General features: G+C 40.5%; 1 protein-coding gene and 1 non-coding gene across 2 annotated transcripts; one reads left to right on the top strand and one right to left on the bottom strand.

The window, feature by feature from the left end:
• Window positions 1-9632: 9632 nt before the first annotated feature.
• Window positions 9633-9706, top strand: TRNAN-GUU (transfer RNA asparagine (anticodon GUU)). Its single transcript has one exon. It is a non-coding gene; the product is annotated as a tRNA-Asn (tRNA).
• A 7696-nt stretch (window positions 9707-17402) lies between these two features.
• COL1A2 (collagen type I alpha 2 chain) lies at window positions 17403-56947 on the bottom strand. The gene is made up of 52 exons (XM_069859647.1): window positions 56729-56947; window positions 54850-54860; window positions 54255-54272; window positions 53543-53578; window positions 51979-52062; window positions 50566-50622; window positions 48284-48328; window positions 48130-48183; window positions 47748-47801; window positions 47303-47356; window positions 46734-46787; window positions 46422-46475; window positions 44740-44784; window positions 44440-44493; window positions 44286-44330; window positions 41837-41890; window positions 41190-41288; window positions 41064-41108; window positions 40855-40953; window positions 40260-40313; window positions 40052-40159; window positions 39155-39208; window positions 38951-39049; window positions 38028-38081; window positions 37551-37649; window positions 36751-36804; window positions 36063-36116; window positions 35882-35935; window positions 35729-35782; window positions 34863-34907; window positions 32624-32722; window positions 31782-31889; window positions 30424-30477; window positions 29824-29877; window positions 29201-29254; window positions 29043-29096; window positions 28847-28954; window positions 27823-27876; window positions 27676-27729; window positions 26607-26768; window positions 25084-25191; window positions 24549-24656; window positions 22833-22886; window positions 22620-22727; window positions 22372-22425; window positions 21896-22003; window positions 21221-21274; window positions 20982-21089; window positions 20316-20562; window positions 19709-19899; window positions 18395-18637; window positions 17403-17821 (listed from the first exon to the last, which is right to left on the bottom strand). The coding sequence occupies exons 1-52, from the start codon at window positions 56796-56798 to the stop codon at window positions 17675-17677; spliced, it is 4092 nt and encodes a 1363-aa protein (XP_069715748.1). The 5' UTR covers window positions 56799-56947; the 3' UTR covers window positions 17403-17674.
• Between the last annotated feature and the right edge of the window lie 12305 nt (window positions 56948-69252).

Raw genomic sequence — 69252 nt, 5'->3', positions numbered from 1 at the left:
CTGTGCAGTACATTAGTCATCTGTTTGATACTGGTCCATTAAACAATACTTAGCCGAGAGTTCCAAAAGTCCTACATCAAAGTCTCAGACAGCTCATGTTTATTGCGCAGTTATAACATACTCTGCCTCAATATAATATGTAACCTTTGTTACATATGTTAAGTAAATGTTCTCTGATAAAAAGGCCAGGTAAGTTTTAGTGTGTGTTAAAGCTGATTTTCATTTATTGACTACCCAGACATGAAGCTGAGAGGCAAGGAAGTTCCAGGAGGAACTTTACAGAGGATACTAATTAGGGAATATTAGGAAATTAAGTAAACCAATGTAATAAAAGGTTGCATCAAAGAAATACATAGGCAGAATGGTTCTTATACATTTAATGGAAGGGAAAACAACTTAGTATTGATTGTTTCTGCATTTTAAAATGTTAAAGAGTTAGCTAAAGTAATGTTAAAAAATACTAGTAAGTGGTCCAACTGTTAAGGATAAGTCTTGCGCAAGATCCAGATTATGAGCTACAGGAGATGAAAAATTCAGTGCGTCTTGAAGCCCAAACATCTGAATGAGCATGGGATTCATCCCAGAGGAACAATGCTCGAGTGCACATCCCTTCTGCAGGTTAATTTCTGATCATTAATCTAAAGTTGCATTACTACAAATATATACATATAACTGACTTTTCATTCTGTCTCTAACAATGTGGTCTTGTTTTGTGCTTGAATTCCCTCTTCTTTTTTTCTCTCTCCCATGATATCATCTTGAAATACTTTAAGCCTAAAGCTGTAGTTTCTTGAATATAATTTATAAGACCTTAAAAGTCCTATTAAAGGTTCTTGAGAGGTCTGTTGACATGGCTGCTTGTCCTCTAGCACTCCTTGGATAGGCTTCATTCTTTTTGCTCTAGGAGGAGTCATTTTGCTCTGTGACTGCACAGCACGTGCTCTTACAGCTTTGTTTATGGCTTGTGCCTACTGGTAATGGTAAAAAGGATTGCATGTTACAGGACCTTTGGATATGTAGATGGCATGCAACCTTCCAGAGGGTGAGGAAGTTGTACAGATTGAGGAAAAAATATTTGGTAAGAGTAAGAGAGATCAAGCTGCGCTTGATATGAATGCTGGTTGGAAGTAAAGCATCTTTGTAAAGCAATTCTTTTCATTCCCTTAATTCTGAAAGAATCAGTCCAGTTTTTCTAGTCTGGAGTATGTAATGGGGTCAGCCATCAATATAGGGTGAAACACAGCAAGGAAAACAGTATGATTGACAGGAAAGCTGTCAAAACCTAGAAAATGATCAAAAGAACATCATGAAGTGGCTTAGATAAAGAGGCAAGCTGGATTTCCTGGCAAAACAATGTTCACAAGTATAAAAGCAGGATAAGGAAGGAGTGACATTTTGAGAGTTGATGGTGGGTAAAAAGCTGGAGCAAGAAGGTGAAGCTTTTCTGTTAAAAAAGAGCCAGAAGTGAAGCACCTATTGTTTGCAATAATGCCTGGAACACTTGTGTAGGAAAATATCTCAGTGGATAAGAAAACACTGGGATAGGAAACTAAATCCTTTCATTCTTGAGCCTGGACAGAAGCAAACTTCAATGTCTCAGTGGACATTTGGCTAAAGAAAAATTAAGAACAATGCTTACAGAGGACGTATAAGGACACTGCTTTACATATTCATGATGAACGAAGTGGCATCTTCTGCTGCCTATGAGAAACTGGGAGAATGTTCTGCCAGGTTTGAGACCCCAAACCTAACTGACCATTTTTACTCACATATGATTGCCACTATTTTTGTGCATTTCTGTGTTTCAGAACCTCTCCAGAACAGAAAGCAAAATATTGAATGTACCTATGTCAGTTGGCAAATACTTGACTAGGCTAATTAATGCTAGTGGGGGGAAGCTCCACAACATCCTTTGCCTGGCCACTGAGAATACCCCAGCCCCACAGAGCAACTTTTAAGCTGTTCTCATTCACCAGCCTTCTCTTCATGTTCTCAGCTGGTGTTACTTTTCTAGCAATATTTCAGGCAGTAAAACTGGATGACTGTAGAAATGGTGTGTATTTCAGTGTGGAACAAGCTGTACAGACTCTGGAATGTGTAACTTAAGATCAAATATAAAACTGGGAAGGTGTGATTAATTTAAGGGACAAAAGCTGAAATGGAAAAGTCAAAGTATGAGAAGCTTTTATTTGCAAATGAAAAATTGTAATTTGTGGAAGGATGGCTTGACAACCGAGGACATGATTTGTTAGCAATGAACAATCCAGGGTTAACACTTGTGACTAGGCCTGGCGTTCCTCCTTAAAACTGACCTTGGTATGTTGATAGAAGAAGTGCATAACAAAAGTACGGAACTCAGTGCTGGAAAGTCCCTAAAACGTCAAGACCATTGTACCAGCCCCCTTCTCATGCTTAACATCTTTTAACCAATCTTGTAACTACTTAAGGTGCATGGACAGTACAGTAGGACCAATTGTAAGTTGTTTTATTAGCTTGTGCTCTGCTAGAATAAGTATATAAGGAGTGTTGTGTTTATGAATAAAGGAGAACGACTATACTCACATTGAGATTTCATCGTTACTCGGGGTCCGCCTCCCACTCCCACATCTGGTAGCAGAGGATGGTTTACGGCTTTTTTAATTTCTCCGAGACTGCGGTAAGCAGCGAGAGGAGGGGCGAGTGGGAAACAACGGCTAAGGGAAGCGCTGCCTGGGCCAAAGCAGGGTAGACGCTGGTGTGAGGTCGCTCCTCACCCCTTAGGCGCAGCTATGGAAACAGAAGCTGCGGCCACATTGCTTGTGAGAATCCTCTCTAAGAGAGGGCATGATATACCCGCAAAGCAGTTGATAAGGTTGATACAGTTAGGTCAAAGATGGGGTCATTTTGAAGACCTGCATATGGTATTTTCAGTCTCGGACTGGCAAAACTATGGAGAGACGTTATGGCAAAAAACTATTTCGGGATCAAAAAAGGAAGAAAAAGAGGTTAAAGCCATCCGTGGAGACTGGCGTCTCGTTTTAGAGACATTAAAAGACATGAAGGGCATGAAAGGAACTGTCTGTAAAAATGTCGGCTCTAAAAAGCAGAGCAATCATTCCGAGCCGAGTGCAGGATCGTCAACAACTGCACTAACACCCCACCCCCCTAAACTGGCTGCGCTTGTCTGTGCACCCCCTGACGGGAGGGCAGACAATCCCTTTGATCCGGGTCTGATAGACACCGACAAGGAGCCCGATCCACCCCCTCCCTCCCCACATCGTCCCTCAGACCAACGGGGGCAAGCCAGGAGGGAGGCACAGCAGCAGGGAGAAGTTGAAATATTGCGGCGGTCCGCGCTGGGAACTAATTAGTGACAAAGCAATAAAGGAGATTCCAAAAACTGTAAAAAGAGATCCAAGCCACCCGGCCGAGGGCAGTACCCCCACCCCCCCACCCCTCACAGAATCACAGAATAACCAGGTTGGAAGAGACCCACCGGATCATCGAGTCCAACCGTTCCTATCAAACACTAAACCATATCCCTCAGCACCTCGTCCACCCGTGCCTTAAACACCTCCAGGGAAGGTGAATCAACCACCTCCCTGGGCAGCCTGTTCCAGTGCCCAATGACCCTTTCTGTAAAGAATTTTTTCCTAACGTCTAGCCTAAACCTCCCCTGGCGGAGCTTGAGGCCATTCGCTCTTGTCCTGTCCCCTGTCACTTGGGAGAAGAGGCCAGCACCCTCCTCTCTACAACGTCCTTTCAGGTAGTTGTAGAAAGCAATGAGGTCACCCCTCAGCCTCCTCTTCTCCAGGCTAAACAACCCCAGCTCTCTCAGCCGCTCCTCATAAGGCCTGTTCTCCAGCCCTTTCACCAGCTTTGTTGCTCTTCTCTGGACTCTCTCCAGAGCCTCAACATCCTTCTTATGGTGAGGAGCCCAGAACTGAACACAGTATTCGAGGAGCGGTCTCACCAGTGCCGAGTACAGAGGGAGGATAACCTCCCTGGACCTGCTGGTCACGCCATTTCTGATACAAGCCAAGATGCCATTGGCCTTCTTGGCCACCTGGGCACACTGCTGGCTCATATTCAGTCGGCTGTCAACCAACACACCCAGGTCCCTCTCCTCCAGGCAGCTTTCTAGACAGACTTCTCCTAGTCTGTAGCACTGCATAGGGTTGTTGTGCCCCAAGTGCAGGACCCGGCATTTGGCCTTGTTAAACCTCATGCCATTGGACTCTGCCCAGCGGTCCAGCCTGTTCAGATCCCTTTGCAGAGCCTCCCGACCCTCCAGCAGATCGACACTTCCACCCAGCTTAGTGTCGTCCGCAAACTTGCTAAGGGTGCACTCAATGCCTCCATCCAGATCATTGATGAAGACATTGAACAGGGCTGGACCCAGCACTGAGCCCTGGGGAACCCCACTTGTCACTGGCCTCCAGCTCCTGCGGAGCGGCTCGCCGCGGGGGGGCCTCTGCCCTGGGCTGAGGGTGGGTGCCGCTCGCCATCACCACTGCCGCCACGAAAACCAAGCAGTTTCAGCGTTACAGAAGGGCCTGTTAACAGATACGATAAAAAGTGGCTCAATTACCTACAACAACAGCTGGGATCATTTACTTATCAAGCACAGCTTGTAGCTGCTGCCCTGACTGTAATCTGGGACAGAAATACGTTTTGTTAGAGATGCGGCAAGGAGAGACATTTTAAAAGAGACTGCCACACGCAACGCCAGGAGAGAGGGCCTAAAATCTGCCCTTGGTGTGGAAAGCGCAAACATTTTACTAGCTGGTGTAAATCAAAATGGGATAAGAATGGGACAGTATTGTCAGAAAACCAGGAGTAAAGCATGGTTCAGAGGCACGTACCAAGGCAGCTGTGTTCCAAGCTGACTCTGTAGAGCATGGCTCACAAGGATTTGAGTCCATAAGAATCCCTGAAATACATTTGGCTTAGTCCCTACAAACTCAGCCTCTTATGTTGAAGTGTAGTGTAACCCTTAGTTGTGCATGTTCCACTAATCTAGTGGGGGAGAGATGTGCTGAATGCAATGGGAATAAGCATTGGAATTATGAACGAGTGAAAAATTGGGTACATTGAAAAATTTAGTGGAAGACAAAATAGATCACGGGCGTACAGTCCCATTTAATAGTCCTTGGAACACACCTGTATTTGTGATAAAAAAGAAATCTGGAAAATGGCGTTATTCATGTGACTTTTCTAGACAATGCATCTACGTATTTTAAGTGTTGTATGTTCCCGGTACCGTGTGTAGTTTAAATATCTGTAGCATGGAAAAATTGTGGATCGAATAGTGATAACGAACATCTTATGAATGTATTCGGCTAGCTGAGAAATGAGTGGTCGTGTGTGTGTGTGTTTGAAGCGCTTCAAACATTTGTAAGACTTAAAAATTGGATTTGATTAATCTTGAAAATATATCTCTGGGACCTTTCAATCTCAAATGTCCACTAAGCCGGCAAACAGGTAGATTTACCTGGGGATCTTTGGAATGAAAGGCTTCAGAAGGAAAAGTTTTAAAATACCTAGTAAAAGGAAAAGTTTAAAATACCTAGCAAAACATGCAGCTGTATGTGTGTGAGTGCCCCCCCCCGCCCCGCCCTCCCACCCTTCTCTTTCCTTTCTAAGTTTTTTTTTTCTTTCAGCCTTGAAGAAGTCCAGAGGAGTTAACGGTGTTATCTCTCTAGGGGAATGCCAATTTGTGCATTCCAGTCTCACTGGAACTAGTCAGCGGCTGCTGGGTCCTAGTGCAGACAACCTTTAGGGATAATTGAGGCAATGATAGAGGAAAATTTAAGTGATTCATTACGAATTATTGAGTGGATATTTTGCCACACTAACCCCAAAAATTGAAATGATTACAATGATAATCACCGAGGGAAGGAAAAAGAAGTGTTCAGTTAGAAAAAAGAAGTGTTCAGTTATTAGGCCAAGGCTCGACAATCGTTTATATCCCAATGACAAAAAACATATGCTAAGTGCTGTATGGCAAGTATTTTGAATTTACAAGTAGATCTAACAGATTATCCAGGAAGTATTGATATCCATTTACCAAGTCATGTCATTATTGAACCTACCCATCAGGTAGTAAAAACATTATTAGCAAAACAAAGAGGAAAAAAAAAAAAAAAAAAGAGGGGAATCAAGAGGGACAAAACAGACAAAACAGATTGATAAAGGTGCAATATGTAATGAATTTTTTGCGATTAGTAAGAGATAATCAAATTGTGCCAAAGTTGAAGCATATACAAACCATGTCATCAAAATTAGAGCAAGTATAAAACAATTTGAAAGTGCTATTGAAAAAACAGTTATTATGGGCAATGGACAGGTCTGTATAAGCTACTAACATGGGGACGAGGTTCTGCTTGTGTTTTAACAGATAAAGGACCAGTTTGGGCACCTGAGAGGTGGATCAAACCCACGTTGCTGTGTAACAACTGTTAAGCCCCAACCATGAAAGCAGTCGACAAGAATGAGGAGGATGTTAACATTATGGATGCTCTTAATCCTATGGGTGGTCTTACTGCAGGGTATGAAAAATTCACCCACCTAGTGTCAACTATACGTTGCATGGGCCTTGCGACCAATTCGTCAACAATGGTCAAAACCAATCATTTATCATTATATGGATGATATGCTTTGTTGTCAGGAGGCCCCTTTTGATGATATAGCATTAAAAACGTTAATGAATATGTTAACAACAAAAGGACTTGTTATTGCACCTGACAAAGTGCAAAGATCAAGCCCTTGCAAGTATTTGGGTTGGCATATCACTGATGCTCAAATTCGGCCTCAAAAGATAGAGCTCAAAACTTGTTTAAAAACAGTAAAAGATGTACAGACATTGTTAAGTGACATTCAATGGATACGTAACTGTATGGGGATTTCAAACACCGAAATTGCCCCGCTGACCGCATTATTACGCAGTGCGGATCCAGCTCATGAGATCGAACTTACTACAAAACATCATAACCTGTTACAAAAGATTGTTTGCAAGTTGCAAACGTCTTGATCATCTCGGCGAATGGTGCATATACCTATTTCGCTTGTGGTCTGTAATGGTTTAGAGTCACCGTATGCCGTCATTTGTCAGTGGCAAAACAAAAAGGGGGAGATACTATCTACTTTATCTATAGAATCATTGCACTTACTAGACAGCAATGCCACTGACAAAGACGAGCTTGATGGATTTATCATCTTGGAATGGGTATTTCTAAGAGTACAACCAAAAACAAGTACTCAAACCCGACCTGACGCCGTAGCAGAATTGGTACGAAAAGGTAGATCTCGAATCATTGAGCTCAGTGGACAAGAGCCTGCAGATATTAGCATCCCAGTTAATGCTATAGACCTGGAATGGTGGTTACGAAATGCAACGACAATACAGGAAGCCCTGTTAGGATTTGAAGGGAAAATACATTCACGGCATCCACAAGAGGGTGGTCCTAAATGGATACCAGCTAGAAGTATTTGACCCTATCAAGAATCATCTTTGGCACGTGACCGATTGTCAACACAAGAAGACAATGCGAGTGAATAAATGAACAGATCAGAACTTTGTTTTCCTGATCACAGTAACTGCGACCCATGGGTTTTGTGTACTTGTAGTAGTTGTAGCGAGGAGTATCATTAGTGAAATACTAATCTGTTAATTATTTTATAAAAAAAAAGGTGGGTGTGTGAAGGTAATAGGGTATAACAGAAATAATATAACTGGACGCAACAACAAAAATGAAGCAATTTTGGCTGTATTTGGGATTTTTAAACTTGGTCATTGCGATTTATCATCCTAGTTTATTCGATCTACGACAAAATGTTTGGGTTACTCTTGTACGAGCCTTTGTGCTAGCTTGGCACCATTTGTGACCTGTCTCATAGGAGTCCCCATGAGAAATATTTTACACTTTAATCAATTGATGCAAATGTTAAAATCACAATTTAACATTGCTAGCACAATTCCTTTTAGGTGGAATAACATGAGTCACGTATTTAACTCATATGACCTGTGGGATGATAAACTTCCAATTGGACCTGAGCCACAAGAACTTGAGCTTGTGGACTCTTTAAACACTAAATATTGCCTCTTTATAGGTCTTGTAAGAAGCGTGTTAAAGATAGGACTAATGTTGTTGATAACGGTAGTTATAGGGATAGCACTTTTTAGTTGTGTAATGTCATGTGTAAGAAAAATGCTGTTGCGCATAACGAATGAAGCCTGGCTTGTTCAAAAACAAAAAGGGGGAATTGTGGAAGGATGGCTCGACAACCGAGGACATGATTTGATAGCAATGAACAATCCAGGGTTAACACTTGTGACTAGGCCTGGCGTTCCTCCTTAAAACTGACCTTGGTATGTTGATAGAAGAAGTGCATAACAAAAGTACGGAACTCAGTGCTGGAAAGTCCCTAAAACGTCAAGACCATTGTACCAGCCCCCTTCTCATGCTTAACATCTTTTAATCAATCTTGTAACTACTTAAGGTGCATGGACAGTACAGTAGGACCAATTGTAAGTTGTTTTATTAGCTTGTGCTCTGCTAGAATAAGTATATAAGGAGTGTTGTGTTTATGAATAAAGGAGAACGACTATACTCACATTGAGATTTCATCGTTACTCGGGGTCCGCCTCCCACTCCCACAGTAATTGACTGTTATGGGTACCAGTACAAAAATACACTTCTTTTGAAATCACTAAATGTCTTGTCAGCTCTGATTTTTCCAGGCAACTGTTCTTTATACACTTGCTCTGTAACATTCTTTTAGGAGTGAAAGCCAAGCTGTATTAGAAATGAAAGAAGTATGTTTTCATGAAGATATCTGCAGAAGATCATTTCTTGCTGACCTTGATATAACTCTGAATTTTGGGGATTATGTTAATTTCCCTGATTTCTTTAAATGAGTTTGAAATTTGGTAGAAATGGGCATGTTTGACCGAGGTTAGAGAGGAAAGTATCTGTTGATTTTGACAGTGAGAGATCAAGCCTTTTCGAGGAGGGCTCTTTCCTCACTATGAGTAGGGAGAACCTGCCAGCCAATATAATTTCTCCAATAAGAACAATCTTATTAATTTTCCACTGTAATTTTGTACTGGAATTTGTAGGGTAATGATGAGTAGTTTCTGCATTTATACACTTAATTACTTAGATCCTATATAAAATATTCTACTACAGTGAAAGTAGGGGAAGGACTTTTTATAAAGGCAAGCAGTGATAGGACTAGGGGCAATGGCTATAAATTGGAGAGGGGCTGATTTAGACTAGACATAAGGAGGAATTTCTACACAATGAGGGTAGTGAGGCACTGGCACAGATTGCCCAGGGAAGCTGTGGCTGCCCCATCCCTGGAGGTGTTCAGGGCCAGGTTGGATGGGGCCTCAGGCAGTCTGATCTATTGGGACGTGTTCCTGCCCATGGCAGTGAGGTTGGAATTAGATGATCTTTAAGGTCTCTTCCAACTCAAACCATTCTGTGATTCTATGATAGTAAGGATTTTTTTTTTTTTGAGCTTGGGAGGTCCTAGGACACAGTAGGATTTAATAAAAAGTATCTCTCCTACTTGGAATCAATATATTTAGGAAAGTAACTTTATCTTTAGGAAGGAAAGTTACTTGTTTTTATCAAGCAAAGTCAGGAGTCTCTGTAGCGCAACCGGTTAGCGCGTTCGGCTGTTAACCGAAAGGTTGGTGGTTCGAGCCCACCCAGGGACGGGTTCTCTCCTTTCTTCTGCCTGAGGCAGGGGGGTTAGAACTAGATGACCTTTAAGGTCCCTTCCAACTTAAACAATGCTATGAGTCTATGAAACTTTGGAAAACAAATTCTCTCTTAAGCTCATTAAAACACTGGCTTGCTGAAGTATCAGTGATGGTTTAACAGGCTAAAATAATTCCGGAGGTTATTATTGATGAAATTGCATAGAAATAGTTTAATTTAAGAAAATATTGCAGAGTGTTTCTTCGGGTCCACATAGTTCTGTCATATCTGTGGGTGCTTTGTGGGGTTGCTGTGGACTCTAGTGGGTCTGTATAATTTTACGATGTTCAAATGTGAACAGATGTATATATAATATCAACATCAGCTATTGCGTACATCAGGCTTAGCAAAGATTTGTTAATTAGGACTTAAGAGACAGCTGAGTAGTTGTACCATTTCCAGAAATTTTGTGTAAAAGCCTGGTGAGCTAGAATATGCAGGATGGCTGGTATTATTTGCTTCTAGCTTTAAATCTCCTGTGCATAGCACTCTTCAATAATTGTTATAATGACAGGCATATGGATCTAAGTCTTTGTTGTGGTTTTTTGCTTATGCTTTAAAAACACTTGTACTGAGAGGCTTAATGAACAGAATATGACTTTCTCTGAAGCCTAAAACCAGAAGAAGTTCATATGCAGTGAAACCACTGCAGTCTATCTCCTTCAGCAGCTCTCTTATTATCATTTTATGGATCTACCCTTCTCTCACAGGTAAAACTGGTAGGGCTCTCTCTCCACTGCTCATCTGCCTGTTTTCATGTTACATACAGGAATTTAATATTTTTGAGATGTCTTCCTTTCTGTAGTGCTGGAGCATAAGGATCTAAATACTAGGAAAGAGGGAATCAAAATGCTGCTTTTAAAGCTGAAGGCAGAAACTAGCAAGCTATCACCTTGGGAGCAAGAAGCAGACAATTAGCTGGTAAAAAGGTTAGCTAATAGCCAAGAAAAAATGCTAAAAAAGAAATCCCGCTTGTTTTTCAACATGCTAGATCCAGATCATACCAGATAACCAGTACAATTTCTTTGGAAGATCATTCTATCATAAATTTCATAACTTTACATAGTAAAAGGCTATGAGTTTAACTTAAATGTTTATTAAACTTTGTAACCATGCTAAGAAACAGATGAAGGAGTCAATAGGAATCAATGCAATTATTCTTCAGGTTGTGTTTGAATAGTGCACTGTCATGTTTGTGGTGAAGAGGTAAAGCAGTTGTTTAGACAAAGCCCACAGAAAACAGCTACTGAGTTGTTGCATAGGAAATTTCACTGTATTTGCATGGAATTAACATAGAGAACAGGTTTATAGACTAAGCTTCTGGAGCAGAGGATAAGGAGAAGATAAGAATATTGGTATGGACCAGGAAAAAAAGGTGAGACAGGAGCTCAGTTAATCCAAAGGTCAGTCCCTGGCCTGTAATTTCCAGGTGTGACCTGGAATGCATACCCAAGTCTTTTACAAAGAAGTGATCTAGGAGATCCTGATATACAGTAAGGACTATGGTATGATAATATCATTGCATACTGGGTCAGAGAAGCACAAGCTTAAACATGAGAAAGGTCTTAGAAATGGTCTTGTTTTCTATTGGACATGCTCGTGAAAATGCACATCTGATAGTTAACCTTTAGTGGGGTTGGAAAGTATGAATATAATTATTGAATCTCCAGGGGGAATAAAGAGCTCATACTTCCGAAGGAGCTGAGGGCACCCCAGCTCAGGAGGAGGGAGCTGAGGCATTAATTTCATTCAGGCGACAAATAGAGCAGGCATGAGGAATACAGCCAGACAAGGAGATTCTTGTGTGTAGCTACAAGCCACCAACTTGTCTTGCACAAAGAAGGTATGCTTAATGCTAAATCTTAAGACATTCAACAAAATGGGGACTACTAACTAAAACAATACTTTCAAAAGTTACAGGAACTACATGAAATAAATTATTTGAAGTCTATACCCCAGAACCAAGTAGGGAATTGAAAAAGTTCGAAGGACCTCTTGTATTTATTTACAAATGAAGGTAGCTGAGAGAGATGAAGACAATGCGCCCTTTAATTCTATGCTTTGTTTACTGTGAGGCAGGTACTCTGCATGGATGTGGTTTGCCCTCTTTGCTCCTCTGCAGAAGAATAAGCAGAGGTTCTTTGTATCTCTGCTGGGTAGAAAACTGGCTGGATGGCCAGACCCAAAGAGTTGCAGTAAATAGAATTAAATCCAATTGGAGGCCAATCACAAGTGATGTTCCCCAGGGCTCAGTGCTGGGTCCATTTCTGTTCAATATCTTTATCAATAACCTGGATGAAGGGATTGATTGCACTGTTAGTAAGTTTGCGGATGACACTAAGCTGAGGGGAAATGTCAATCTGCTTGAGCGTAGAGAATCTACAAAGGGATCTGAACAGACTGGATCAATGGACTAAGACCAACAGGATGAGGTTTAACAAGGCCAAGTGCCGAGTCCGGCACTTGGAACACAACAACCCCGTGCAGTGCTACAGGCCTGGGGAAGAGGGGCTGGAAAGCTGCCTGGCAGAGAAGGACCTGGGGGTGTTGGTTGGCAGCCGACTAAATATGAGCCAGCAATGTGCCCAGGTGGCCAAGAATGTCAATGGAATCTTGGCTTGTATCAGAAACAGTGTGGCCAGCAGGACCAGAGAAGTAATTCAGCTCCTGTACTCAGCTCTGGTGAGGCCGGACCTTGAATACTGTGTTCAGCTCTGCACCCCTCACTACAAGAAAGACATTGAGATCCTGGAGCGTGTCCAGAGAAGAGCGATGAAGCTGGTGAAGGGGCTGGAGAACAAGTCTTATGAGGAGCAGCTGAGGTAACTGGGGTTGTTTAGCCTTGAGAAGAGGAGGCTGAGGGGAGACCTTTTTGCTCTGAAAGGAGGTTGTAGAGAGGAGGGAGCTGGACTCTTCTCCCTTCTGACAGGTGATAGGACAAGAGGGAATGGCCTCAAGCTGCACCAGGGGAGGTTCAGACTAGACATTAGGGAAGGTTTATTGGGCACTGGCAGAAGCTGCCCAGGCAGGTGGTTGAGTCACCATCCCTGGAGGTGTTTAAAAGATGGGTAGATGAAGTGCTTAGGGGTATGTGGACAGGTACGGTTGGGCTTGATGACCTCAAAGTCTTTTCCAACCTAGTTATTCATTGCAGAGTCTGGAGAGCCGGTCATTTTGGGTATGTGCAGCTTCTGCAGGAATTTCAATTTTACATGACCGGGGTAAAATAAACATGCTGTAGAGACAGGTACAGCATTAATTGCCATGGGTGTTCTTTTGAACTGAGGAATTAGGTTAGTCTTATTCCCTGTTAAATGCTGAAAGATAAAAATCAAGGAGAAGGTAAAAAAGACTAACAACCAGAAACAATTGAATGCATGAAAAGCTTTCTTCCTAAATTAAAGAAGGCTCAGTGTGGGTGGCTCTTCTTGACACATATTCTAGGTACTGTGTAGAGAATTTACTGAGAATCAGGAGTGGCGCATTGAGTTGCTAAATACCTTAACCAAAAGATAGTGGTAATACCCTTTGGACAAAATTATCCAGAAAAGCCTATCATCATTGTGGAGGGAGGAGACTGCAGTTTGCTGCCACGAGCTTTACTGGTCTGGATGGATGTTCCTCTGACAAGCTAAGGTATTTTTAGGATGATTTCTGGCATTTTGCAAAAATGGGATATTTTTGGCCACAGGCAGCTCAAGAGATATGGATAGTAACCACGACAGTGAATTAAGTGAAAAAAACAAACACTCTTCAGGAACTGGTAATTGGTGTCAGAGTCAATAGGTGGTGCACTATGCTTGTGGAAATGGTGGAGAACTGCTCTTGCTGTTTCACTAAGGGTCTTAAGAATTGGCATTTAGGAAAACTTGTTTCATTTTCACCCAAAGAACCAATGTCGGTAGCTTGAAAGCAGTAAGAGAAAATAAAATATACGTGTTTTAAGATGGTGTTGACAATAATTGTTGGAATAAATTATATATATTTCAAATGCTAGTGTTCAAAATGTAATTCAAATGTTGCATTTGTTTGTTTTAATATTTGTATTTCATGAGGACTTAGGGGGTATACTTAAGCATGGAATCATGTTTAGGAAATTTTGCTCATGTGGCAGCTGTATTCAACCACCTAGGTTCCAGGAAAGGACAAATTTACTCCAGCCTAAGTATATGGAAATAGAGTCATTTCTGCAGGAGATCTTAGTTTATGCACCATAGATTGCATTCATTTGCATCTGAGATTTATGGTGGAGCAACAGAGGAAATTAATGGTATTTTAATGAGCTTGGAATGAAGCCTGTGTAAAGCTAGATGAATTAGCAATTACTTCTGATATTATGTCTAAAAATTTCTTTATTTGAACTTGCTATTATCTCATTGTTTGAAATTGGTATACATTATTCTAATAATGTAAAACACTGCATCAAGTCAGTGGTAGACAAAGAGCTTCTGGGAAATCCTGTCTGAAACCACTAAGCACAACAGCAGAACTAATCTGAAGTCACATCAAAACCTGCAATTTAAAGCTGTGTGGTGGAAATGTAGATCTGTTCGTTTTTTAATGTTATTTTGTCCCTTGCATTAAAGAAAATTTGTCTGTTCATAGTCTTTGGCACAGTATTCATAGTTTAAACTGATAAATGCAGATGTTTAAGATAACTGTCAGTGGCTCATGATTCCATTCCCAGTGAAGCAACCTGCACACTTAGAACTGTCCCTTCTACAACAGCTTTCCAGCTTTTGAAGTTTCTTTTTGCTCTCCTTGGTTGAATTTACCATGTCCGCATCACCTCTGGTTTTTACCTACCTCTGCCAGCTGAGCCTGCTGAAATGGGCAATAGTGAGTATCAGCCTGACACCGGGGCCCAGGAGAGCAAGTTATGCGCAGGAAGAACAAAGTGAATCTACCACCTCCTGACAACTGTTGTTTTGTTTGATTCCTGTTTATCTGAATGATTCCCCTGCATACTGGGATCACAGACTGACTGGAAGGGAGCTGTGCTTATGGAAATAGACACTTATAAAAGTGCAAACCAACTGCAAGAGCTGTTGCCCATCACAACTAGTAAAATTCAGCTGTCAAGGGGATTGTGTAGCAAGCCCCATTCATACACACAGAGGCACTTCAGACACTTCTGAAGACTTTTTAGTAAGATTTATGGATGTGGTAAAGAATATTTGCATGGGAGACTTCAGGCTTCAGCTTAGATGCAATTCGAAGCACGTATTAGCAGGAGCCTTGTAATCTCTGTTCTTCTCCTGAGGAGGTGGCGCAAGGAACTGACAGACATTTATTGGTCACACAGGTGGGTGGTCATTTCCACAGAATCCAGGGTGGGAAGTGGTCTGGATGCTGCAGTACTTTGATTTACACAATCATACCTCAACCAAGAGCACTGTGTATGTCGGTGGCCCCTCAGTCTCTCTACCTAGCCTCACGCAGCCCCTCCAGCAATTCTGTTCCTATGCAGTACAGGCAGGGCTTGCTGCAAGCTTTATCTTTCATTCAGTTACTCCAGCTATTTTTCTGTCTTCCAGGTTTTTTTCTCTTACTGAATACAGACTTCAACCTATTTTAACCCTGCTGTTCTAGCTAATTTATGCTGGTGGTGTAGTTGCGTTACTGCTGATGTCTACCTGCTTGTAATTACTGTCTCCAGAGATAATCAGTATAGGGAGGCAGACCACTCTCAGAGATGATTAAGCTCACTTACCCAGAAGTTTACTCAACATTTTAAATTCCAAAAATTAGACTATATGAAGGGTCCCTGCGCTGTCTGCAGTTCATTGCTTATTTTCAGCTACAGTTCTCTGAGAGAAAAGGCAGTATCTTCAATATTCCATGTAGCATAAGCAAGATGCTTGATTGGGCAGTAAGTTCTGAGGAGCTCAAAACCTACAGGGCAAACTGAGTATCTTTGAGTACCTTCTTGGTGCTAATGAGGCTGGAAGTCAGGATGTAGGTGTTACGTATTTTTTCTGGTTTAAGTTCCATATGAGCCCACGTTTGTAGCTGAGGTGTTTAAACACAGAAGAATTCAGATGTTACCAATGGGCTGGTAGAAAGGAAGCATTTTCTGCCTAGCAGGACAGGCTGTGGACTAGGTCACAGGCAGCAAAGGAGAAATCAGAGGATGACAAAAGACATTTGCTCCCTGTATTCCTTTCTAAACCTCAAATCTTACTTTACTGTCTTTTTTTTTTTTCTTCCCAGGCAGCAATAGTTCATGTCCTAACCCTAGCAATAACCTTTGCATACATCCCAGGGGATTACAGATAAAATTCTATCTTTTTAGTCCCTGTAGGAACTTCTTGGTGTGTAGATAATCTATGTGAGAAAAGAAACTCTTACTGTTTTAAAGCATTTAATTATTTTCTTTTTATAACGCCTGCTGATTAAGCCCATCTTACTTCTCCTCTTACCTGCCTTTGCTGTCGTCCTCATGGCCTGTTATGTGCTCTCCCAAGTGCCTTTCCAGTTCCAAAACCATAGCTGTTGGAACTGCAGTTCATTCAGAGTTTTCAGAAAAGTACCCTATAATAGCTGCTTCTTAAAAGGACTCAGGTAAGAACCATCTTTGCTTCTCATGGTGTTTTTTACGATAATAAATTATGAAGCTTAACAACACCAAATAGGTTCTGTGTCTCACACAGAACTGAGTAACTACAGGGGGTTAGCAAACCCTGATCTTCCTGACAATTGAATTTAAGGATTCCTTGCATGGACTTCTGCACATCATTTCAAAAGCACACAGCACAGTTCTGCTGATTACAGCACAGCATTAGCCTGCACAGCGCTCTTGAGCCCAAGGTTTGTGTTCTAGTGTTAAGACAGAAGCCTCATTTTTCCTTCTTTTGGCCATGAATCCCACGTAGCATTTGGAAAAAAAGGATGATTTCTGCTTTTGAATTTCTCATACGGTGAGCATCAAGTTACTGAGCTTCTTGTGGACTTTTCAAAAGGTGATATTGAAATGAAAGAGTTGCATAGAATCTTACGAACACCCATAAGACAATTGTAGGCAGGCTTCAAATGCTCTAGGCAAATATTTTAAGCAATGGGCCAAGAAAGTTGCAGTAGTGCAAACATATGGGAAATCTTAGATATGAATATCTGCCAATGCATCTAAGCAAGTAACTTAACTCATTAAATAGTTTCTTTTGGAACACTGGACATGCTTTATTTCATTTTTTTCACAATTTATTTAAACATCTCACATATACAAAATACATTTTATTTCTTCTTCTTGAGAAATGATGACTTTTTTTACCCATTGTAGAAGATGGAAATGTGATTTGAGAGCAGGAGCACTTGGTTTTGGAGGAAAAGGACAAAGATGAGGAAATGATCCACATGCTTAAGCTGCGGGTGAGACAGGACATTCTAAGTTTTGAGACAGACTTCAAAGACACAGAGAAGTGATACTTTAAATGCTACTAGCACCATCAAAGTTCAAGTATTGGAAAGATACCCCGTAGTAATGCAATTAGCACCACTGTATTTTGAGTGGAACTGAAAGTACCTCAGATCATACAGAGAAGTACCTACAAAAGACATGGATCACACTTGATTTAGTGTATGAGGTAGTTTAAACCTTGGAAGCCATGGTTTTAAACTTCCTCGGTGGAAGATATTCAAAGGCCACAAGTGGTGCAAACTTTCATGATTTTTTATTTTGTTTTTTTTTTCTTTACAAAGGTTGACATTTCCCAAAGTAAGGTGTTAATTCTTGAAAAACTTCCAAGTCCTTTTGGGGCTGTATTAAATTTCATTGCACACAATGTTCCAATCGATTCTTCTCCTTCTCTTTTGCCCAGAGTTTAAGCAAGTAGATGAACAGAAGAAATGGAAGGAGTCAGCTTTCATTACAAAAAGAAATGACAAAAGAATAATTTGGGAGAGGATTTAAGTTAATTTTAGTTCATTCATTTGAAACAGACTGGGCCAATTTCCACACCAAATTCTTGGTCAGCGCCGCCAATATCCAAAGGTGCAATGTCAAGGATGGGCAGGCGAGATGGCTTATTTGTTCTGTATTCGATGATTGTTTTGCCCCACTTATTGTTCTTTCTCTGCAAGAGAAAATTCATTACATTTGTTATTGCATTGTTCATAGTACTGAGAATTGTTTCACCTGACTGGATAATTCCTGAAAGAATTTCATACTAATTTTGCTGTCACTGTTTGCAAATCAGATACCCATATGCAGCTACTTACATCTCTGATACAGGGAAAATATTTACTTTAATCTTCTGAAATCATTTGTGTGATGGTCTACATAAACTACCCTATCATTCACACTGATGGTAAATCCTCAGAGACTCTGCCTGGGTTTTTGAGGACTTAAAGATCCTGCCCGATTTTCTCACTCATCTTCAGCTTACATGGAATTTGGGTCTGGTTGCTCTGAAAAGCTTTTTTTCCCCACTCCACACTGCACAGTACAAGGTAGGCTTTGCTTGTACTCCAGTCCTTCCAATTTGTTAAAGAACTGACATAGTTGGTTTTGTAGGCTACTAATCTTCACTATGTAAAATTTTGCTTCTCTGACTGATAATCTAATTCTTAATCAAAGCAGAACTCTGATCCTAACCACGTGTTTAAGCACAGGCAATCATGATGCCCATGGTTTCTGCACTACTTACAGAGCAGCCATCCTCAAGAACACTGAAAGTGAATCTGCTGTTGCCTTCGGCTCGTAGTTCGACATCGTTGGATCCCTGAAGTATAACAGCCTTTTTAAGGTTGCCAGTTTCCTCATCCATGTAAGCAATGCTGTTCTTGCAGTGGTAGGTGATATTCTGGGAGGCATGGTTGGCCAGCAGGCGCAAGAAGGCAAGTTGAGTGGCCATATCCTTTGAGGTCACTCCATCATCATTGTATTCAAACTGAAAAAACATAAAGGAACTCAGTCAATTGTATCACTGGGGAAAGGTGGATGTTTGTAATGGAAGCATATAGTATTTTTTCTAGGAACATTAAAAAAATAATCACATACGTTTGCAAAGACTTGTCTTTTGTAACTACAGAGCATCAATAAAACTAGTAGGAGGTAGGTTGAAAACCAGACATGAGTGGATGTAGTTCAATTGTAGAACTCTGTTCCAAGATAGGGTCTTAACAGTTTATGTGGATTCAAACAAGGTCAAGGAAGAGAAATCTGTTTTTCCCATAGATACACAGAAACAATACCTGTCCCAAGAAAACCCTGATTTTTTTTTTTGTTAAATAGAATAGAGTCAATGGATATCAAATGTTTAACTCATTCTTCTATTCTTTTACAGCATCTACTTCTAGCTACTGTAAGAAACAGGACCCTAGACCACCCTGGACCTTGTTCGGACCCATTTTGATGAATCTTAACTTCCTACATTAAAAATCTTAGGCACTGCAATGTCATCATTAGGTCAACTAAATTTAATTTAAGAATCATGTAATTAGATTGCCTTAGCTGTACCAAAGTGATGTCTTGCAATTGGCTGGTTCAGTGTCTAGCATGCAAGTAGACATATTTCTTGTGTTTACTTACACCAACAGTTAGGAAAGTAACAGTGTCATACACTCAGGATCTATGATGTGTAATATCTTTCCAGAAACAGGTCATATATAAAAAATCTCAATTAAAAGAATAAGAAAAGATATTTTTCTTACTTTTTCAGACAGTTTATGGACTGTCTTTATACTAATGTCCCATACTCCAGTACAGGCTCCCCTTAGTCAAGCTGAATTGATCACTTGCAGACACCAAGAAAAGTTAGAACAATACTGAGAAGTCCTTCTAGCAAATTGTGATCCAAACCAGAATTGAAGCTCTGTTCCCTTGAGATCAAAGATTATTTCCCTTTTCCAATTTTCTGCTCTAAGAGTTTAATTTATGTGTTTGCTTACTGAGAGTCAGTGAAGTGGGAATTCTTCAGACACTACTGTAGGAAACAATCATCCTCTCATACATCACTTACCTGGCTGCCACCATTGATAGTTTCACCATACCATATGTGCTTCTTGTCCTTGGGATTCTTGCTGACATACCAGTTCTTAGCGGGAATATTGTCAGGGTTGGCATGGATGCAACTCTCACCAGTGGCAAAGTCACAGTATGCTCTAATGGCATCTGCAGTGCAGCCTTGGTTAGGATCAATCCAGTAGAAGCCTGTCATTGAAGAAAGAAATGTGGACAATGGCTCACTCAGCCTTACATTTGCATTCAGTTTATATTCACTTGTTTGATTTAGGAACTCAGAGAGAGGTCACAAATATCACAACTAGGTATAATGTTAAGATGATAACTGGGATAAATACATATTTCAGATTGCTAAATTATAAAACACTCTACTTGAAAGCTAGGGTTAAAATGTTTGTATTTTGAAAATGTATTGCTATAATAGTTCAACAATAGCTGTAAAGAGCTTTTTGGAATGTCCTTGTATCTATTTTCAGTGGGGGCAGAGAATACTTCATTGCTTATTTAGTATTCTCACCGGGTGGCCAAGGTTCGTATTCAAAGAAAGCTAATAAGCTGGAAGTAGTCCCTGAGCCAGAAAGGGCAAATATCTGGCACTAACATACCGCTGGTCCATTCTGGGTGGCTAAGTCTTAGGTCACGGCAGGTGCGAGCTGGGTTCTTTCTGGAGCCTTCTGGGGTCAGCAGGGTCTCAATTTGGTTGTTCAATGTTTTTAGAGTGGCATCAACTTCATAATCCTTGGGTCTGAGAGAAGGTTGATCAGCCCGGTAGTATTCTGCATCAAAGCCAACTTCGTACCCACCACCATTGGGACCAGGGGGACCGGGGGGACCAGGAGGACCAGGAGGACCCTGAAGTTTTTCAAAAGCAAAAGATGAAAAGAGGTTTGTTAGACATATTATGCTCTAACTTACATGCTTCCACACATGCATAGTCCTACCTAATTCCTAGTACCCTCAGCTCTAATCTTGAGGCAGCACACATGTATCTGTCCTGTGGTGACTACTATGAGCTCAAGCAGTAGAAGATGCATAGTGTAGGACTACTGCATCTTCTTTATGTATTTGCTGTCTGGTCACAAGGAAGGAGCAAGGACTTCAGTTTTAGGCCTGTTTGGGAAATGTTTAACGTTAGATAACAAGAGACATTTGAAAGCCTTTTTTTAAAAAAAAAAAATCACATCTTTTCCTGAACTGCTAGGCTTTTGAAGTTATTTTCTTGTAACTCTGACATAGATGTGTTAGATGAACAAAAAATAAATTATACTTACAGCAGGGCCTTGGCTACCATGAGAGCCACGCACACCAGCAGGGCCAATAGGTCCAGGAAGACCATTGCGACCGTCTTTACCAGGAGGACCGGAAGGACCAGGTGGACCCTAAAAGGAAACTCAAAAAGTTTAACGACAGTAGAAAACACTACAGAGATATTCATATAAATAGAAGCGTACATATATATTGGACAAAAGGAATGGGAAGGTAACTTGAATATGGTCTTAAAGTCACGTACCCTTGGGCCAGCAGGGCCAGTGTTACCAGGAGGACCTTGATCACCATGTTGGCCCTATTGGGAAAGATAAATGCATAGTCATTAAAAAAAATGCAGTGGCACACATTTGTATTAGCAGGATTCAAGAGGGAGTTATAATCAACATGTGGATCTGGGCTCAGAGAATGGTAATCTAGGACTAGTGGCATTTATTAGTGGAGTGTGGGTGTAAAATTCCTGGTCTGAGGAAGGAGGAGAGAGAAGGTAAAGAGGTATTTAAGGGGATAACCTATAAAAGTCTCTATGTTGTTTCTTCAAATTGTCTGAGAAGGCTTTAAAATAAAAGACAATTCCTAAAGGGGATACTAGAAATTAAAGGGAAGAAAATCTACAAATTACTTCTGCTTCTCTGTGATGCAAAGGCTTTACAATTTCTGGCCAAAATAAGAAATAATATTAAGACAGAGCTTTTTGAATTCTGTGTTAGTCGAATGAAGCAGAGTATCAAAGGCAATATAAAAATTTGCCATTCTAAGTGAAGAATATTGAGAAGAATCTTATAGCCTTTGAAAGATGATACAGATTGGAGTAAGTGCTATCAACCTGCTACATTGTGCATATGTAATTCCACATTAGGGTGACCTTATTTCATTTCTTTGTTCTTTGTATTCAAAACACTGAAAATCATTTACTTACAGCAAGACCAGGAAGGCCCTGCAATCCATTGTGTCCCTTCAAGCCAGGCAGACCTCTAGGACCCTTATCACCGGGTAAACCTTTCTCACCACGTGGACCTTGTGGGCCCTAGGAAGGCATATAGGCATCAGAGGAAGAAATTAGAAGGCTTCAAGCATATACTACTGTGAAATCAAGAACTAAGCATCAGCATTCTACATTATGCCATAGGCTGCCCCTGATTTAAATATGTGTGTGTGCGTGTGCGTGTATTTCTGTATATTCTGTTAGCATACCCAGGAAGATGGTCAATCCCAAAAGCTTCAGGATTGGTCCCATAAGAGAGAATGCTGATTGAGAGTCCAGATCTATATTTAGAGTTCCTTAAGCATTAGTTTTTGGGCCCATATCTTGAATACAGTCATAAGTCCTTTACTAATAAAGCATGTTTTCTCTTCTTGCCTTCGTGTGGTAACGTATTTAGAAATCAGACTTACAGCAAGACCTCTTGGACCAAAAGCACCAGCAGGACCAACAGCACCAGCAGGACCCTGAAACAGGAACATAAAACACATGTCACTGCTGCCTATTATAGCTAATAAAAAGTTCTATGTTCAATGTATTTGGCAGAAAGCAAAGTAATAATCCATACATTGTAAGGGTTTGCTGTATAATGTACACACATGACAGACAAATGTTAGCCCTGTGTTAATAAAAATAAAAAAAAAAAAAAAAATCAGCTTACGGGATCACCACGGTTTCCAGGCTTTCCAGAAGGACCAACTTGGCCATGAGGACCAGGAGCACCCAGAGCACCACTGGGACCAGGGCTACCAGGAGCACCACGTTCACCCTGGGAACAAACGAATGCAAAGGGAGAGACAGTGTGTTACTGCTGACTTACGTATCTTGGAATAGTTCTTCCATGATTATGAAATAAAAGAAAAGAACAAGTTACCTTGAAACCTGGAGCACCATCACGTCCTGGAGGACCATCGTTTCCAGGATTGCCCTGTTAAAATACCATGAAAAAGCATTAAATTTCATCAGCCTTCATCTCACACCGAACTGTTTGTCAGTTCAATTGCTCCTATTGAGAGTAATAAGACATTGAAATGGTTAGAACGAATCTCAAAGAACTCTTCCTTATAGATGCCAATCTCAAATCTCTTAAATATATTAACGTTATCAGAAGAATAAGATGGCCTTCAAATATTTTAGGTTTTAAAAGTTCAGTATAAAAGAAAATGACTGGGTTTTACTGTATTTCTGTAAATGCAAGACAATAGTGGTTGTCATCTAGCTTGCACTCTTGTAAAACTGAGACCAGCTTTCTAGAAGAAAAATGCCGGTGGTGAGAAAAGGACTTCAACATTCGTCACAGCTAAATTACATAGCTGTGGTAATTCACAACCTTAAACGGCTTCCTTTTAGAATGTTAATTTCACTTCAACTGTTTCAACTTTTCCTTCAGATATGTTCCATGGAACCCAAAGTTTATTTAATTCTTATAAAATAAAACTAGCATTCTCTGATTTTTTTGAAATCCTGTGAGCCTCAGGACTCACAGGAGTCCTGTATTAACAATGCTTCAGGTTATCAAATAAGTTTCCTTGATAAGGTCCACAGAAAGTTTTAAGCAGTCATCCTTACAGGAGACCAGACGATGTGTTAGTACTTTAACTGTTCTTATACTGTAAGTCATGCATAGCCACCATATGGATACTCTTCAAGGTGAACTACAAACTTGGATGGTTAAATGGGACAAATAAGTTTATTTGCTGCTCTATGAAGAACTGGGAGCAGGGCCCCACTCTCCAAGTAATCACCTATAAGGCCGGGCATTAGAGGGAGCAATTTGTTCCTCTCCAGTGTTCCCACATTCCCTCTTCTACAAAGGACTCAGGTCCTCCACTGTGTCTTAGCCTGCACTGATCTCTGCAATTCAGAAGTACCTGTCACACAGGCCAGAGTTTGGTCTATCATGCTTTTAGCCTACCAAGATACTTCACATTTTAAAGTGACAGAATTGGGAAACATTACTTATCTCAGCCTCAATGTTAAAGTGTACCCCTTTCCTTAGGGCTCCAAAACAGTGTTGAGTGCAGCACAAGTCCAATAACTGAATTCCAACATTTTGTGTAATGTGCTTCATACACCTTCTGAGCAGGCCTTGGGTTAAAAAAAATCTTTTCTTTAAACCACAAATCACTAGACCCCTCGAGTAAAAGCGACTGCAATTTTTATGCTTCCCTGAAAGATATGCATATTGCACCTAATCTGATGCTTGAGAAAATTTGCTAATAACAAGCTTTCCAGATCTATTCTTCTCTCTATAGCCAAAACTTTAGCCTCTAGGTTGTGCTGTTTTTCTCAGCTGAAGTAATCTTTTTCCCATTCCATCTTTCTTGGCAATTAAGTAAAAAGTCAAAAGATTCTGATAGTGACTCCAGGAAATACTTCAGACACAACTTGTTCCTTGAAGAATTTGCCTCCCAGTTGACGGTGGGAATCCATGCCTATTAGAATCCTGCTGTAATTTTCCCTGCAGGCACTGGAAGGTACAAGTCTGCTAGCAGAACAACCTCCAGTTGCATCCATCTTTTCCGTGTGTTTGTCTTTGGCTCAGAGTAAAAGAAAAGCAATCTTGAAGAGAAAAGAAGACATAGCTTACATCACGGCCAGCTTCACCAGGAGCACCATTTGGACCAGGAGAACCCACAGGACCAGAGGGACCACGGGCACCAGGAGGACCAGCAACACCCAGGGGACCAGGTTCACCCTAGTACAGAAAAATGGCAACAAAAAGCGCCATTATAATACAACACAAACCAGTCTTGCAGAACTTTTGGCCCGTATCTATGAGAGACATTTCTCTGCAATCAATTCTGGGAGTGAAATAGATTCAGTATATAAGAAACATACCTAACTATACCAAATATTATCTTAATTCTAAAATTTCTACCTCTACTAGCAGAAACCTCTGATGCTATTAAAAAATATACACCCCTGCAGACACAAGTCCTGTTTGTCTGCAGCAACAATAATTTATTCCACTGCTCTACGCCTGTTAGATTTGTATCCTCTGTTTGCAGCAGCAATGGGAAAAGCAGAATCTGCATCTCCTCTTCCCTCGTTTCTGTTAAGAGGAGACCTCAACTTTTTTCTTTACTCCTATCTGTTAAGCAGTTAATTAGTCATATACTCACTGTTGCTCCAGAGACGCCTGGAAGACCACGTTCTCCTCGAGAGCCAGGCAGACCAAGGATACCAGGGGCACCAAGAATACCCTGAGGACCTGGGGTACCAGGAGGACCCTGTGAAATGAAAACAATATTATTTATATTAACAGAGAACAATCAATTTTTAATGGCCTTCCACTTTTGTTTTGCTCTACAACAGTACCAACTGCTTTCCAAGGATCTCAATGTACGTCAGTGCTATTTCCTGAATGGAAGAAGTTATAACCATGTCACAAGACTTTAAACTCCAAAGCTCAAAGTCTGTAAGAACTTAATGCTGGTCATACTCTCCTCATATTTTCCAGTGAAAATGCTGTTTCTGAACAACAATATAGATGTTTTTCCCCTTCCCATTCAATAACAATGAGTGATGCATTAAAACTGGGGTATTCAGTACAGAAAAGATATCTTTGTGAGCGAATTCCATAGCGAAGACACTGATCATCTGAGACTGATCCTGAGGCAGTCTTGATGGTCTCTATGTGGCATCTCAAGTCTCCAAACAACCCTTAGAGCTTGATACTGACCATTTGAAGAGGTTAAGTGACTTCTACATTTCCTTGAAATTTGAGCATATGTGGTACTAGACTTGGTAATCATCCTGACAGATTACTCTGAGTTATTATCCTAATTTACTGTTAAACCTACTAGTTCAATTATTTTTTTCACAGTTGAAATTAAATTAGAACATAAAAATTAAAAACTCTGTGGGTTTATATTGGAAATTAAAGGCCAAATTTTCAATTGTCACTTAAAAAATTGTAACATGCATATCTGATAATGACACTGCAGATTTTATTCTTAGTTACAACTTCTTCACAGAAGAAATTTCTACAAATTTTTATTGGGAAACAGAGTGGTAACTCGAATGAGTGCATAATTCTGTAAGACAGGAAAGCGTCTGACTTTAAAAAAGCCAATAATTCTAATGTACAAGCTTAAAGATACTCAAAATTAATTTATTTGCACAACTCTGTCACCCTGTGATCAGACTACTTTAACTTTGTGATCCCCACAAATTAAAGTTTCTGATACAGAAATGAATTGAGATTGTTTAAATGGATGTTCACATGTTGGAATTAGATGATCTTTAAGGTCCCTTCCAACCCAAACCATTCTATGTTCCTCCCTCTTCCATCCAGGATGCTCAGTTTCAGAGAAGGAGACTCTGCTACCCTTTCTCAGACTAAGTAACAATTTCTTCTGCAGTTAGCCTTGTTGCTTTCATGTGGGCTACTTGCAGAAAAAGATCAACTCACCACAAGGAAAAAAAGTGAAAAATCTGACTCAGAGATCGCGTTCACTTTTCAAGGCAGTTTGTCAAACATGTCTATAAATTTCTTGAGTCTCAGTGGAGCTTCTACTTAAAGGTTTGCTAAGTTTGTGAATAAGATATAAAAGCCCTTCAAAAATACCAGAACTATCTTAGAAGCCATAACATTTACATGAAGAATAACACTTTTAACAAGATGTGATAGTCAATAACTTACAGCAGCACCAGCTTCTCCAGATGGACCCTTCTCACCAGCAAAACCAGGTGGACCAGCAATACCTTGTTCACCAGTACGGCCAACTGGACCAACGTCGCCACGGAGACCTCTAGGACCATCTTTGCCAGCTGGGCCAGGAGGACCAGGGGGACCAGTGATGCCCTAGTATTGAGTATGAATATGATGTCATTACAGTACAGAACCATTAACTGGGGAGAACAGAGAAATTTCATTTTACCACAAAAATTGTGCTCTACAATAAACAGGTTACCAGCTCTTCTGAAGCAGGAGCTTCTACTGCTTTTGCTAGCAGGAGACAGCTGGTATCAGTAGAATTATTGAACTGAGAGATTTATTTTTATTTTTACTCAGTGCAAGTGGAAGTGGCAAAATTTGGCAGGAAAATATTGATTTGGTTCTGGAGACATTATTTGCAACTACAAAATCTATGAGAAAATACCTCTTCTGATTCAACAGGATTATTTGCTTTGGATACTAGCATTTACAATGTATTTAAATGTATCCAAGGAAAGAGGCGCCTTTTGGTAAAGGTTGGAAACACCTTTGAAAAGAAAGCTACAAATGCCAATTTGAAGTGAGAATTTTTGGTTGAAAAATAAAGGAGGGATTCACATTCTTAAAGACAATGAGAGGTTGCTCTACTTGAGGCAGGGGCTGGAACTGCAAATACTTCAGACTGTGTGGACAGAAGATAATGTTAACCTTGAAATGGGACACGACTTTCTTATTCCACTTAAAATCAATGGCTATGCAGTTATGCATGGTGGACAAAACCAAAAAAACCACGTATTTTCACAAATTCTTAGGCACCTCAAAATGCAGAGGGATGCTTGATGGATCATAAAAACCCCAACAAACTGAATGTATAAATCCTACTTTGGGAATTTAAACAGTTAAGATACCTTTTCTTATCTCATTCATTCCTTAAGGATCTGAAGTGATTCCAGGGCAGCTAGAATTTGTGTCCATGTAACAAAAATTAGGATTATTCCTAATCAATGCAACTTCTGATTTATCTACCATTGGAAGTTCTTCACTAGTTACTTACAGCAGGGCCAGGAGGACCAACTCTTCCAGCAGCACCAGGGAAACCAGTCATGCCCTAAAAAAAAAATTGAAAAGGAAGATTTGGATTAATGGAAACAATTACTTCATGAAAGGCAACAATGTTAGTACTAAAAGCCTGAAGACTTACAGGAGGACCAGCATCACCACGAGGGCCAGCAGGACCAGCAGCACCAGCAGGACCCTATGTATGAAGGATTGAAAAAGACAGAAGAATCAAGCAAAGACTGTTAATGTTCCCTATTCAGAATAAGGGCTCACTCATGAAAGTTAAGAGCAATTTGCTTTTTATTTTAACAGGAGAAGGACTGGGCCCAAACCAGCAATTCCCATCCTGATACTAGAGTAGTAAATTCTCATAAGTGTTTCAAGTCAGTATTCTAAGGACTGAGAAGTTGCATAAGGCATTTATGTTTCAAATGAATTTGCCTTGCAAATGTCACGTTAATCTAAGCAACTCTGGAAGTTAAAATGTGAAAGACACAGTAAGGCAAAGACTAGCAAGTTGTCCGTTCGCACTGTATGACTAATAGAGCCACACAGTGCAAGCACCTGGTATTTCTCTATTAGAAGCATATTGTTAGAATTCCAAGCCATGTTGTCTTGCAACACTTTATTTTAAATACCAGGGCCCAACTTTGTGCAACATTTCAACCAGTTCTCCAAACATGGCTTCACGCAGGTGAAATAGCACATACATTTGGGCTAGAAAGGTGATAGCATATGAAAAGTCCACATGTGAGCAAATGAACAGGCAAATTTGCACATATACTTCTGGATGACTGGGTCTGAAAGTCAGACTGTGACAGCACATCATGTCTGAGAAGTAGGTACCAACACCCTCAGCTCAGAACTTATCCACAATCATCCCTGAATGTTCCAGGATAGATTGATTTTGCTGATCTTCAGGGCAAGTTGAAAATTAACTTTTTTTCTCTTCATTTTGGTTCTAGACTCGCAATCTGAGCCCACATAAATAGATTGACAAAGTTTATATAATGCCTGAAAATCAGTATGGTGACTGTCCTCACAGCCTAATTTGAGGTTTTGTTTCTTTAATTACCTTGTCAAAATTCAAGGCCTTTAGACTAGTGTATTGCTTGCATAGCGCAGTTAAGAATGGTGCATTTTATAAAGACACAGTTTTAACTTACTGGTGGTCCAGAAGCACCAATTGGGCCAATAGCGCCTGTTGGGCCACTTTCACCCTTAGGTCCTTTAGGCCCACGCTCGCCTTTAGCACCAGGCTGACCAGCTGCACCCTATGTGCAGAAAAACAAGGAGATTGAAAAGCATGCCAAAGAAATACAGGAAAATCATGGTATCAATAAAAGTGCAAACAATACTCACAGGAGGTCCAGCAAATCCACTAGGACCTACAGGACCAGGCTCACCACGTTCACCCTAAACAGAGGACAAAAGAGAACAATGGTTGGAATGGGCTTTAAAAGGGCGTTTTTCTGAATATCATGTCTCACACAGGAATAGTTGTAGGAATTGCTACTTACAGGAATACCACGGGCACCAGCAGGACCAGCGGGACCAGAAGGACCTGCTTCTCCCTAAAACAGATGGCAGAAAACATGATGACAATATAGAGGAAGGCCTTACTGCAGTCAGAATAGGGATGATCTTATGGTATAGATGCATGTATTGAGTCTTCCCCTGTCTCCAATGGAAAGGGTATTACTGGAATTGCTTCTGTTTTGATCCACCTGGTATTTAATTTCTAACAATACTTAGACAGCATAAAGAATCATTCTGAGCTAATGTGTTTGCCACCATATCTAAACCTCTTCTCACAGTGTGAAGAGGATTGTGGAGATTAGTCTCAACTGGGAAGAGTTCAGACAAAGCCTAAATCAGAACCTTCTTCCCATGCAACCCACTATGATGTAGATGGGCACTACTCCCAGAACGGAAAAGGTTTGAGAAGATGCTGTGGAAAACTTCACTGAATAGTTCTACAGTCCAAATAACACATGCACCCCAAATCTGAAAAACTGGCAAAACTCATGCATACTGGATTTAAAGATGGAATCGTTTTTTGTGGAACTCCATATTTCAAATGTTCACATGTGGGTAAACTATAAAAAAACAAGACACCTGCTCATTCAAGGAGTAAACTTACCCGATCACCAGCACCACCAGCAGGGCCAGGAGCACCAATGGCACCAGGGAGACCCTATAGGTCAAGGGACAGGACACGATTAACACAATGTAAGCAGAAGTGACTACCTTTAATATTTTTTCTTTTTTTTTCTCCTAGAGAAATTCCTATGTGAATTTCTTCGAGCTGTTTTCAATATAAAGGACACATGACTTTATAAAACAAAATCTATTCTTCTTCCGAAGTTTGGCTTCCATGACAGACATTCACAATCTCAAATTAATGATACTTCCATGTAGCTTTTAGAATTAGCTGTCCAGGCTGAGCTCATGAAGTTAAAGAGGATAATGTCACACTGAACAATTGTCTAGGAAATACAAGGTTCTCTACTGATGCCATTTCTCTGCTTGTGTGCATGAGAAACGATCACTTTTGTCTCTCTCCCACCAGATTCACACATTCTGGCACAAGGGGCAACAAGATCATATTGATTTGTATCAAAAGTCAACAGATATAAGAAAACACAATATAGTGGTAAATGTAAGCCCCGAACATCCTTTTTAGTCACTTAAGTTCTGAGATGTAGCAAATTAAATTCCAGCAGAACTAAAATATACTTACACGAGCACCATCTCTTCCAGTTGCACCAGTATCACCTCTCAGACCTGGAGCACCCTAGAACACACAGAGAGGGAAAAAAAAAACCCCATTATATAGGTAACAAACACAACAGTTTATATGAAAGAAGCCTTGAACTGTTTGCTGAGTATGCATGTATTACTTGCATATCATATGAGATGCTTAGCACACTTCTTATTTGGGGGAATGGACTTTGATTATTACTTAATTCTTATGGCTGAGTATGTATTGATTTACAAGGTGAGAATTTGCAGACAAAGAGGACTGACATGATTTTCGTAACTACGAGCTTGCTTCTTTCATGGGAAATCTATTTTGTTTCCCTCAGGTGGCAATAATTTTGAATGAAATCGAAAATTCAAACCGAAGTTTGAGTATATTTGAGTACAATCCAAATAATGAATGTAAATCCTCCTTCAAAATCCCTTTGCTTTTGGCCAAGAAATAACCATACATAAAAATTCTTCTGGGTATTAATGTAATATGTTCTATTTGAAGCAGGAAAACAACTGCTAAAAACCAGTGATGTCATATGAGTGGACACATGAAATGCCATATATTTCATATAACAAAAAGTCATATCCAGGCCACCACTAGCGTCAAGAAATCAGACCAACAGTCTGTTCTTTTTTTTTTTCAATATATACTGCTCTTCTGCATTAATCTACATATCAGTACATAGTTATGCTAAATGGCTATGGATTTTTTTAGTCAAAACAAGTAAAGTGGTTCCAGAAATCTCAGTTCAGAGGTTAAATAACAAGCAGAAGAGAATATGTACATAATAAGATCAAACTAAATTTAATAGATAATTAAATGGATAAAACAGAGTCAGTAATAGAACTTGCAACCAGACTTCACAGCTTTATATAAGGGCTTACATTGGCTAAAATGTTCTCTGATTTTATAGAAAATGGATATAAACACATTTTTTTATACCTGGTTTACTTATATCATAATCACTGCACCTAGAGTAGTAAAAAATCTGATCAGACTTAGTCCTTTGTAATCAGATGGCCCATTTCCGCAATAAAGCCTGTACTCGAAGATAGCTATAACGTTTCTTTCATAAAGATAAGTTCATTATTAACCAATTCTGTGAAGAACTAACTGACACTATATAAATTCCAAATGCTGAGCAAAGATAAAAATACAATCTCATTAAAAGACTGTCAGTCTGTTAGACCAACAGAAGTTGTACTAGTTATGAGTCACAACTATTGACTACTTATGAGTCATAACATATGGTAAACCAAAGTCACATTGGAGTAACCTGCAGGTTTTTTTCAAGCATCTTCCAAACCCGTGCATGCAGTAATAGAGCAAGATGTCCACCTTACCTTTTCGCCCTTGCCTCCTGGAATACCAGCAACACCTCTCTCTCCAGGGATTCCACCAGGGCCAGCAGGACCAGGACCACCAGGAGGACCAGCATTGCCAGGCTCACCCTAGAAGCAACAGTGTATTGTGTAAGACAGGGTCAAATAATCCACACAAATGGGAACAAAATGATGTCATTACTACTTTGGCCTTCATTCTGCTTGCTTAGAATGACTGTGAGTAGTAGTATTTAATCTTGAGCTATTGTACTTATTTCACATTTTTAGCTAGTGAAGATACCAGATATGAACATTCTCTCTGATTCTGTGGGCTCCTGAGGTTTTAGGGTGTCCCATATTCCAAACTAAAATTCTGTGGAAAGACTACCCATAAAAGCTTTGAAAACTAAGATGCATACTCAGTTAGTATCAAGCCAACACCATTTTGGTAGATTACCGCTTATTATTGTGCTGGTGTTTTGGGGAAAATATTGCTTATTAGATACGATAAGTTCCTGTGTACAAGTAGAGGTGAGTATAAATAGAAGTCAACATGAATTTTGGCCAAATTTCAGATTCTATCTCAAAACAGAATAAGAGTATACCCAGCTGACAAGCTGTATACCAACTCAGTCCTGGCTGGAGTTCCCTTCCCATCATCTATAGTGCTAAGCAAAAAACCCTTTTATATTAGCGTGAACTAGCTGGGATGGAGCTTTACCACTTCAACAAATGACGCAGGGGTTAAGATGTATAGGTAGCTACCTATTACCAGTAATCACGTATGCTTTTAGGAAGGAAGGTTTTGGATTGCTTTCATCAGGAATTCAAGAGTAAGGCAATGGCAACTGGAAAAGACATACCTTGTTACCATCAGGGCCTGGTGGGCCAGATGGACCACGGCTTCCAATGGCACCAGCAGGACCAACAGCACCACTTTCACCAGGAGGACCACGTTCACCCTGCAGGAGACAGTCTGATTTGAGATTTTTCTTGAATCAGGTAGCTTAGAGGTTTAAAAGTGCTGATCAGTAGCAACGACAATGCAATGTATTTTTATCTGAACAAACCATTAAGAACTGTATTAGAATTGTGCAGATATTAACTAAACTGGTCATAAGAATTGGCTCCAGCTTTTGACGCAAATATAAAAAGTGAGATTCCAGAAGGTCTTGCGTCATGACAAGAGCTGACAATTAAAGTACAAGCACTTTTTGAACATGGATTTTGGCTACTGTGCTCATTCTGTTAACAGTTTTGCATTCTATTGTGAAATAGAGCTTCCGATACCAATTTGAAAGCAGTTAATGGATTCTAGTGAAATCAGAACCATAGTAATTTGCAAACAATTAGTTATACACAGTGGCAAATGCCAGATTAATGTTGGAAAACAAAGGTGAGAGCTAAAGCCTATTCATGTGACTTGTACATTATAACAGGTATAAGGATAAATTTTGAAATAGAGGTCATCTGGAGTGTGGAAGTAGCCAAAAACTAGGCTTAAATGCATAATAAATCTATCAACAACAGATCAGTTTTACTAAAGACATCTCAAATTATCCAAATGTGACCAAACTGGACATCAGTGAATAATATGATAAGGCATAATGGAGGTTTTTAGTTATCCTGGAGAATCTGGAAGTTTGTGTAAGAATTACAATATAGTCAAAGAACTGACAAAAAAAAGAGACAGCACACTCCTAAAAACAATCAGCCATGCAGAAGGCTAGTTTATATTGTAGTGATGTTCCCTGATTAATATATTTTGCATTATTTTCACATATATTTTTGTTAATAACAGGGAAGCAGAAAAGATAGAAGTATTTTTATGAACTATGCAGATATCACAAAGGTGGAAGCTCTTCTCAATAGGAAGAAGGGTTGGCATATTACAAAGGAAGAAGTGAATAACCTGCTGGATGGCTGTCACTATGGAATTGGGACAAAATTAAAGAATTTGAAGTACTAGGGCATTTATTTATGAATCAAAATGAGGATTTGAGCTGTAAATGGGAGTTTCAGCTGGTGAAAATGACAGAAAGGGAAAGGTGATAGCTGATAGCCAACAATACAATGCAGACGTGAAAAGGGTAAATGAAATCTAGCACAAGCAATGAGGTACTTCTAGGAAGTGTTAATTTTGTAGCACAAAACATCAGTAAGACGTAGTTTGGAATGAAATACACTCTCACTGGGCACAAGTTGCTTAAGTCAAGCTAAAGCAGAGAAATAACTGCTACTGCAATGACGAAGGGAACTTGGCTTGGATAGATTAGCAAAATGAAAGTTTAAAGAGGACAAGGTTACTAATACAGCCTGAGGGCACTAAATACAGGGAGGGAAAGTGCTATTTAAACTGACTGACATGACTGATAAGAGTGAATAGGAATATTTGTCATGAATACATTTAGTCTGGAAGTCAGAAGAAAAGAAAAGCAACAGAAATAAAAGGTCAGACTCTTTACGGGGGCATTTGGAAACCAAAGAATTAATTAAGCATTTTATAAATTACTCATTGCTCTGTACAAATAGGACCCTCTTGCCATGCAGGAAGGCCTCCACACAAAGATCTTTACAAATGTTTATTCACAGTGCCAGAATAAAGTGGGGAGCACTGTCTTCTAATGACTGTTCCAGGCTCTGGACCCAGCTCACTGTTTGTTCACAAAGATATTACATGGGAGGTAGGAGCTGGCTAGCAGGGGACAGCGACTGAAATGGTCAGGCTAAGAAGGTCTACACACAGGCACTGGAGCTGAAAATTCTTATATGCACCAGGCCTCAGTGTAACACTGTAGGACCAGTCTTTTGTCATTCTCATTCTTGTTGTAAGGTTCATCAATACAAAAGAAAAATTAGATCAGCTCATCAGGATACAATTACTTGGGTAATATTCATACTGCTGATCTAGAAGTTTACTAACATACACACTTTAATCATACACCTTGACATATGGGAAAATTCTCCCTCATTCCTAGGAGTGTGCTGCAATACACTATATTCTGTAACTGAGAAGAACTGTTTGTCTTGAGAAACTTGAGAAACCATTATTACTGAACACATTTAAGACAGTCTGTATTAGATTTCAAATGAGTTACTCACTCTTGGACCAGCAGGACCAGGGACACCAAATTCACCATGAAGACCCTAGAAGAAAGTAGATGCATTGGTAAAGCTTATTTCTAGAGCAAACTCATTAGATTAAATCATGCTTTGTTTCTTAGCAGTAAACAGAAATGCTTCTCAAATTGCAGCAGCATACTGAAAATCTTCAGACTAAAACCAATCTTTTAAATACACAGAAATAAGCCCTTTTCAGATAGCTGCACAGTATCTCAAAGCGCACATGAGAATAGTTTCTCACTCGATGAAAGAGTTAGGTATTAAATTCCAAGCTCCCTTTTCAGGTACATGCAATGTAAACTCTTCTAGAGCACACAGAGAGATGCAACTATAAATATTAAAAGTGGTTATAACACATAAGACACACTATTTGCAGATTACATCACACACTTTAATTGAGCAGAACCTAGAGCCTGCATTACCACTGTACGCCACGGTAAATTCACTGAAATCAGCTGAGGTGCAAAAGCATACAACTGGAGGAATGCAGGTTAGATGAAACCTTGAGGTTTTCAAAAGAAATTTGAAGTAAAATATTTTTCATATCCTGTCTTGTTGTTAGGGGTAGAGAGTATGCTTTATTGCTGCTTAAGGCCCGAAAAGCAAAGGATTGGCTTTGCTTAGTTTCATATTAAAAAACTGAAAAAGAAGCACAATGCAAATTCCAGGGGACCTTCTCCATTTGTGGTGAGCTTTAACAAAAGGGACTGCTAAACTCTGCATATAGCATGGATCGCTTTGTTTTGACAAATGCATCTGACAGGCTGTTGCTTCACCACATGTGCAACCGTAAACATAATGCTTATGCAACACTTGCCCCTCCTTGTGGAGTATCTGACACTCACCCTTTCACCTGGTTTTCCAGCTTCACCAGCTGGACCCGAGGGACCTGGCAGACCCTAAGCGTAAAGAAACAAGAATACAAATAAAGTTAAGGCAGAAGCACTTCATGATTTATAAGCCATAAATAAGATTGAGCTGAGCACATAGTTACTTACCTGGAAGCCAGGAGGGCCAGCAGGACCTTGTTCGCCCTTTCCACCTTGGTTGCCCTAAATGGAATGAAAAATAAGTGATTAACTTCGAAGGAGAAATACAAGTAAACAAATATTTTAAATAGGAAGTCCCATTAATGAAAAGTAAATCACAAGTTGGATCTGCGTAGGGGTTGTTACTTACAGTGACTCCAGGAGGACCTTGAGCACCGTTGTTTCCCTCTGGACCAGGAGCACCCTAAATATGTTCAAATAGAAAGCAGCTAGAGTTTTGATTTGTTATGAATAATAATTCTCTAAAGTGATTCTGTGCCAAATACAAAGGTATCTGGCTTCATATTTTGATTTAACCATTTACTTGTATGAACTTCACTGTCAAAGGGTACTAAAAATGTTTACAATTTTAAATTCTGGTGATTTTTTTAGTTATTGCAGCACATTCATCCTGAAGCAAGCTTCTTCAAGAATAAGAGATTACAGTAATGTTGCTGATAGCATTTTTTGCCACAGCAGATTAATTATGTGGTCCCTTAAATGGAAGAATTTCTAATTAATTTCAGTAAGAAGTTGGAAATTTACAGAGCAAATTAGAAACTATACACTGTCCTCAAAAATTTGCATGGGGAATGCTTTTTCTTCATAGGAAGATAATAGCCCACAATTAATTACCCAATTAACACCCAAGAAGGGCATTTTTTCATTTATCCCTTAAGTAATAGTCCCCACTGACATGAGGCTAGATGAATGCATTCCCAAGGGCTTTATTATTTCATCATCTGCTCATGCCTGCACAAGGCAATGTTATCTTATTATAGAGGTTTTGGAAATCTCTTTTTTTTGTCTCTGGAGGTTGATAAAACATATCCACATACCCGTGGGCCAGCAAGACCAACATTGCCTTTTTCACCAGGTTTGCCAGGTTCACCCTGAAGTTAAAAGAAAAAGATATGAAAGTTAACCAAGACTCCATATTACATGCAGTGTAAACAGAGACTGATACTCTCCTTTCCAGAACATTTGTTGTAATATTTCTTTAACCCTAATTAAAACACCCACAAGCTCTGCTTGTCTTGTTGAACCAATTAGAAAGAATAGCTCAAAAATAAACATCTTTTCTTTTCAAGATTCTATTCCTTTATTTTATGAGATCATAATTTATGGCACTCTGCATAGTATCCTATGCAATACACTATTTACCTCTGCCTGTGTGCATCTATAGCAATGCAGGAGATGATTACAATTATCTGTGGCCTCTGTTTGACATGTCAAGAGACCTGCTGAAATCACTGGTAGCTTTTTTCTAAAGTGAGTAAGCTTTCGACTGTGCTTCATAATTTAAAATGCTCTGGAACTGGAACTTAGGGTTGACAGCAAACATTTACATAACTTTTACTGAAGTGTACACACAGAAATGATGAAATGCAAATTATAATATATACATATATTATTCTAATCACTTCAAAATCCAAATAATCTTAATTATTTTTTCATTTGTTTAATTTTAGATAGTTGCAAAATAATTTAAAACAGAACTCTTGAATGTAAGTGAGCACAATCCAATAAGCAATACAGAAGGATGCAGGGAGACATGTTTGATTGTTAAAAGTTGCGGACCCCCAGGTTAGTCTGGAAATACCTTCACAATAATAGAAAGTTTCTGTATTGTACTTACAGTGGGACCTTTTGGTCCAGGGAATCCAATGTTGCCAGGTTCACCTCTATTACCAGCTGGACCAATTGGCCCAACTCTACCATCTGCTCCAGGGAAACCCTAGAAGAGAAATCATACTAATAAATGGCTAGGGTAATTTAATTACAGTTCAGTTTCAGGAGAAGTGTGTACTGACAGGAAGCAGATTTCATTTAACTTTTAAACACTGTTTATACAATGCCTGCTCATGCATTCCTCCGTTTTTCTCCTTTTTGTAAAACTGCATTTCTTTTTCTCCTTCCAGGGAACAGATCTGATCTGAGACCCACAGAAATGAACAGAAAGCTTCTCACTGATCTTCTGAGCAATATATAAAATCTTGTAGGTTTTACAGAGTTGCATTAGAGCTCCATGCTGAGATCTCTGCTTTTAAAAACCTCTGTTCATGTCTACGTTACACATGCAATGGGGAAACAGAATGAAAAGCAAGGTACTTACAACAGGACCTTCCTTGCCAGCAGGGCCTGGGCTTCCAGGCTGGCCTGGGAGACCCTGAGAAAGGCAAGTTTTCATGTTTTTAAAAGGAAACCAACTCACCCAACAGTTAACCAAAATGTTTTTTTCTACATGCGAGCATACATACACACTCAGATGTCAAGTTATCAACATACACTGTGAAAACAGGATTGCATGGCCTGTCAAATTTACATCTAAAACACACTGAAGTTTAATTTGATGCTGTGTGCTTCCATGCCAGCTGAAATACAGTATAGGCAAGTACCTCTTTCACTCAGACAAATTCACTTAGGCTCTGCTTTAGCAGAGAATATTCTTAAATGTTTGCAGATGCCTAACAGTTCACATGGCCATTGAAAACTCTTTCACTTCATGGGTTGCAGTAGGAAGAGAAAGAGTAGATAAAGAGGATAAAAGACAACGACATGGGCATAATCTGTTGCAGCAAGCACCACTAAAGAGGATGGCTATTCTCGACAAAATCATTTACATAATTGGAATATTGAAATAATTCAGATCAGCCATCTTGCATCATTTTAGTAGGGTTTGCTTTCCTTTTAGGCAGTTAAAGAGGACACAAACTTCAGCTGTGATCTTAATGATCACATTCTGCAAATAATAATCACAAGTGAAACCCCCACTCAGAAGTCAATGCAGTATCCATTACAAGGGGACACTCCTCCCAAGGCAATCAAATGCTACTGCATATAAAAGAAACTAATGTCAATAAACATTCTGATGCTTCTTAAAAGTTCCTCATCGAAGTTTTTTTCAGTAGAGTGGAGGAAGTGCCCTAATCGTGGTTAGCCCAGGATGAACAATTGTTTTTGAACAATTTTGTCTCTAAATTGTAATGAATTTTGGTTTTGAACAGTTCAGACTTACACCACAGATTTCAAACTTACTCTTGGACCCATAAGACCAGGCTCACCAGGACGACCACCATCACCACTAGGACCCTTAGCACCAACAGGACCAGTAGCACCACGGTTACCAGCAGGTCCCTATCAAAATAAATAAATAAAATTAAGTGATGGTTGCGAAAAGCATCACAGTTCTGTATATAAAACAAGATGGTTTAGAAATGACCATCCAGACAAAAGTCTTACTATGACACCAGCTCTGCCATCAGCTCCAGGGAGACCACGAGATCCAGGCACACCCTGCAAGTGAACAGAAAACAAATCAAGAAAGGGAAAGAAAGAAATTATTCCTGTAAGATATATAGTGCTTGCTAAATTTCAGCCTTCCAAGCAGGTCTAAGCACACACACATCAGTGTAAATACGGTGAAAGAAATCTCTCTCACTTTCTCTAAATTCTAATCTGCTCATATCAGAGCATTTTCACTGTAATACAAGAGTGGCTCTAGTCAGCAGTTAGTATCACACAACCTGGCCCACGGTTTCACCTTCGCTCCTCTGCAGAGAGTTACTGAATTCTCTATGACTCTGAACAGGATACCCAAGGTCCAATACTGAGTCCTTATCTGTACCAAAAGAGCCTGGTGGAAATACTGCCTTTTTTGCTATTCTTTTCCAGTGAATTCCTGCTCCTGGATGAAGCCACATGCCTCCTGAAATTCACTGAGTTGTTTCCTCAACCAGTGAAAAAGGTACCCCCGAAGATACTGGGGTAGGCACCCTTGAAGACACTGAATCAGAACCTTTTGCCTCACACAACATGTAAGCCAATTATCTGATATAAGCAGTTAAATCTCATCACGAAGTTTTCAGAATAATCAAAGATAATTCACCAAATATTATACAATGCATAAAACAAAGCAACCTCGAATTACTTCAGGGATAAGGCAGTAAAGAGCACTGATGCAAAGTAAAAATAGATTTGGTCCCAACTAATCAAAAGGCCAAGACTGGCAAATGATCTTTGCTTAGCAGCATTAATGAAATTTAATTACTCATAATTACTTAATTTGATTTTGTGAGTCTAGCTTTATTTCCGCTTTCCTTTTTGCTTCTACTTCTGGAACATGAAAAGAAAACCTACTCTTAGACCAGCGGGGCCTGGGGGACCAGCAGAGCCAGGTTCACCAGTGCTGCCTCTCTTGCCTTCCTCACCACTAGGACCAGGAGGGCCAGGAGGTCCAGCAGCACCCTATTTCAGGCAAACAGAGAAAAGGAAGAAATAAGATGCTGTGATGCATATAACATCAGGCTTTATTCATTGAAACCACTGTCACATGTCCCATACTTACAGGCTCACCCTTGTTACCACTTTCTCCCTTGGCACCAGCAGGGCCTGGTTCACCCTAGAGTCCAAAACAAAAAGACATCATTGAATTAAGCATCCTTACAAAAATCTCTCTTCTACCTGAACAACTTTTTCATGAATCATAAAGCTCTTTAATCATCCAATGCCATGCCTGCCTCTACTTTGACAAATGGTCAGTGAACATAATTGTATTTTTGGTTTAATAGGCATGAAAAAAAATACGTTAAATATATTGAGAAATGGCAATAATTGAACTGTGAAATATCCAGGACTGGTTCCTCTATAGAGGATACACACTGAGGGCCTGATTGTGAGACTGTTGCCACATCTCTCTTGATAGTATCAACATGGACAGAGCTTAATAGTCCTCGCACTGAAAGCGAGTGAAAGTGAACCTCTTCAGCCTCAGCATCTGAAGCAAGTGGTGAGACACAGAAATTAAATACAATGTTTAACTCCAGTAGAGCAAGTAAAATGTCTGCATTAAGTACAAAAATATAGCCAGAGGAAATCTTTTACAAAGGTAGACACTGCACCAAATTTTCAAACGAAGGCATGCAATATACAAGGTCACTTACAACAAGTCCTCTAGCACCACTAGGACCAGCAGGACCAGGAGGACCAGGAATACCACGGGGACCGGGCAGACCAGGAGCACCTGCAACACCAGGAAGACCCTGTCCAAAAGAGGGGGAAAAACGTATCATAAGCCCATTATCTTTTCCATTGTATTAACCGATTATTTTTTTCTTTAAGAGCAAAAATGTGTGAGTATGGCTGTACTTACAGCTGCACCTTTAGCCCCTGGAAGACCGTTAGCACCAGGGTTGCCCTATTAAGAAAGATAACAATACTGATTAATTCAGAGTCTTAATCGCACTCATCTGATGATAAAGTCTGGCAAGTTACTCACTGGAGGGCCAACAGGACCACTAGAACCAGGAAGGCCAATCTCTCCTCTTGGGCCAGCAGGACCAGTAGGGCCAACATTACCAGCAGGTCCAATTTCACCCTGTTTGAGAGAAGGATAGAGCCCTCTATCAGTACACTCAGTGTTAGAGCAATGGAGCAATACTATATTAACATGACATTAACAAGACAATTACAATACATATATTCCCAATTCAGAGGATAGGAAATCAAGGAGCTGTGAGATCTTATTGGATTTTGAAGGCAGTGAAGTTGGGATGCCCAGCCAGGCCCTATTGAAGCTGGTAGCTAACCCTGAAACAACAAATGCTCAGCATTTCTAAGAAGCTATGTTATCACTGAGGATTACAGAGAAAGTTGACCTAAAAAATCAGAATTGGAATTGCAGTTTTATCTGTAGCCATGTACCTCCAGCATTGGTCCAAGATGCCTCACAGCATATGAGGCATAACTGACCATTATTTTGCATCTTAGGATATCATTTGCACTAGCGAAAAATACAAAATGATACTTGATAGGAGTGCTGTAAGATAGCACTCACAGTAGAGTAAATTACAGGAAGTAGGGTTCTTTGTTTTACTGTATTTCATCTTCACTCTCAAATGGACCAGGAGAAGCAGATGTCCATACCTTAGCTCCAGGAGCACCTGGGAAGCCTGGAGGCCCAGCAGCACCAATAGGGCCCTAGGAAATGAAAGGGAAGCAGTTGGGTAAAGGTATTCAATGATGACAGAAGCATCTTGCTTGCTGAAGTAAACAGATTAAAAAAAAAAAGCACATTTGTATTTAGACACCACTTGAGAATATCAGTTGCCTTTTGCAACTCCAAACTGACAGAAATGGTTCACCACAAACAGTTAAGGGTGAGGACAACACTGAAACACTTGAGTGTGACTAAAAAAAGTGTGAATTAAGCAGTGATGGATGAAACCTTGCCTTGAGGCCAGACACCTGAGACAGTAAACAGAGCATAGGCAGAGGCAAGCATCTGCCAAGCAAGATGTCTTTCTGTACAGTCCCACAATGAACAAAGAGGAGCACTGCATTCTGCAACTGCAAGTCTTAGGTGGCTTTTTTCCAACACATTTACTGTGCAGGGGTAACTGTGTATGCTTTCACACCATTAGTACTTCAGGAAGAGGGTTGGTAAGATCTCTGCACTACTACAAGCCAGTTTTTGACACAACTTATTTTGAAGTCAGTAAGAGTGTACTAGAAATTGGATCAGGCTTAATAGCAGCTCAGGGCAGGACTTCATTCTAACGTAAGAACAGGTTACAAATATTGATCCATACCCAGTGTGTACATTTTGAAGCAGTGAACACGTGTAGCCCTAGTGCTCTTTCATTATTTTTCTATAGCAAAGGCAATGGCATGTCAGCTTGAAGAGGTTTGATTGTGGTTTCTACCGTGTCTAGCTATTATTGTGATATTTATAATTGTGATGCGACAAGCTTCCTAGCATACAGCACCTGGACACTACAAGAGATACATTGACGGATTCACAGCCTTTGTTATTCTTTAATGAATATAATAAATACAAAGAGATAGTTTTTCTTCAATTATTAATGAAATATCCAACCCGTTAATAGCTACTAGAGATTGAGATCTACTTTTTTTGTGAGCTAACACCTTTCAGTTATCAATACTTACTATAAAACTGCCTCACAAATCCAGGGGAATAAAATGGGTCAGCTGATGTAGCAAAAAGGAATTAGCTTCTTATATTCTATAACCTACTGTGATTGTTACAAACTGGGCACCTGGTGTTCACACTGGTTTTGCATAACCAAATCAAAACAGACTGAATTTCCTGTAATACTTGCATGAAAATATAAAGTTTCTGAATTTCTGTTACAGTGACTCTTTTTATGTTTTAAATTCATAGTGGCAAGGAGAGGATAACAGCTTTCTCGTTTAGTTTAAATAAAAAATAGTGTTGATACATGCTACACAGAATGTTTATAGCATCATAACCTAAGTATTTGTAAAATAACTATAGCTTTTATGGATACTGGGACCCAATTAAATTCTCTGCTGCTGCCCATTCAGAGTAACAGCTGAATATTTTTGCTACGGTAAATCATTTGCCTCCAAGACAGCTAAAATGCTTTGGTTCTACTATGAAGTATAACATCAGATGTTGGCTATAAGGTCCCTATTTGCTTGCAATTCAAATGCCCAATCACCTGTATTTTTCAAATACCCCATATAGAAGAACTGAAGTGAAATCCTAACATTTCACTTTGCTAAAGCATGACAGATAATTGCAGTGACAACGAGTATTAAAATCAACCTTAGTAAAACTGACAGAACAAAGAATTTTATCATCATCAACTCAAATTTTGAAGGCAAGAAGGAATAACTATTCTGGCCTATTTTTTTTTTCAGCTTTGAAACCATACCCTTGTGCACATGTTTATTTCATTGAAATAAATGATGTTTACTGAAGTCAGTGGTACACTATGGCAATAATAACTACTTTTAAAAGGATAAACCTGCATTAGATTAGAATTTATTAGAAAAGTTATTGTTTACCAGTTACATCAGGACAGTTGGATCTTTCTGACCTTTCACACTCGCTCACATAACTTGGGTATCACTGGGGAATGGAAAAGCTTAACTCCTGTTAGTCAGATAGGACAACATTGTAGGTGCAAAGCTGTGTCCTGGAGTGTATGTAATAGTTTCAGGATGTATATAACTAGTCATCCGTAACATGCACATTGTATATGCTTGTTAAAAGCTATAAAGTCTTAGTTTTGGGATAAGAATTGTTCTATTAGACTGCTGGAAATGAAGATTCTGTTTATCAGGTGTTTCCCTATGAACTCCAGTGCAAATCAGAGATTTAGTTCCTTAGATACAGATGTTTTTAATATAAATCCTCATGCTCTCAGGACATTGTCTGCAAAGGGTTTGTAATTCTTTTTTGTAATAGTTTGATAAGCTACAAAGAACTGTGTTAAAAATTTCCACACAGACAATTTCTCAGACTCCCAAGAATCCCTCCATAATTAGAAAGAGGGACACAAGGCCTAACACAACCCAATTCTCAAAGATCAAGACTGGAACTTACAGCAGGTCCAGTGGGGCCAGCACTGCCATCACTTCCACGAGCACCCTGTCAGGAAAGAACATGGTAAATAAAGTTTGAAAAGATATCCAAAGATCAGAAAGCCACAGTAAGTGGCTGGTCATGATAGCAAAGAGACACATGGAAAGCCGCTTACAGCTGGTCCAGGGGCACCTACTCTTCCTCTCTCACCAGGGAGACCACGAGCACCCTGAAATAAAAATTAAATTAACACATTTATGCCTATTCACTGAAAAAAAGAGATATTGATATTTTTTATTCTGCTATGTATTTCTATAGAAAGAGTATTGCAGTCATGCAATTATATTCTAAATATTCACATGCTATTACATTAGAGTATCTAGCTCACTGGAGTGTCACTGATAACAAACTGAACAAAATGCTGGCTGAACCATATCTATCATTGCCATTTTCAACAGAAGCAGTAGATACTTACGGGTTGTCCTGGGGTACCATTTTCACCAGGGGCACCAGGTTCTCCCTATGAGAAAGAAAATTTGCAGGCTTGAATTACTTAAAAGATGCTTTGAACAGACAGCACAACACCATCCAGAGAGACATTCAACTGCTAGATCCTACTGTCCTTGTCTTCTGTAGCATTTACACCACAGTACGCAATAACAGCACATCAGGTCTTGAGGGTGCAGAGACTGTGACTATCCCTCAGGTATATGGCCAAAGCAAGTTGCTTCACTTCTCAGTTTTCTTTATCCCCTTTCTTTATTCTGATATTTACTCCGTCAGCACACACCTAAAAGATAGGGCCTGGATAATCAATTACCAATTCAGATCAATCAGTAGACATTTTTTAGCAAGAGCTGAAGCAGAATGATGCTTTCTTTTGCCTTAGGTAAAAGTGATAAAGCTATCAAATGCCTGGACACAGGGATCTACCTCAGGCATTTTCAACTTTAGATCAATAAATCTGTGATGTGAGTGACAGCCATTAAAAGATGACTTCTTTTCTTTTAGTATTAAGCGCTCTCAACTAGCCTGCTAGTCTAGGCTGATATATACAGACAAGTTATGTCCTAGAGCACTGGATCTGAATGCATCTGAACGCAGTCTTAAGTGCTACAACAGCACACGTTTCCTTCATCTCTGCCTTTAGCACAGTTACATCCTGAGTGACCTTGATTTATTGTGCTTGTATTTTCCAGATTAGCACTCTTACTAATAACTGTTCCTTTTTTTTTTTACTTAATTACTTTATTTGCTTTTAATCTCCAAAGACTGGACAGACTGTTTACTACCTCATTACCAAACTTTTTCTGAAGATTAACAACTTACAGTGATAATGGAGAATACTATGTTACGATTAATAACTATGAAGTCCAGATCTAAGCTCTTACAAAAAAGCACTAGGAAGAATTGGTATTTGAACTTTACATTATGATAAAAGCTCTTGAATACATACCTGTGAATAAGTCATCAGTGTTAAAGTTTCCTACAATTCAACACTGCACTAGTGTTTTTTAAGAACATTGCTATTAGGCACTGAAGTGGAATGGGAGAAGAAACAACTGAGGGAGAGTTTGCTAAGTATGTTTCTAGACTACATTCCGAAAAATAGTTTAAGGGTAGTGTTCAAATGTGCACTAATCTAAGAAAGGTAAAATGGGAGACTGAAGATCACACTTCTGACTGTGAAGATCAACTAGCTTTAACTCAGAAGAGCACTGCATCTATACAAAGTTTAAGCAGAAAAACTAGAGCATGTATCTCTCACAGCAGAATTTTGTAGAAAAATGAGATCTGTTCATTTCAGTGTGTTTAAAAAAAAAAAACAACACTAAAACCCCCACTACAATCCATAGCAAGGCAGAGATAGCAAAAATTAGTCTCGAGTGCTGCTGGGTAACCAAACATTAGAAGCCAAATTCTGCAGCTCTTACTCATTGAAAGTACTAACTTGCCTGAGGGCTCAAGAATAAGGCTCCAGGAATAATTTCGTACATTAAATGCACATATTTGTCCTACACAGATCCAGTGACTTCTAGATTATTGCAGCTAGGAAATGTTTAATGACAACATGGAAGATTAATTGGAGGGGACTTCGTATGTCTTTTGCTAGAAAGAGTCATAAGTTTATCCTACATTTTCAGATTTCATCTTTACCTTGGTGCCAGGAGTACCAGGTTGTCCCTTTTGACCATCCAGACCATTATGCCCCTATATTGAGTAGAAAAATAATATTAATGGCTATACACAAGCTCTTAGTCTTGTAGGGTAAGTCCTTATTTCCATACAAAATTATTTCCTAAGATAATCTTAGGGGTTTTTTTAAATAATTCTTTCATATCAAGAGATACTAAAAACTTTGAAGAGATTCGTGCACTTCAAATATGTATTCTTAACTTTGAGAAGGTTTCAGTATGCTGAAGCGTTGACAGTCTTAACTATTCAGGAGAAAAAAAGGCATAGACTCACCCTAATTCCCTTAAAGCCAGGCAGACCAGGAGTTCCAGGGAATCCACGAGCACCCTAAAAACACACAGCATGTGAATGGTTGCCTCTCATATTACACACTGCAGTTAAAGAGAATGAAAAAGCCTAAGTCTTTCAATAAAATTAATTAATATATTTGGGCCATGATCACTGAAGTGAGGAACACAGTCCATTCTCTAACTTTCCCTGACCAGACTTGTTGCAAGACTAACAGTAATCAACCTGATTTTCCAGTTTGGAATCTCAGAAATTTCATGCATTAACATGTGGAAACACAGCCGTTTCAGCTGTCTGTAACAACGTGCCTGCTCACCTGCTCCTGTGCAATTCCTCACTATGTCACTTTGTCACTAATTATACCAGCTTTACTGGGGGGGGAGGGCACAAAAAAATTCCATAACAATATGATATCCCTGAGGGTAAGAACTGAAATTGGATTAATGCACACAGGGAATATTACTAGACTGTCAATGTGGTGCACTTCTGAAAGGTCATTAGGTTTCATTGATAAGAGAACTGTTTTGTATAGTATACAGTAGATCACTACATACCTGAGGGCCAGCAACTCCTCTCTCGCCAGGTCTTCCAGGTTTGCCAGGGTGACCCTAAAAATGCAGTAAAAATGCACTAGGAAGACAACTGATTTCATAAAATAACAAAATAAGTCATTAAAAAAAATAAAGAACACACATTCTGAAGTTTCTCTTTTTCAGTAAATACAGAGGTTGTTAGCTTTCAAGCTTTCCTCTTCCACTATTCAGGAAGCTAAATAATGTTATTTGGAGAGGTTTTGAAATAATTTGATTTTCTGTGCATTTCCAACATACAGCATCTCTAGTCCTATAAAATATTAATTTCTGGTGTTTATTTATTCTATCCAATATTACAGAACAATGTAAGAATTATGGCCAACAGAATACTTAGTTTAATAATAACCTAATGTTAGAGTTGAATCACAGTCTCGGAAGAGATGAGAAACATATAATAACCACTTACGTCTTCACCAGCCTTTCCTGGAGGACCAGGGGGACCACGAGGACCCTGAGGACCCTGTTGAAAACAGATTAAGGATTACTGAAAGCACTTTTCTTCAGATAAGCCTTTTCAATTGTTTCTGACTTCCGCTGGGGCATAGCTGGAGCCTGAACTGAAGGAAGGTCCTTCCACCCTAATTGACTTTGCACTTTATGATTCCTGTCTGAAGAAGTCTGACTCTGAGTGTTTAGCTCTATTTCTGTAACAGGATCAAGTAGGAACATCCAATTCAAATATTCAAGAATGTGCACATGGATAGGTAAAATGGGCCTAAGCATTACAAATCTACTTTAGTGTCCTGTTTCTGATGCTAACAGTGTCTGTATGTGAAACTTGTACTTACTGTTTGACCAGGTTCACCAGGCTCACCAGGAACACCTTGAAAACCAGGAGGACCCTAGAAAAGAAGGGAGATTTCTTTGGTGTTTGAACAAGCTATTTTGAGATTTTACAGCTATGTTAACGTTAGCCAGTCTGAGAAATGAAACTGTACTTACAGGGGGTCCAGCTGCTCCAGGTGGGCCTCTGGGTCCCATTAAACCCTAGGGGAGAAAAATTACAAACTCTTGTAAAAAAATGATTGTTATCTAAACTCATCTGTAACAGCAACTCCTGGTATTCCTAAAATAGTAAGCACTACAGTTTTCGGTGTGCAATGTTCAAATCAAGACAGGAAGTTAAGAGATCTGCACGAAGTTGCACAGGCAGCCCAAGTGCAAATAGATCTTCTAATGGCAACGAACCAGTGCAGAAACCAGTGAGATGGTGAAGAACACAGCATTACGGCTGTGAACCTTGTGATCAAACTTCTTAATCTATTCTAGCATCTCAGCAAGTGCACTGGTTCATTCTTCTGTGTATCCTCTCCCTTCCTATGCATGAACTTCCAGAGTTTAAAGATGAAGTTGGATTTTTGGGCCTGTCAATGTTATCATGATATTCAAGAAGAGATGTTGGAGAAAAAAAGATCATTAGAGTTGTAGATAGGTAAAAAGGAAAATAAACGTATAGAAATGGCAGTATCAGCATGAACTGGGTGCTTCATACATAATTCTGGAAAAGAAATCAAATTGCTCTTATACATATTCTATACACATCTATTTCAAATAATGATCACCTTACACTTAAAAATTCCATTACTTTTTTTGATTAAATTCTCTTCATTTCATCTCCAAAATAAGTCACTAACACACTCTCCTTGACTGAATTTAAATTTTATACACATCTTGGAAAAAAGGTCAAAAATCTCTTTAAAAAAAGAAATATTCATAGATTAGTAATGCACTTTAACAGTCGTCTTAAGCTTTACTAAGCAAGCAACTTTGAACTGAAATTCAATTTAGACATCTGTTGTCCAAACAAAATTTTATGAGATGTTTCAACAGAAATTATAATTTTGAATTGGTTTTAAAACTTCTTGAGAACTGTTTTTAGATTTTCTCATTACAAGATTAAAATAATGACAACTTTCCAATTGCTTATGTAAATTTCCCATATTCCTTATTAAGGGAAACAAATACATAATAAATACAGTCATTTACTTATGGAAGCTAAAGCAAGCTTATGGCTATAAAAATACACAGTAATTCTAGGAAAATTAACTGTTTCTGGGCAGTCAGAATCATATGTGCTGCGGAAGCTCTGTGAATCTCTTCACAACTATATTCTATGACTGTTTTTTGCTCCTTGTCTATCTTCCCAGTCTCTCACATTCTCTATAGCAAACTTAAAAATTCCTCACAGTAGGTAGATCCTACTGCTGTTTCTGTCAGATGGACCCTAACTCACTCAAAAACTGGAACTTACAAATTGTGACATCCCAAATAAATCCTCATCTACATTTTCTGGTTTGCTGCCAGACACTGAGGGCAGAACTAGATTAAAGATACTCCTATTTCCCTATATTTAGTACTTAAATGGATGCCAAAACATTTTCAAAAACCCATTTAATATTATGCTGTTTTCAGGAATGGAAGCAAGCACTTGACCTGGAATAATCCTGGGCAGCCCTCATCCTGCTTCTCACCCATCACATGCACTGTCTGTGATGTCAGTGTCAGGTGAATTTAACCTATATTCTGCTATCTGTGTACACTTAAAAAAAATCTGTTAACATCAGGAAAGGTTAGAAATTCATGTGAAGAGGCAATCGTCTCCTTAAATGTCCATTTGTACACAGCAACTGTGAAAGATTCCTCTTTGGAGTAGCCTTGTAGTAGCAAGTACTAACATTCAAGTGCTGAGAATCAAATGTGGTGGCCAATTTCCTACCAAACCTGTGTGATCCAAGGCTATCAAAAAGGTTGTACAGCTATGGGAGAAAAATGGTCAACAAGAGCTGAGATAGTGAGTTATGTTCTAGACCTATGTCTGCTTTAGAGAGCACCTGTACAATAGATTTCATTCCTGAAACACAAGCTTCTGTCTCAATATGGGTAAAGTAATACTACGTCAAAGTACATGTGTTACCTGTCATCAGATTATAAGATTTACTGATTCATAAAGATATGGTCAACAGACTGAACTAAAGCACAAGACCTAGTAGTGCTATATTCAAGCTAAATATACAGTCTCAAGACCATATTTCAACTCCAAAGACTATATTTCAAACACTTCACGTTGTTCTACATCAAAGGATCGGTACAGAGTCTGACTCAATGTGTGATCAAAAAACTAATTTTAAAACTACGCTTTGCATTTATACAGCTGCATTAGACCAAAAGAAAAATACTAAACATGTTACCTATGCAAGTTATCAAGTGTTACATCATATACTTACCATAGGTCCTGGGCCAAAATCAGCTGCTTTAGATGGATCATATTGAGCAGCAAAGTTCTGTAGATGATAAAAAGTTGAAGTTAAAATACTGAAGATTTTGCTTTAAAAGAAATTCACAATTATCATTCTACATCTATCATCTGACTTGCTATACTTGCTCTGTGGTATGTTAAAGCAGCATACATAAAACCCAGTAAATGTGGACCTATTATAAATACATTTCTACTCACTTGTTTCCAGAAAGCCTTGATTTCACTAGGAAGGCCCTTTCAGACAACGGCCTCAATTATCTACACAGCAATGACAGGGAAGCATTGCAATAGTGTGAACTGACAACTAAGAACGTAAACTCAGAACTCACTTAAAACTGAAGACTTTCTTGAAACCCTCAAATCATTCATTCTCCCTCATTTCCAAGGAGGGAATTGATGCATATTTTTTAACTGCACTGCCTAAGTAAAATTCATGTACCAGCCCTGACCAACTATTGGATAAGGTAGGCCCTTCAGCTTCAGAGAGATCTGAAGAACATGCAGCCTCAGAAACACTGCACTGTTTCTTTGATCTTTTATTGACACGAGTTTTGTAGGCAAATACACATCTGTTTTTATAGAGTCCATTTTCCCTCTTCACTAAAATGGAAAAAAAGTTTTGTACAACACAATTGAGAATCTTCTTGCTTGTTTTGTTTTACTATAATTTTAAAATTACAGAAATTAAGGAAAGTAGTATAGGGATTGCGAATAGGAATATATATTATTGCTATTCATATTGCAGGCAAAAGAGTATTCTTCCATGCAGGAGAATTTACTGAATGGGGTCAACATGACACTTTCTATGTCTTCATGCTGCCTGTGAAAGCTAATGTCAAACACAAAGTTAAAGCCAGCATTTTGAAGAGAATACGTGATGGACACTCCTGCAGAAAATGTGTATGTGACACAGTTCATGCAGCATGAATACAGATAGAAATGAAAAATTCTAAAGGAAGATATTCTAAAACTCTTAAATATGGACTTCCAGCTTAAGGATAGTCTTCTTCAGCTTATTCCAATATGTTGCTGTCTCCTCAACCCAACTGCAAAGCTCCGTTTCTTTTTCCCATCTGCTTAACAGCATAGGTTTCATTTAATCGATTACTAATCCATACACATTATGGCTGTATAAATTTACTGCTAATTAACAGGATTGATACTGTGCATAAGTCCCTAAAGAATCCAAATTTGCTGTGGAAAAATATATGTCCCAAGGAGAGTTTCACTGGAACTGGGACCATCAATTTCTTGGTGATCACAAGAAAATGTTTCCTCTGCTCTCCAATGCAACATTATTGTTTTCCAGCAAATATGCATTTAGGCTTAGTCATAAAGCACAGATTGTCAGTTTCAGTAACAGAAAGTTTGGATGCCTTACTCCGCCAAGACCTGGAGGACCAGGGGGACCTGGAGGACCTGGTGGACCATCTTCACCATCCCTGCCTGGTGGACCTGGTGGACCCTAGAGTCAGAAAAAGGAGTTATAAAGTAACATTAGGAGTGGCTAAAGAAATCTCTGAAGTGATAAATTAATCAGCAACCAGGCACCTATAGCACATGCTACAGCAGTGCTATATATGCAGTTTTGATAAATGGCAACTTTAGAAAACAAGCATAGCCTGAATTTACATTGCCTTGCCACACCCTGTACCACATATCTACTGTAGCTTCATATTTTAGAAGACTTATGGGGCAATATTGGGTCTATGCTACCAAAGTATAACCTCTGAATTGGGAATTTTAATTTTAAGGAATCAAATTTTGGACCCATGGTACAATTGCAAATTCAATGACAATAAACCAGTGCTTTTCTACAGATTTCTGACACTGTCACTCTGCTACAACTGTCATAACTTTTTACAACAGTATGAAATTACATCAGTTCAGTCCAGCAACATTTGCCTTTACGTTCTTTCATCCTCAATGCACAAAGTTGGTCAGATTTTGCCATTGCGGCAACTGAGATGAAGTTATTTCAGTTGACCTGTATTTTGGACTCAGTTCAATTCTAGATAAAATCCATAATAAAATTCTTACAGATTTCTAAAGAAGGATTAGGCTTGCTGCCTTCAGGAGAAAGCACATCTCATTTAATTAAACAAATTCAGTTACTGGCAGTCTAAAGCAAATATCCCGTTGACCATAAAGATATACTCTTCCTAATAATTCCCATTATCCTTGTCAGCATATTATGATCTAAGAAAACTTCAAGAGCTACCTAGCGGTACAGTGGCATTTTCAGAAGATATAGAAGACATGATAATTACACAGTGCCAGGGTAACAATGTGAACTTCAGAACACCACTTTACAAAAACCAGCATGCATGCAGAACAAACCAGAAAAGCAGGTATCAGCAATATGAATGAACACAACTAAATTATTCAACTGTTCTTATTTATGGTTACTTTTACAGTAGCTTTTAATGGTACAATATCCACTTCGACTAATAGGAGGTAGATGAGAAATGCCTAGTTACCAAGAAGAGAGTTTTTCCAAGCCATCTTTGAAGGCACAGATAATGAACGATCCTCAAAGCTATCTTTGTCTATACAGGTTTCATATAAAGAGCTTATCCAGATACGTACTGTTCAGAGACTACAACTTTGTGACAACTTTCCCTTCCACATTTTGATGCACTATTTCCGCTGTAGTCTGATGGAAAAATGTTTCTCAAACCATCACTTGGAGGGCTAAGCTGCCGTCTGAACTCAAACACGTCTGCTCAGGCACAACGACCATAATTAAGTTGGTGAGATATTGCTGAGGCAGAATTTGGTACATAGATAATTTGGTTTCTTTTTTATGAAACTGTACATGCAAGACTCTACAGGTACATTCATTTAATCTCACGTCAATGCCTAAGCTTAGTTTTTTCCTAGTGGTCTTCCAACAACAACTGTTCAACGATTACAAACAAAAAAATGTCAATCTAATTCCTTACCCTTTCTCCCCGTGGCCCTTTGTCTCCTCTAGGGCCCTGCCAGAAGAAAATAAAACTTAATGAGTTACTGTAGAAATTTTCCAGGACAGTACAGGGAAACAGACACATTAAAAAGAATTTGTGTACACGAGAAAGGGAATGAAGACTGCAAATACAGCTCCAATAGTTATTTTCCACAGGCAGCTTACTTTTTTTCCACAGTAACTTACTGGAAATAATTAGACCCTGTCACTACTACGTCAGTTAGAAGTATCTGTGCACAGTCCACAGAATACTTGTGAAGTTAGTTTTAGTCTCTAATGAATAAATGGCTCCAATTTAACAACAGTGACTTTTAGAAAGAAAATAGAATATATTCAGCCCTTTAGAACTGTATGAATATTGCTGTACTGTTCAATTTATGCAAATCTTTGAAAAGGAACTCTGATTGAACAAGAAAGCCACTTTGATGCGGTTTAGCTCTTGGTAGACTTAATTGTGCTCTTGGGTAAATCATCTTTAATTCAGTAGTTGAATTTAACCTAGTGTTAAGATGTTGCACCCATATTTCCTCCCTTTTTACTTCCCACTCATCTCTGTGCTACTGCTGTTGTCAGGAAGCGCTGCAAATAATCAATGTAGTCAGTTTCCTTGTCATCCAATACTCAAAACCATATTAATCTGCTAAGAGCATCTGATATCCCCTCCATTTCCACACAAGAAAAATGCTTACCTTTCGCCCTGCAGGTGCCTGGAAAAGATTAAATAAAGAGTTAAAATAATAATGTACAAACTTAGACATCCCTTTACATAACTATAATTTTGCTCAGTACAGTATACTTAAGCATGCCCTATGGTTTAAAATTACTATGAAAGCTAAAAGATTACCTAGTAAAGTAACATATTACTACATTAGAACATTCTGTTGAAGACAATTTTATAACTATTGCAGCCTACAAAAATAGCATAAAAAAGGTCACACCTGAGTTCTTTCATAATCCTTCTGCGTAATGAAATTTAGATTGGAAGACTGGCTTTAGAGTACAGTCATCTCTAATCCAAACTGCCACTTATAATGTCCAAACACCACTGCTCCGTTACTTAATCCTTGTGGTCCTTACACCTATGAAGGCAGGCTCTTAAAAAGGCCGTCCCACCTCAGAAATTGGGGTGGGTACATTTCCAGGCAGTCCCTTCAGGATTTAATCGGTGTCTTTCCAAGACCACCTTGGGAATTAATATTAGTAAATAATACTGCCATAAAAAAGAAACCTAGCCTGTTAACTGAAGTTGTATCACATATTAGACAAAAAATTAATTATACTGACCTCACTTACATCTGGAAAGAGAAGGGAAAGAAAAAAAAGGAGATAATTAGAATGTGGATTCAGTTATTTTACAAGATTTACATTTCAATGCTTTAAAATCAAAACACAATTTTGTTTATTTTCTTAATGCAAGGAACATTTTCTCTATGTAACTTCTTACTTTTGAGGTTATTACCTTAAAATGTAAAGACGCAGGTGAGATTGCTAGGTATTTCAAAGGCAAAACAGACTTGCCAATTAAACTAAAACAAGTAATATGGATGATACAGCCTGCTCTAAATATGCTTAACTATATCTCCATGAAAAAAATGCATGTATGTATTTTCATGTGTTCATGCAACACATTAATAAATTCAGAAAGGCTGACACATGTGAAGATATTAAATTGTAGGAGCAATCTGAAATTTGAATATAAATGGCCCCATCTCACTTTTTATGGGGAATGATTGTACCCAAACAATTTCCTGCAAAACGTGTGAGAGAAGCTATTAAACGCCAAAGAGGAAAACATTATTAAACACCAAATAACAAATAACTTTCTGCATGATTTTTACTATTAGGGGTGCTCTTAGCTGGAGATACCCATTTTCAAAAATCTGTCTTTCTGGGTGTCAAGAAACTGAAGAGCCGCTTGGCTGAAACTTAACCATGGTAAAACCGCCCCACGCCACCGCTCAAGGCCAGCGAGGTGACCTCCTCACTGACACCCGCTGGCTCTCTGGCCACGAGATGCCACTTTGGCAACGTGCAGCCACGCCGTATCCAGGTGTTTCGCCCAGCCCAGCGACAAGGTGACTGTAAAGCCGACTGACTGTAAAGCACTGAAATACCACGGCTGGACACCGATGCCTTTCACTAACTTCGCATAAACTCAACCCCCGCTGCCGCCGGGGGACGGCGACCCTGGCACCGCGCTGCCTCCTTTCCGGGGGGGAGGGGGCGGCCGCCGGGGCTCCGTCTTTTTAGGCTTTAGCGAAGGCGCTGCTGCCCCTCACCCAGGGGAAGGCTGGAAATGGCCCTGGGGACTGGTCGGACCGAGGTTTTCCCGGAGAACCGCTAGTACAGCCCGCCCGAGCGCGCTCCCACGGGAGCTCCGAGCGCGCAGGACGCGCTGCTCCCTCCGACCCTCCCTCCCGCGCGTGGGAACGCGGCCGATCCCCGGGGCAGGGCCGGTCCCGCCGGGGGGCGGCGGCGGGGGGCCGGGGGGGGCTCTACAAGATGCTGCCCAGCAGGGAGGCAGGAGGAAGGCTCCGCTTCCCACCCAGCCAAGAGCGTGGGACGCGGCTCTCCCCCACCACGGCGAGCCCTGCTCCCCTCTCGCGCGAGAGCTCAGCGGCTGAGCTGAGCTGCCCGACCCCCCTCCTCTCCCCGTCACGGACCCCCAGCTTCCCCGCAAGGCTGGGTCGGGGGGCGCCGGGCCCCGATCCGCCTCCAGGGGGCGCCGGGAGCCCCGCAACGGGGCGGGCTGCGTGCAGCCCGCATCCCCGGCTCTCCGCGAACTCCAAGCATCTCCGCTTGGAGTCAGTGCCTTTCTTCCTACCCTTTAAGCATCTGCACTTTGAATTAGTGGCTTTGCGTTCTCCTCTGGATCCGAGACATCTTTTTTTTTGGGGGGGGGGCTGGTAGAGACGGGATTTGGACTGAGGAATCTCGTTGGCCTTTGCCATCCTTTTCTGTTCCTGAAGAGTAAAAAAAAACCCAAACAAGCTAGATTCTGATCTGGGACGGAGATGGCAGTTCTGGGATTATGTCTACAGCCTGGGAAGCTGCAGCACCCCGCGGGCTCCCATCCGTGGGGGAGATGCCTGCATAGAGCGTAGAGAGTAGGACAGCCGGCCCCTGACACCACCCATGCCACAATCAAGCTAAAAGCACTTACGTTGGCCTGTTGCTAGGTATGAAGTTACTGCAAGCAGCAACAAAATCCGCGTATCCACAAAGCTGAGCATGTCTAGTTGCAAGACATGCAGACTCCTTGTGGTGCAGAGTCCCCTGGTCGGTGGCGAGCTATTACCTATGGGACGCAGGCATACAGTCCCGAGGAGTAACTCCAAACTTAGCAGAAACCTGCTGCTGCCCGGGATGCTAAATTAACCCAGCCCCGCTCCGCCCCATTTATACGGCAGGAGGGTCCCGGCGCCGCGCGGCTCGGGGGGCGGCGCAGCCAATGAGGACGCGGCTCGGGGGGCGGCGCAGCCAATGGGATCGCGGCTCCCAGGCCGTCGCGTGCCCCGCGCGGCAGCCCTGGCAGCGTCGGGGCTGAGGTGGGGGGGGGAGGAGGCGACGCTCTTAAATTGGTTCCATGCTTTGAGGACGTGGACACTTTGAGGCTTTCGGAAGGAAAATCTGACTCGTCGTCTGATTCTTTTTATTTATTTATTTATTTATTTATTTCCCCCCCACCCCCACCAGCCGTCCCCCGCCCCTCGCCACGCTTCGCTGGGATGCGCGGCCGGGAAGCCTCGCCGGGTGGCAGCGGCCGGGAGGGCGCTCCGAGGGCTTTCAAAGCGGGAGCTGTCCAGGAGCGGCGTTGGGGACACGGCCCGGAGAGCCCGGAGATCGCTGCATGCTCTGCCCGACCCCTCCCGCCGCCCCCCCGAGGGCAAAAGGCGAAGCTCCCCCTCGCCGGGGGGCAGCCCGGCACCCGGCTCCGTCTGGGCTCCCCGCGGCGAGCATGGGCACCGCCAGCCCCACCATCCCGCTCAGAGCCGCAGCATCATCCCGCTCAGAGCCCCAGCATCCCACTCGGAGCCCCAGCATCCCGGCGGTTCGCTCCCCGGCCCCAGCCGCTGGAGCGGTGTGCGGGGGCAGCCGCGGCTGTCCCGACCCAAGAACCGGGCGCGGCGCCCCACGGCGCGGCAAGAAGGAAACGGCGCTCCCGGCACCTCCTCTGCCCTCGGCCACCCGCGCACCAGCCGAGGGGAGGGCCGGGGGGGTTGCTTGCCACGTCTCTTACAGACGGTTTCTCCCTTCCCCCGCCGCGGGGTAGGAGGGGTGCGGGGCCCCCGCCCGGGGATCCCGGGGGGGCTGACCGGAGGTGCCCGGGCGGGGCCTCCGCGGGGAGGCAGGGACAGCGGGGCGCCCCCCGCCCTCCGCAGGCTCCTCCGCCCCAGGGGCTGCGCTCGCGGGGCTGACAGCGCTCGGGGCTGCCCGTCCCGGCCCCGCCGGCCTCCGCTCCGGGGGGAACTGACGTGGTCCCGCCGGCCGGGGCCAAGCGGCGACGGTGACCGGCCCGCACCCCTGCCCGAGGGCTCCTCAGCCGCCCCCCTGGGCCCCTCCGCTTGCCGGAGGGAGTCCCAGGCAGAGGGAGCGGCGAAGGCAGGGGGGAGCCCCGCCTTAGAGCAGCCCCCCCTCCTCCAGAGCGGGAGGGGCGACCAGGGCGCAGGGGAGGGGGTGGCCGCTCCGCTCCCCATCGCTGCCCTCCGCCCCCATCCCGGGGTTCATCGCCGGGGGATGCGGTGCCCGGGGGGCTCCATTCCCGAGACATCAAGGGTACTGACAAAATGGATGAAGTGCGTGACAACACACGGAATTAAACCGCGTGTGGAATTAAACCTGTAGTTGGGCTGAAAAAAAAAATCAGCATAAGGAAAAGGTGAGCTAACGGAAGATGCCTGACCGCAAAATAGGAGCCCCACAGATAATGATGGGTTAAAACATTGTCGTAAATGTGTATGGTATAAACGGTACTTAGTACTCTTTAAGATTGTGCTTTCATGTGAATGGCATCAATTTAAATGATTTAAAATTAACCTGGGCAACAAAATTAACTATTTTAAAGTTTATACCAGCATAAACCTGCAATAGCTCAATGACTTCTAAACAAGTTGAAATTGATTGAAATCAGACCAACCACTGACACTCAACTCTGGTGACACCTCCATGTCCAGTGAAGAAGGGTGTTTTTTTAAATAAATCATCCCTTTAAATCAATAATTTGACTCTATAGCCAGAGTTTTTCATCATTTTGTCAAATGAATTTTGACTCTGCTGCATCAGAGTGTTTATCACCTGCTTGTAATAGCAAGTAGACTCTTTTGAGACAAAATCCGACATAATTGCACATGTATAATGTCAGGAAAATATTGTTTGCCTGATTTTATATATATTTTCTAGACAAGATAGCCCTTTTCTCTCCTGACCAAACCAAACTAAACCAAACTACCATTCCCCTCCATTCTACCCATGAAGTTTCATACAGGAAAGACAACCATGCACCCTGAAGAAGGCTGTCCCCCACTCAAATGCATGGATTTTCAGCTGCTGCTGCCCCGTAAAGCTAATGACTGAGGGAGAGATGTAGCCAGAAGCTCAGCAACACACAAGAGCTGATGAAACTACAGCTTCTAGGCACTGAAAGAGATACATTCTTGGTGTTCTCCAGCTGGTTCAGGATTGGTGCACATGGATAAAGATGTCCTTCCCTAGAAAAGAAAGAGAAGGAGATACTGAACAATAATTCATTGAAATGGCTTCCCCCCCGCCCCCCGCCATGTGTACAGTTCTCTTTCCAACAAACCACTATGTTGAAAAAGCCTTTAACTGAAGATCTCTAGGAGTGGCAGCTTTGACATAAGTCTCAGGTGCTGGTGCTGGTTGATGAGAAGCTCGACGTGAGCCAGTAACGTGCACTCACAGCCCAGAAAGCCAACCATGTCTTGGGTGGCATCAAAAGAAGCATGGCCAGCACGCTTCCGTGCTGTGAGGGAAGTGATTCTGCCCTTTTATTCCTCTCTTGTGAGACCTCATCTGGTGTATTGTGTCCAATTCTGGAATCCTCAACATAGAAGGATATGGAACTGTTGGAACAGGTCCAGAGGAGGCTACAAAGATAAGAAGGCTGGAGCACCTCTGCTATGAGGATAGACTGAGAGAGTTAGGGTTGTTCAGAAAAGGCTCTGAGGAGACCTTATAGCGACCTTCCGGTACCTGAAGGGGCTACAAGAAAGCTGGGGAGGGACTCTTTACAAAGGCTTGTAGTGATAGGACTAGAGGCAATGGGTATAAACTGGAGAGGGGCAGATTTAGACTAGACATAAGGAAGAATTTCTTCACCATGACAGTAGTGAGGCACTGGCACAGGTTGCCCAGGGAAGCTGTGGCTGCCCCATCCCTGGAGGTGTTCAAGGCCAGGTTGGATGGGGCCTTGGGCAGCCTGATGTTGGAGGTGGCCCTGCCCATGGCAGGGATCTTGGCACTAGATGATCTTTAAGGTCCCTTCCAACCCAAACTGTTCTATGACTTTATGATTCTATATACCTGACCTTGGGAACCTATGAAGCCCTTGGCCATTTTCTTCACTGACTTCTTTTTCTGTATTTTGAGGAAAAATGAGGAAGGAAAATGAGGGATCTTATTCTCTCTCTCTACCATCAGCACTAATTCAGGAACACCAAATGATTTTAGGGTAAGTGAGAAAAGGCCTGTTAAGTTGATCTTCCTGTAAAATATCTCTGTCATGCAGATACTAGAACAGCTTCTGATGTGAAGGTAGATCACATTGCTCATCTACTCCATCTAAGTATGCATAAGTGATCTTAGGAAGTTGGGGAAAAAATCAACTTGTTTTCAAAAAAGGGACTGCTCAGTGAATTTGGATCTGTAGTGTGAACTTGGAAAGTGTATCTTCCTTAAAATACAATTATTGAAAATGGTCACTTTTATGCAAATATCTTTAGTTGCACAGAAACTCCTAAATTAACAGAAGTAACATGACAGCTTTTGGAGCCATTAGCCTACCAGAAGTGTTTTGAGCAGTCAGCTTTAACAAGGAAACATCTAAGAACTCCTTTTCCCTTTGGATCATGTCTGTTTAAAGGCACTATTTCACATTGAAGCCAGTAATGCCTATGGTGCAGTTTAAACTAAGATGGATGACGATGAAAAATAGCCTCTAGAAAATCTACTGTTAGGGCAGGCTTTGAAAGAGATGGGTTTCCAGATGATGTCAAAGTATATTTTTTTCCTCATAATTTTGAACCATTCATTAGAATTCAGACCTAAAATTCTAAAAAATATAACTATTTTTAGTGCATACGTCCTGCCTTCTCCTTCAAAATTATCACAACTACTGAATGAGGGGCCAGGTAAGCTAAATGCCTGTGGTCAGAACACCGTTCCAGTGTAGGACTAAAGGTATGCAGAGATCTAAGAGCATGGCACAGGTACATAAGAAAGCCATGACTTGTCTGGTTCATGGATCATCATTCAGATGGAGTTTGTAGAGCACTAGTAAATGGTTTGGAAGCAGAAATATTGCTTTTAGTGCAAACAGCTCATAGCCATTGACTTCTGATACTTCATTGGTATTTTAAGACAATTCTTTCAAAATCATTTAAAGTGGCTTTTGAGAAGTGGTCCAGCAAATGGACTTCTAATGAGAAGCAAGCAGGTTCTATGTGAACAGCTATGGCCACTGGGGAACAGAAATTAAAGGAAGCAGCAGCCATAGCTGTTCACGTAGAACTGTTTTCCTTCTCATTACAAGTCCATTTGCTGGACCACTTCTCAAAGTGGCTATTAGCAGAAGCAATGGTCTTGGGTTCTCAAAAAGGAGCAACTGATAAGCAGAGAGCAGCTCAGCAGCCCATGAGGAAGTGCTGTTGAAAGGATAAGTTGACAAAGTTACTGAAAAATTTTCCTCAATTATACTTAAGTAAAGCCAAAAAAGGGAACAGCTCAAGGCTGGTTTACTAGACCTGAGATGTCTAGTTAACCTTCTCAAATGGGGTAAACTTCTGCCATGGCAGTCAATGAGGTTTATAAGTGATGTTTACTATTTAAAGTATAGGCTGTTTTTCATCTTTTTTTGTTTGGTTGTTTTGTTTTGGTTTGTTTTGTTCCTCAAAGGTTATGTATTTAGGAACTGGGGAGGTCAAAACAGAGAATTAATACACATATTGATAAAAGGCTTAGTTGGTCATTACTGGGGCCAAACCGATATATCAAGCTCAAGTAAGTTCAGAACACATGGGCTACTTTTAAGGTCATTATCAACACAATCTATTACTCTATGACACTGAAATTCTTCAAATAGAATAATGCAATTATTAATATGCCAGCTTAATTTACATCTGAAAGCTAATTTTAAAACTCAATTTTAAGACCATTTGGACTTCACCTCCAACAATTTAATAAAGCTGCTAATTCTGCATGGCTGTTACAGACAGACCTCCATGCTGGCTCTGTTTCTGCTCTCACTCAGATAATAGAATTGATACAGGCCAGTATTCACTACAGTTGTAAATCTCACAAGCTTGGAAGATCTTGTGAGTATTTAGGCCATGTATTTTGGATTTCCTCCCCTTCCCCTACTTTAACTATCCCCTTTCTTTCTGCTTTTTGGCCCGTTCTATTTGCCAGCCTTAGAATTTTGGCTTAAGGTACACAAGATTCTCATAAAAACCAGAAGTTAAGGTAAAATTAAGGTATATGGTCCTAAAATGATCATTGGTCTCAGTAGATTCTAGTAAAACCAAAGTAATGTTGCTCAAAGTACTTTCTCTATATGGACAAAAATAATCTCGTAAATCTCTGCTGTGCCAGCGTGTTCTGGTATGCCAAGCTTGTGCCACTTTTAATCAGCATATTGCCGAAATAGAGGTCAAATAACAATATTAAAAAGATTCTACTGCATCTTTATGGTGTAGCACTGTGAAGTGACTGCTACAGACTCTTGGCCTTTCAGAATTTTCTTTATATCATAGACATAGAAAAGAAAAATTAAAATGCAATTAACATTACTAGGATTGTATCTGTATAGAGCCATTCCTTCACATTCTCAACAGGCTTGGGAGCGTTAAGGTCAAAGACTCAGAAATACGTGAATGAAATTATCTCTGGAAGATGTAAGAAACAGATCAGTGGAGTAATTGTAAATAAGAAGACATGGTCATGGGTTGCATTTGGTTTGTATGAAAACATATTTGCACAGAAGGCTGTGGAAAGCTCTAATTATTAGTCAATACAATTATAATAGCAATGAAAATACCATGGGCAATATTACATGACAATGCCAAATCATTGGCACCTTGCCTTGAAATTAACTACCGAAAAAGTTTGCTACACAGTTAAAATAAAAAAACCCCAAACCCACTGAAAGAGCCCCAAACTGGAACTGTTTATAGCAGGTAGGAAAAGAATCAGTCTTTTTGTTATCTTCAGGTCTTAATTTTCAATGAATGTAGTAATAAATGATAGTTTTCCATTAAGTGATAATTTCCATCTACTGATGAATTAATAGAAAGAAAACTGTCTCAATGGAGGAAGGACCTTCAACCTGATCCTTCATTATCTGGATACCATTTGGTATGCATTCTGACAGTCAAAAATAAGCAGCAGTACAAGTAAAGACTTGCTTCAAACACTGCACATGACTGAAGCTGTTTTCTGAGACAGCTTAATTCCCATAGGCAGTGGGAATTTTCAAATGCTTCTAAATCCTACTTTGAAGAGTGAGGCAGCATGCAGATATGAGTAAGATTCAGGAAAAAAGCATTGCCCTCTCAGTCCAGGCTTTTCCATGACTTTAAAACTTTTCAAACCCTGTCATCCTGCAGAGAAAAAAACCTTCTGCACAGGCCTTTAAAGCTTTCTTCTCCCGCAGCAGCTACAGACAGATGTCTGTTCTGCTTCATGTGTAGTTAGAACCCCTCGTTCTAGAGGCTGGATGCAGAGGAAATCATCTGCATGCTGATTACTTTTGGATGTCCTTCCCACAACTTTCTACTCCTCATTCACTGGAAGGACAAACAAGGTCTGCTGCAGAGTAAGAAAAAATATTTAAGCATCTGAGTACAAGAACTCTTGGCGTAATCTCATACACAGCAAATGTGAAATTTCTGCAGATACAATCACTTCTGTAAGGCTTGTGTGAGTGCCATATCTCTCTGCCCAGGGAGGTGGTTGATTCACCTTCCCTGGAGGTGTTTAAGGCACGGGTGGACGGGGTGCTAAGGGGCGTGGTTTAGTGTTTGATAGGAATGGTTGGACTTGATGATCCGGTGGGTCTCTTCCAACCTGGTTATTCTATGATTCTATGATTCTATGATTCTCTGTATCCCAGAATTAATTGTGCATCACAGTGTTCCCATTTTTAAGTGTTTGAATCACTGAATGGCATGCAGTATGGTGCTGTTCCTCCCTACACACATTTTTAAAGCTTTAATAGATCAATCAATTCTTAAAAACATTTAATAATGATTATTAGGTCATTGTTCATTGTAATAGCACGTAGTTCTGTAAAAAATCCCAGGTAATTTCACGAGTGGTGTAACCAACAGACCTTACAGGCAGATGTGGCATAGATCCTAAAAATCTCAGCTCCTCCCTTCTTCCAGATTACCCTTTCACATCCTCTGTACCTGCTCCTTCTCAGCAGGCTCAGCTCCCTCCTGTGCAGCTATCAGCTAGGCAAAAAGCAGCTCAACATACTTGTGCTGAGTGGCCCACTGGTAAGCCAAACTGTTCAAACTCTGACTCCAATGCAGCCTTTCCTTCTTGGAGCTGCTGATTTTAGTCTTTTCACTCTACCTGCACACCAGCTTTATGAAACTTTCAGAGTCTTACTATCTTTGTGCTTCTGCCATCAGTTCCACTGAGGTGGGCTACCAGATGAGAGTTAGAGGGGGATGGAACAGGCAGGCAAATATATTAAGTGTTTCCTTACTGAAGTCTGTCATGTCTTCAGACCAAGAATTTTCTTGCTGAATGTTGTTGACACTCTTTGGCATAAAATAACTTGTTAGCATTAACTTTCCTTGTTAGTGAATACAGCTAATAGTTAAAGAGTGGTAGCTCTCCATTCCCTCTCCTACACTATTTTCCAGTCTTTGAAAATGGTTGCTAATCCTTGGCTTGATGTATTCCTGCATAGGCTCGTGAGATGATAAGCAGTCATGCTGTAATGGTGTACTCTCCTTTTTTTTTTTTGTACAGGATGATATTTTCATGTATGAAATTTTAATGAAATATTTGACACATTACGCAATAAATCGATGGTCTCACTGAAGCTCTGCAAAGGGCAAACTGACAGTGAGAGTTGAGGCTTGTAGTTGCTGCACTACAGAAGAAGCTAAAGGCAATGAGAATATTTTAATAAAATACTACTGCTTCTAGTTTTTCTTCCTAAATGTCTATTGGTCACTGACAGAAAAAAATCACTGCATTAGATGTACCTCTGCTCTGACCTGATAGAGCAACTCTTGGGTTCCAAAGCACTTGTGAAAGAAATAAACTCCCCAGTGCTGGCAGGAAGCTGGTTTCTTTAAGCAGGTAGGTTGATTGGATCCATTTGTTTCTATAACTGGTGTCAATATTGAGGCTGTGTATTTGAAGTAATTTAATCACATGCAAACTCCAACCTCACTGTACAGTTACTTGATCTGAGTGGTAAGAAAGGGAAAAGCAAGCTACGGCAGAGAAGGTATATCTTAAATTGTACAGTTCTCCTTCTTAATTTGCTTTGGGTTAATTTAATTTTCCTTAGCTGCTTCCAAATTCATAACTTGCCCTGCAACTCAGTATTGCCACATTCCAGACGATTTCTGACTGGAGTTGCCCAGCTGAACTTTTATTGCACTGTTTTCAGACTCATGTTTCTCAGTTCTTTCCAAATGGCTGGAACTGCTACCCCTATTGCAGAAAAGAGCTCTGCTGAAGGGGAACACACGCTTGCTGTCACTTTTTAATGCACAAACATGAGTATGAGGTAAGAGGAATGACATTCTTAATGTTTATGTATTAACAAATTCATTGCATATCAGGTAATATATTAATCTGTAAGCATACAGAGTAAAAATGTAAACCATTCGTATTTAGTGTTATGGGACAGTGATGACACAGACATACTCATAGGGGACTATTCCTCCAGTCCACTGATTTTTATAAGTGCACAGAGCTACACTGATCTCGTTCTGATTTGACGGTGTATTCATGAGAATTAGGGCTACAAAAGATAAGTTTGAGTCCTCTTTCCCTTGTGAGCCTCTATCCCTTCAGCCTTTGTGCATATGATTGACTTCTTTGAAAAACTAGGGATGTGAGGAGAAAAAAGAATCAAGAGTTTTTCAAGGTAGTGCTTCAGGCATTCAAGGAAACCTTGATCTGTAAGTATCATAAAAGAGCTAACATCATAATCTGATGAACAGCTAGGTTTTATCATTCTAACCCAAAATACAGATGCAGTGTCTGGGAAGTATTGATTTTAGGGTGTCATTTGGTAAAGAGGAAAACCTCTTGTAGATTTCATTCCCACACTGTTATTCAGTTCTGAAAATATAAGTTTGCTCTCTCTTTTCCAACTAAGGTTTTCATCAAGAATAGTATCTCAAGAATAGGGGGAAAGAATTATGCTTTGACCTCAAATATTCCAGATTCTGATGAGTTCTGTATTAGAAACTTCAAAGCAAACTTGTTATAATTGAAAAGCTGCCAAAAAGCAGAGCACCTTTCAAGGGATATCCTGTATTCAGTGGGTACAATTCAGTATTGTAATTGTTGGCCTTTGTTCCTGGACCAACTGATGGGGATATATCAAAGACGGTGAGGTGGGAAACCCTGGCAGTGAAGATGCCAGACAGGCATTAGCCTGCCTATGCAAACTATCAGGGCACTAAAAGGAGGTAGCAACTATCTGTGGGAAAAACAGGTATATGAGGAGAAACAACCATCTCCAACTGCATCCTGGTCTGATCTTTTTCTCTAGATTGGTGTCTGAAAAATATTTTTATTTAATAATCCTTACCCCTAGTATCTTCATTTTTTCCCGACAACTAGTGTTTCTTCTTACATCTACACTCCTCATTCTACCAATACTATTTTCTCAGTTCTGTTTTCTATAAGTAAAAGAAAAAGATCTCTGGCTCCTAGGTTATTTATACCCAGAAATCTATGTGACAGTTGCAAAGTTGTTAATTAAAAATAAAGCTGTACCAAAATTTACATGGATTTCAGGTTCTTGGTTCTTGTTTCACCAAACTAACAATCGCTCCTAAATTAAGGTCGGAGCATGGGCTCACTTATTAGAGATCCAGACCTAAATGATGATTGTATTTGCACTTAGGGGAATCTATCACAGCACACCAGAGAATTTCACTGGTGCAAGACTCACACTACTAGAAATGACAGCATTTTGGCTCTCATTCTCAATATCCTTGCCAAAATTATACTGAGAAAAGTGAAGAATACCTTTACATGCACTCCCTGCTGTATCAGTGTGATTTTTTTCTTCTCTTGTTTTTTAACTTACTTTGCTGTTTTATCTCCCATGCCTTGGCTTACCAGTTAAATCAAATTTCATGCAGAAATGTAAGTAGTGAGTTACATGATAGACATGTTGCATACACCAATATTCACTTTTCAGATCATTAATATAATTAACAGACTCAAACAGATTAGTTAGACCCCTTATTTGCCAATTTAACTGATCTTTGAATCTCATCATTTTAGGGATCATTAACCTTCCAGACAATTTCTTCATTTCCTACAACAAATGGAACATCTACACACAAGTTATTTAAAAAGGCATGGTGATGATATTTGCTGTAGGATCAGCAGCCAAGCATTTATCATCACCTGAAGCCACTGATTTACTAGTTAACCTCTGGCAATTTACCTCCTGTGTCCTTGTTTCTCTCCCATAGAAGAGCCTTCATTTACAAGGGTTATAGATGTGTGGTGCATGCTAATAGTTTCATGCTGTCACATGACTTGATGATCCGGTGGGTCTCTTCCAACCTGGTTATTCTAGGTCTTTGAAGATATGAAGTTCAACAATGGTTCTAAATATTCTTCTTGTAGTCAGCTGTGCCTTAAATTCAACTGACAAAGAAATGTTAATGTTTTGGCACAAACAGACCCTGTGGGTGAGCTCTAATGCTGGTCTGAACCTTTAGAGCTGAGTCTATTCCCTCAGCTTTAGCTACACCAGAGCATTATACCTCTCCATGGAATTATTACTTCAAGTGCTGTCTTTCAGTGATCACCTGTACACTAGGGTTAGACTGCTTACCATTGTTCTGTATCATCGCTAAATATAATTTTTATATTTCCAACAACCAGAATGTTAGGTCTCACTTGTCACAAAATCAGCATAACTATGAATAAGATAGGTAAACATCATTCTCACTGCCTGAATATGGTTGTGGATGTAATTCAACTTTTCAGTCTTCTTCACACTGGGAAGGCATCTGGCCTTTAAAATGCCATTTGGAACGTGCTGTCTTGATAACCAGCTCTTTGTTAGTCAGTTATAAAGAAATTTGGGGGGAAATTTGTGGCCAATTATGGTTCTGAGGACCCAAGACTAGCTGTAAACCACAGCAAGGTGGCTGTGCTCTAGCTCTTTCTTTTATTTCTTACACATATTTCTTAATGAGTTTGCCACAAATGGATCATATTGTCACTTGCGGAGGTTTTACGCCTTAAGAAAGGCTGTAAAAGAACCAGAGCAAACAGGAAGCCTTTGTCTTCAGGCTTTAATTTAAACAACACAGGCGTTTATGGAGAGCCAGCTAACAGCTATCTCCCTCCCTATGTGACCATGCTAATTAGGGATTTGTGGAAGTCTATTGGGTAGGCAGAATGTAAACACATCTTGCATTTCAATGCAGGGATAGAAGAAGAAAACAGGAAAATATGCAGAGAGGGGTGGCTTTACAGGGAGTGGGTGCAAACACGGTGGTGTAATGGGAACCAGTTTCTGGTCTCTTCTCCGTGAACAATCCATGCAACTGCCTCTAAACAGCTAATAACAGAGAGCTGCAGGTCCTGGACATGAAGTGGGTTGATTTGTCTTAACTGCACAGAACATTTTTTGCTTTGATTTCTTGAAGCTCTTACGTTTCACTGCTATGAGGTGTTAGAATAGTGTATTTAACATACCATGTGCCCTTTGGTGGCAGGTGAAGTATATAGTGTTTCTTGGAATAAAATACTTGATAGTCGCACTAATTGGCAAGAAGAAACACAGAGCCCTAAGGAGGGGGCTGCTTCAAAACTCTGCATGCAATGTAAACACAAAGAAATACATGAACTACTGCATAGAGAGGGCTTAACAAAAGATACAGCACCAGCTGAACTGTGATCTGTGTCTCTGAGCGTGATGAAGAAATCTGTGACTAACATGAGAAGATGAGATTACTTTATTCCCATAAGACATAAGGCAAATCATATTAGCTTGCAGTTTATATGAACTGAGTGTATGCACATAGACAATAACACAAGTGATATGTAAACGTATCGCAAACCAGTAATTGGGTTTGTGAGCGTGAGTCTGGACCTGTTTCCATTGAAAAGTGTGCAGCGGTGGAAGCTTGTGTTCTTTATGAGAAGGAGGACCTAAGTCTGTACTTCATGGACGTGTTCAGAATTAAATGTTTGTTAATCTTAATGAGACTATGAGAT

This window comes from Phaenicophaeus curvirostris, chromosome 6, assembly GCF_032191515.1.
Source record: "Phaenicophaeus curvirostris isolate KB17595 chromosome 6, BPBGC_Pcur_1.0, whole genome shotgun sequence".
Lineage (NCBI taxonomy): Eukaryota > Metazoa > Chordata > Aves > Cuculiformes > Cuculidae > Phaenicophaeus > Phaenicophaeus curvirostris.
This window is presented reverse-complemented; position numbering and strand designations above follow the sequence as displayed.

What these genes read in the sequence shown, in the direction of transcription:
- COL1A2 (XM_069859647.1), bottom strand. Translation starts at nt 56,798, where the DNA reads ATGCTCAGCTTTGTGGATACGCGGATTTTGTTGCTGCTTGCAGTAACT. An exon ending in GTGGTCCTGTTGGCCCTCCA is followed by an intron (nt 41,109 to 41,189) that starts GTGAGTAACTTG and finishes CTTTCTTAATAG; the next exon opens with GGCAACCCTGGTGCTAACGG. An exon ending in ATGGCAGAGCTGGTGTCATA is followed by an intron (nt 39,050 to 39,154) that starts GTAAGACTTTTG and finishes TTATTTTGATAG; the next exon opens with GGACCTGCTGGTAACCGTGG.